This window comes from Emys orbicularis, chromosome 2 (assembly GCF_028017835.1).
Source record: "Emys orbicularis isolate rEmyOrb1 chromosome 2, rEmyOrb1.hap1, whole genome shotgun sequence".
Classification (NCBI taxonomy): domain Eukaryota; kingdom Metazoa; phylum Chordata; order Testudines; family Emydidae; genus Emys; species Emys orbicularis.
Window position 1 is genome coordinate 129,819,301 of NC_088684.1, and position 71,193 is coordinate 129,890,493.

The 71,193-nt window shown below is 49.5% G+C and overlaps 1 protein-coding gene across 1 annotated transcript; it reads left to right on the forward strand.

The window, feature by feature from the left end:
- The first annotated feature begins 1,929 nt into the window (after positions 1–1,929).
- On the forward strand, positions 1,930–53,082 carry SFRP1 (secreted frizzled related protein 1). The gene is made up of 3 exons (XM_065399380.1): positions 1,930–2,473; positions 19,851–19,928; positions 52,760–53,082. The coding sequence occupies exons 1-3, from the start codon at positions 1,930–1,932 to the stop codon at positions 53,080–53,082; spliced, it is 945 nt and encodes a 314-aa protein (XP_065255452.1).
- The last annotated feature ends 18,111 nt before the right edge of the window (positions 53,083–71,193 follow it).

Here is a 71,193-nt window from a genome sequence, read left to right on the forward strand (position 1 = left end):
AGGACAGCCCCTGAGGCTGCTGGGATGGGACCATTCATGACAGCAGAAGAGTTAAGCTGCTGGCTACCAACATTACTTTTCCCCACTGTGTCCCTTTTTGTGAGGAAAGGAAAGAGTGCTGCTGAGGTTCAGAGAAGCCACAAAGTCGCTGCTGTCACATAGCTGCCCCCACCAAGCCCCAGCTGAATTTCATTATGGGTAATACCTCTTTAAGAAACAACCTGGCTTTTTCTGCCAATACCATAGTTTTCCTTGGACTCCATCCATCAGGAAGTAAGGTTTGCAGAGTCCAGACCAGGTTTCCAGAAACATTTTGCAGCTTTGGAAATGCTGTTTGCAGAAAAGCTGGGATTTTCGGAGAGATCCTAGATTCCCTGATGGCAAAGGGCACAAGGCCTTTTACAGTTCAGGACAGATTTTTAAAGGTATTTAGGTGCCTAAAGATGCAGACTAGGCGCCTCTTGTGCATAGATGCCTAACTCCCATTGATTTAAAAAACCTGCCCCTCAGTGATTCTGTCTCACTGCAGCACAGCTTGGCAGAGTCAATAGAAAGAGTCATACAAATTAACACATCCGATTCTGACCCTGGATTTCTCTGGGGGTGGCTGGCAAATATAAAACTACTGCTGAATTAACCCCTCCTGCACAGAAACCAGGAGACAGCACATGCAGCCATTGTCGGGGGACAAAGGGAATCGCTGCAAAACAGACAACTGCTTGGAATTGTTTATTCTGCAAAGCCCAAGTCCGGGGGCATGTGAACCCAGCTGGACCGGGTATAGAGCCTCCCATGAAGGCATCTCCCCTTTCCCCTCCATGACTGAAGCCTTTTGGAACCTTCTAGGAAGCAGCTTCCTCAGAATGAGTTCTGTCCTGAGGGGAGAATTATCAGCCATCAGGAACGGGGGAATAAAGCTGCCCTGCGCCACAAGGTGTTGGACCATTTACCGATCCTGGCCGGGTGCTCTGGAGCTGAACAGCCCCAGAGAATTGCTGACAGGGCTATTCACTTAGGTAACAAATTGGACTCAAATGTGCGTTTGAGTGACGGACTTGTCAGATTGATACAAGCAGCTCTGATGAGCTAACGTGTGTTATTAATGTTTGCCTCTCTAACACCCCGCGTCCCATACAGTAGTAATTATTTGGGGGAAGACAGCAGGGAACTGAGTGCTGGTTTCAATCTGTGAGAACAAGTGGACTGTTCTCTGGGCCGCTGGACAATGCTAACTGCAGAACTGCCATATCTTCACCCTTTCAGAAAGCGCTGACAAGAGAACTCCTGCACTTGGCAGCACAGCAGACTCTGTAAGGAGCAAAAAGTTCCTGGGCTTGTGCTCTGAAGGTTTCACGGCACTCAGAAAGCCTCCCAGACATGTCGCTCGCCTGCCTGGAGCTGCAGGGAACTAAGACTTGGTTGATTTGTGAGTCAGCGTGTGCGACTGTGAAGGTAAAACATGAGCTCTCTCCATTAGCCGGCATCCGAGAAGTTTGCTGCTTCCTGCAGGGAAGATGCAGTTCACTCTGTTGTGCAGCTTTGGGTTTTGTTTTAAGGGGAGTTGACCTGTATCTAGCTTATACCCAAATGAGCCCGTGTTAGGGAGGTGATTGGCTAATTGAGTCTGTGACTGACACTCGTAAATGAGTGCACTAGGGGCAGCTCAGTGCTGATTGGCTGGTGTGTGAGGCTCAGAAACTCTCTCCAACAAGAGCTCTGGCCATTCTCAGTCCTGCTGCCTTCAGAGTAGGTGCTCCAGGCACAGCCACCAGGCGAGAGGCTGCTTCCTTCGCTCAGTCACTCAGAGGCAAGTGAAGGAGGGCAGACCTCTGCCTTGCACCGGGCGGGAGGATTTCCTTGCAGACCTCCAACCCAGGAGGGGAAAGGAAGCAGAAAGCTCCTGGAACTTGATTTCATTCAGCTTAAAGGATGGGCAGAGTCCAGAGTCCAGGAGGCCCCAGCTGGAGCGGAGCCGGGGCTCTGCTGGCCTTGGCGGCCGGACTCTTTGCTTGCAGTAATGCAAATGAATACGACTATGTGAGTTTCCAGTCCGACATAGGCTCTTACCAAAGTGGGCGATTTTACACCAAACCCCCGCAGTGTGTGGCCATCCCAGCGGACCTGCGCCTCTGCCACAGCGTGGGCTATGACAAGATGGTCCTGCCCAACCTGCTGGACCACGAGACCATGGCCGAGGTGAAGCAGCAGGCCAGCAGCTGGGTGCCCTTGCTCAACAAGAACTGCCACATTGGCACCCAGGTCTTCCTCTGCTCCCTGTTTGCCCCTGTGTGCCTGGACCGGCCCATCTATCCCTGCCGCTGGCTCTGCGAGGCCGTGCGTGACTCCTGTGAGCCCGTCATGCAGTTCTTTGGCTTCTACTGGCCAGAAATGCTCAAGTGCGACCAGTTCCCCCAGGACGACGTCTGCATTGCGATGACCACTCCCAATGCCACAGAGGCTTCCAAGCCCCAAGGTAAGTCTCACCGGTGCTGTCCCTGTCCCTACTAACCCCTGGTTTCCCCCCTTTCCTAGCAGAGCAGAGGCTGGCCTGAGAAAGATGCAGCTCCAGTCCAAAGAAGAACTCCCTCCAGAAGCGATAGCAAGAGTTACCTGAACTCTGCTCCGGGGTAGCAGCCCCTCCTCCTGCCACAGAGGGGGGATGTGAAGGGACATTCTCCCTTTAGAACTTGCCCCAGCTACCACTTTGTGAGCAACTCTTCTCTCTGAGTGTCCCCTCTCTGCAGCAAGCGTTCTGCCGAAGTTCAGTATCGTAGACACTAGCAGGATCAGCCTCTAAGCATGTAAACGTTCTCCTCTGGGCTGGGCTTCTTCCTGGTGGTTCTGATTCTCTTAGGCTGGAGCCTAGTATTGATATCTGGGACCCGTCTACCACTAGTGAAAGGGACGGCTGCTGCCTCTGTTCTAAGGGACCTTTCCTCGCATTCCTAAGTCTCGTGGAATCGTTTTATAGTAACAGACCAGGCCACACGTCTAAACCTGTGCTAACCTGGGGAAGCAGTGAAAATAAACCTGTCAGGAACACCTTGTTTTCCTAGCAGTGCTGAAGTTTGAGGCTGCATGGGCTTGCTTCAGTCATGCCACAAAGCAGCCTCAGTGCAGCAGGTTACACCTATTTTAGAAAAACAAATCCTGTTCATTTCAGGTAAGGGCTGTAAACCTGGACCTGGGGCTGGAGTTTTGTACAGGGCAACATTTCTGATCAAGAATTTTACTGTAAGTTAAACAGACTTCCAGGTGTTTGGACAAAGCAGAGGCAAACTGCTTGTTTGATTCTATTGGACAGTAGGTCTATTTGATATTACACGGGCTTGCGTGGATTGAGTTACACTAATCTTTGGTTTGTTGCTTAAAAGTTTTAAAACAAATACAGGACCTGGTGTTTAGCTCTCCAGTTCTGGATCCTAAAAATATTTCAGAGGTTGGCAGGAAAGAGAATATAAAAAAATGAAGACAATGTATTTAAAAAGGGGTTGCGGCTCTCTTCTTCTGGTGCCTCTAGCTTTACTTGGAAGGGACAGGCTTACTTGGTTTTCCCGAGCTGCTTTTGGAGGGAGTTCGCGGCAGCCAGGGGAATAATTCCAGTGATTTATTCCCTGTGTGTCCAGGGTTCATCTGAAGATAAATTTGCCATTCGTTATAGCTGCTCAAATGCAGTTACCTTTGGCAAACAAAGCACTTTATGTTCTGCTCAGTGCTGAGGGAGAGCCCTTGCCCAGCCAGCCTGGGTTTCTCCTCTCACTGCGGGTTATATAATATTATGCTACTTTCCACACCAGAAACTGTACTGCCCAGAATCCTCCAATTATCATTTAATTTCCACTCTCTAGGGCAGGAAATGAACGCAGTCTGGAATCAAGGAGTAACATCCTCAGAGTGTCTGTAAAAATTAGAGCACAGAGCACTTGCAGAGAGAGAGTCACAGCTCGGTTAACTCTTAGTGCTGAATAGAGTGGGGAGCAGGGGGGTGGAAGGTACTTTCTCCCTGTCCATTCACAGCTAGAATCCCAGTCCCTGCCAACATGGGGGTTGCTCAGTTTGGGCAGAGAGTAAGAGTTCTGGTGCTTTCGTTCAGCAGGGATGGGACTGACCCGTTTCTCCATCCTCGGCCCAGGGCAGCAGGGGCTTCCACAGCGTTTCCCATCTCCTGAACCTTCCTTGCCAGGAGGGAGGGTGGCTCCTTGGAGAACGGGGAGCTGGATTGCCCCTGCTGCTGTGAATTAGAGCATCTGAGCCCTCAGTTTAACACTAGGTGGAAAAGGGCAGAGTGACGCCGTGTTTGGGTTACTAACCTGACTGAGTGACAATGTGTGACAAGGAGTGTTGGGGGAGATGCCATCTCTCAGGGGTCCCCTGGTGCAGCGGGGCCAACACAATCTGTCTGGACAGCAGCATGTGGGGTATGATACGCATTGCAAGGTCCAGCCATGGCCAGTAAATGAGGGGGTGGGGGAGGAGAGAAGCTTAGTCTGCTATCACGTCCCCATAGGGAACCCACCATTCCACCCACAGTCGAGGCAAGTTGGGCAGCCCAAGTGAGTTCCCAGGTACACTGAGAGTCCCACCTGAGGGGTGAGTGCAAGGGGCAGGACATGGGGGAACAGCAGGGATTTGTGGAGCACAATCTCCAATTTTCAGGCTTTTGCTGGGTTTTGTCCCAACTTTATCTCTTGGAAAAGTGCTTTACTTTGAAGGAAGGCTGTGAAATCGCTGTCTTGAAAGGCTACAGCAACTCAGCAGAGCTGCGCTCTCGTCTTCTGAGAACGTAGGAGGGGACTTGTTCTGTGCCTCTTGGAATTCCCAGGGCAGTGCTGTCCCCATGTGCTTTCGCGGTAACACCCATCATTACAGATTCCCACCGCTCTGGGTCAGCCCAGACTCAGCACTTCCCGACTTCTTCTTTTAAAATCAGTGCTGTTTTCAAGGGCTCGGAAAGAAGAGCTTTCCGAACAAACCGATTCTGCTCAGCTTTCCCATATGGTTAGGCTCAGCTGTACTGCTGCAGCTGTGCCATTGTAAGGTCTCCTGTGTACCTGCTTTATGCTGGTGGAAGAGAGCTCTCCGGTCGGCATAATTAAACCATCCCAAACGAGCGGCGGTAGCTGTGTTGGCAGGAGAGCTTCTCTACGCTGCTGCTTCTGTCGGTGTAACTTATGTCAGTCGGGGGTGGTGGTGATTTTTTTTTCACCGACAAATGCTTTTCCGACAAAAGTGCTAGGTGTAGACATAGCTTTAGAAACGTCCAACTATAGTTTTAGATAAACACTGGATTTAAAACTCAGCGCCCTCCCCTGGGCAGTGCTGATGAGAACTGTCCCTCTCTAACCATTTCTAACATGCTCGCCAGCACAATATAAATATCATTATGCCATTCATGGTAGTCATTAAAGAGACTGTGTTACAATAAATGACATCAACTCCGGTTTCAAGCATTTTGTGAATCCTTTTCTGTGGGTTGCAGAAAGGACCTAGGTTTGGTCTGCACTTAAAAGTTACATCAACATAGCTACAGTGCTCAGGGGAGTGAAAAACATTCACACTCCTGAGTGCTCTGGTTAGGTCGACCTAGAAGCGGGTAGGTTGATGGAAGAATTCTTCTGTTGACCTAGCTACTGCCTCTTGAAGAGGTAGATTGCCTCCAGCGATGGAAAGACTCTTTCCATCAGTATAGGAACCCGTAGCACCATAGCAGTGTCTCTGTAGTGCCCATAGTGTAGACATGGCCCTGTTCTATCAGCACTTGAGAAACAAGCCCATCACAAAAGCTTCAGGATCCATTGACAGTTCACTTAAAAGCACAAATTAGTAACTAGGCTTGGGCAAGTTGTGGAAAGAAAGTACCGAAGTCCTCAGCTACACCCACCCCTCTGTTAAATGGCATTCACACTCTTGTTTGCTGTGAATGTTCACACAAGTGATTTTGTTTGTTTGCAAGAACATTCCCAGAAAGCAAGAGTCTTTGGACGCTCGTGCAAAAGTGTGTTCATGTGAAGGCACATGCTGGGAAAGTTCCTGCAGCCATCTTGAAATCCCTTTCACTTTTCTGGCTCCTGCTGGTAAGGTTTCAGTTGTCCATTTGGAGAAAAAACTACAATAGCTGACCAGTCACCCACCAGGGATAACAAATAGCGACTGCTGTGTGACCATCTGCAGGATATTTCTGCATCAGGCACATAGTTTCAAATAGAAAACATTTTGCAACAATCATAGGGCTTGATCCTCAGCTGGTATCACTTGATGTAGCTGCAGTGACGTCAGTGGAGAGATTTACAGCAGTGGAGGCTGGACCACAGTCTCTTTGTGGATAACTGACAGAGAAGAGGGCTCAGTTTCCCAGATGCATTATTTTCTAAGATTTGTTTGCCCCCTTCTATTAGAAACAAACAGCTAACAGGCAGAGTGAATTTGCATGTTAATCCCAACCACCTCCCTAATCTACAGCAACTCTGGGACCCCTTCCCAGCCAACGTCTCCTACCCAACCGCCTAGCAAAGAGTTGGACCTTGGACTGAAGATCAATACATGCAGGTGCTGAGCCTCTGCAGGTCCCAGCACCTCACACTCCTGCAAATAACCACTGCAGAGCGAGTTGCAGAGCTCCCTCCAAAAGCCCCCAGCCTCCCAGCTATGGGCTGATAACGGACCGCCGAGGTGAGTGAGTTGCAGTGTAGCAGTTCAGCCTGGGCTTTTCTGCTGCTAAACCGCTGGGGCTGTTGGGCTCCTCTGCTCCTGGGGGTAGTTTTGTTTGTTTGTTTGTTTCTTTAATAAAAAGAAAAATCCAAACTGAACTGGAGCCCCCTTACATTTCAGGTGCTGGGGCTTGTTTCCTGTTGACTTAAATAAGGTCAGAGCCCAGCACTGCTCCCCCCTCCCATATTAATAAAAACGAACGAACCCTTTCAGTATTTTCCTCCATTAACACCTTGGCACTGGAATTTGGTTCTGCCTCTCAAAGAGCTGACCTGCTGAATTCCTTTCTCCTTAAGTAGGAGGCGGTAAAGCCTGCAGGCCTACAGGATGCATCAGGGGAGTCACAGATTAATATTGCATTACACATTCCTCTTCCTGCCCCTGGAGTACGGCTGCTTGAAAGCTGAGTGGTAGGAAACGGGCAGCAGGGGAAAACCAGGCTGGGAACAGACGGAGGTTGTGTACAGAACTGCTGTCAAATGCAGAAAACAGCGTGTTGGCCCAGTCACAGCTCACACCAGCTAGAAGATGCTCAAGCAAGGCTTTGTCCAGGCCTCCGGTGGTCTGAGCTAACTGTGTAGCCTGGGAACCCAGGCCAGTATCAATTTCTTTGCAGCCCCAGAGCGTTATTTTAGGCCAGGTCTGGACTACAGGGTTAGGTCGACGTAAGTTGTCTTGCATCGACCTAGCTGTGGAAGTGTCTTCACTTAAATTTGGCTCCAGCCGATGTAAGTGCCTCTCTAGCCAATTTGGTAACCCCACCTCCCCGAGCGGCGGAGAGTCACGGTCGATGTAGTTAGGTCGACGCAGTGTCAGAGTAGACACTGTGTTGCTTACGGCGACTGTTACTGGCTTTCTGGGCCATCCCACAATGCCCCACGCTGACAGTACAATTGCTACATGGTGAGTACGTGCACTGCCGACACCAGGAGCAAGTGTGCACACCCCAGAGATTTAATAATTGCGGGAGCCGTATGCCGACGTAAGTGAGGCTGACGTAACTTGGGAGTGCAGACGGGGCCTCAGTGCTGCTGGGCGTTGGCCCACGTCAGAGCCGAGTGTTGTGTTGCTCCCCAGTTTGTTCTGGATCCCTCCTGGGCCCAGTGCAGGGGCAGTGGAGCTGGGCCATGGGTTGCAGGGAAAGACTCGGTCCGGTCACTAAACCTATTCTGAGCAGCCTGGGGGCTAGTGACTGTTCAAAGTCAGACAGCTCTCACAAGTGCCCAGCAAGGAGTCTCGGAGTCTGAAGAGTCCCCTTTGTCCTTGAGGGGCATGCTCCCTCCCCCAGGGCATCATGGGGCTAAGAGACACAACGCCTGGGAATCCTGCTGGGCCCAGATAACAAGTAACTTGTTTCACCCGAGTCCCACAGGCATTGTGGGGTTACCCTGCCCCCCAGGGTCCATACAAGCCATTCCTGGGAGCCAGCCAAGTGCCAGCTTCTGAATTTGTATTGCCAGTACACAGGACTTAATTTGTAATGAAAGAGGGGCGGGGGCTGAAGCAATTTTTTTACATTCATAACTTACGTGGCAAGCCCAGAGGTGCCGGGGCTCTGAACCGCCAGGCCCAGAGGTGCCGGGGCTCTGAAACGCCAAGCCCTTCCCTCCCCCTTCCAGCTGGAGATCTCCAAGTGCTGTGCAAACACTCGTATGTAAATCCTCACGCCATCCTTTCAGGCAGGTAAATGTTACTAACCCCCGGGGGGAGCTGGCGGCACAGGGCGGGACGGTGACCTAGCCAGGCTCATGCTCTTATATCTGTGATGAGGAGATGAGTACATAGCCAGCGTCCATGTGCCTTTCTCTGTGGGTTGCAATGGTAACCATAGGATAGCACATCCTGTGCCTTGGCCTGCACCTCACCAGGGGCCTGACATGCAGGCAGGGTGAACTCCAGCAGGGTGGCTGGAGACGGGATGTGACGGCCTTCTCCCCAGAACAGGGGCTGTACGTGCACACAGGGCCAGCTTTAGGAAGTGCGGGGCCCGATTCGAACAGTTTTGACGGGGCCCCGACAGGGATGACTAAAAAAAAAAAACACGTAAAAACAACACGTGGGGCTTGTACTCAGTGGGCCACGCTCCTAGTCTTTGGCGGTGGGTCCTTCACTCGCTCCGGGTCTTCGGTGGCACTGAAGGACCCGCCGCCAAAGTGCCGCCAAAGACCCGGAGCGAGTGAAGGACCCGCCGCCAAAGTGCCACCAAAGACACGGAACGCCGCCGGGTGAGTAAAAATTAAAAAGGCGCCTCTAGCCAAGGAAGGGATTCTCTGCCACTTGCCCCCCACTCTGGGTAGCCCTGCGACTGGGCGCGGGGCCCTCTTAGGCGTGGGGCCCGATTCGGGGGAATTGGTGGAATTGGCCTAAAGCCGGCCCTGCGTGCACAGCACAAGGAGACGTGGCCGTTAACAGTGGGTGAGAGAGAGGAGAAAGCGCAGCTATCATTAGGAAACACCACTGAGGCGCTTGGTCTTAGTGCTGGTGGAGGTGGGGCTGAGTGTACGTGTGTGTTTAAGCTTGGTTTGGCTGCTCTCCGTCACACCTTCCAGCTTGGGGATCGCGCAGTCCCTGCTCTGCGTCCTGCCAGGCAGGGAAGCTTATGCAGAGCTGCTAATTACTTCTCAGGTGGGATGTTGAAAGGAATGTGGTGGAAAGACTTTAACTTCCACGAGGCATGCTGGGTGCTGCTCTGTCTTTAGATGGCAGCCTTTTCCTAGGAAGAACCACATGGCTTGTGTGAAACTATGTGACAATCCCCGGGGGCAGATCTTATCAGCAATTAGCTCACAAGTAGGCTGGGCAGAATTCACTGTTTTTTATATAATATTGACAGATAACGTCAATGTTTATTTTTAAGGATTTGTTTTTTCAATTTTTATCATTTAAATGTTCACAGTTGTGCAAAATTATGGGTTTTAAGCATTTTTTTTTTCTGATTTGTTTCTATTTAAATTTTCACAGTTGTGGGAAATTATGGGGGGGTCAGACAATTATTTAATGACAGCAGATGTCGAGACTCATAAAGTTAAAGCTTTATAACCATTAAAACACAAGCTGTCAACATCACATGTAAATAGCCTTAAATCAAACGCTAACAAGTTCTCATGCAGCATTTTCATCACTGTGCCTAGCTGTGAATTTCTATTATTATTGATGGAAATGTTTGTGGTCAGTTTGTCTGTGTATGGTGAAATCAGTGTTTATTGACACTTACTGATAAAAATCTAATCCTTCTGAGCCTGATAGCTCCCCACAGCACCAGCCCTTCAAGCCACAGAGAGCAACAGCTGCTCTTTGGGCTTTCCCATGTTCAGCTTTGGTGTCATGGTCCTCAACAGTTCCCCTCTCTTGTGGGTATGCTGTGAAGTAACTCCGGGAGCTCCTGACCAAGTGGAAAGCACTCTGCATTTGCTCTTGAACCAGTAAGAAGTTTAGTAATGGTCTGAGGACACTGCTGCTATTGTTTATGCCTCACTCTTATCAGTAGGCTTCAAAGCACTTTACAAAGGAAGTCAGTATCATTAACCCCATTTTACAGATGGGGAAACTGAGGCACATAGATGGGAAATGACTTGCCCAGGTCACTGGCAGAGCTGGGAAGAGAACCCATGTCTCCTGAGGCCTAGGCTAGTGTTCAAGCCACTACTGCTTTCTTTGGGTAAAGTCAGACTAGAAACTGTTCTGCAGCTGCTGGAAGTGAGAGGGGGCTTGTACGTTCCACCCCACGGATTGCACCTCCCTCAAGGTACAAAGCAGAGTGCACCAGCTGGTGGGAGGCTGGTTCTGAACTCACCCTGCACCCCAAATACCAGCCTGCATGCATGTCCCAGGGGATGTGGGGGCTGGCCCAACAATGGATTAAAGTGCAGTGGGACCAGACCCAAGGAAAGCTGGTGGACAGCACAGGAGAGTAGAAGGTCCACTGGCAGCCCCAGTGTAGATGAAACCTCTGCTCACAGGTCAGTTATTCTGTGGGAACAGGGAAGGACTCTGCTGTCACTGCACCTGCCTGGAACCAGATTCCCTCTCAGCCAGCACTTTGCTGGCTGCAGTCTCCGTCTCGGTCTGATGCTGGCTGGGACTTTCCGTGAAGCCATCTGGAGATGTATTCTTATCTGCCAAGCTCATTCTCGATTGAAACAAGTAGAAATTGGCTTGATTCACCCCCACCCAACAACAGGTGTTGGCACCCTCCGGCTTCCAGGTGGGCTTCAGCAAGGGAGGGCAGCTTTAAAGTACAGTGAGCTGTCTTGGTAGAGGCTGCACAGGGGATGTGCTGAGTCAGGAGATTGGCCAAAGGGTCAGTTACTTTCAGGATTTTCTGCTGGCTCTGGGCCCTTGGTGTAGGGGCCACCTTGCTCTGCTGCCATGCACTGGGGCTCTGGGGTAATTCCTGCCACCAGGTAATTCTGCTGCCATAAACCCTGCAGCGAGTCTAGCCCTGCTGCAAACATCTTTTACAGCCAGCCTTTTGGTGTTGAGTCTGCTAACAGGAGGAACGCAGTGAAAAGTCACACTGAATGATCGAGTTACAGACACTGAGCGAGGGGATCGGGGAGTCCAGGGCGCAGGGCACTGGGCTGGGATTCAGGAGTCTGGGCTCTGTTCTCACATCTACCCTACCCTGCTCTTGACCGTGGTCGAGTCACTTCCCTGCTCTGCCTCCTTCCCTCCCTCTCTTACTGTGGGTCTGTGCAGCAGGGGCTCCAGTGACACGGGGGTTAACACGTGGTAAAATCCTGGTGTGGAGAAGGCAATTGTGGTTTTCACATGGGCTGACTGGCTTAACTCTTCAGCTCCCCCCAGTGTTTACCTCAGCCCGTTAACAGGTGTGCAAATGACAGACTGCCCCGGCCACATGGCTGTTTCCAGGTGTGAGCTAATACTTGGGGAAACCCCACCTTTTCTCCCTAGTGTGGTGCATGCAAATAGCTGTGTGACTAACCTCCCAGCTCTGTGCTGTTCTCGGGACATGCGGCTACAGCCTCCTGGCTCTCAGTCCAAGCACTTGGAGGAGAATGCCCTGGTGAGGCCCTGTGGCTTCCTCTGTCCATTTCATCCAGTTCATTAACGTTTGGAGGCTGGATGGACATCTTCCTTGACTGCTTATTGAAAAACAACATCCTGGGGGGTAAACTGAGGCCCTGGTTAAGCCCTGAGGGCTGGATCCTGCTCCTATCAAAGTGGTGATTGCATGTTATTGTTTCACAGGGGGCCTGTGCCATACATCCCTGCCCACTCCTCCTCCCACCCATGGTGGAGAAAGAGAGACAGAATCAATGGAAACCTGGATCATGAGATGAGCTCAATTCTAAGTGTTACATGAACACTGTGGTTAATTATTTGTTCCCCAGTAGCATTTACAAACTTGACTGAAATCAGGGCCCCATTGGGCAGGGACCTGCACATGCAAATAGTAACAGACAGTCCTTGACTCAAAGCATTTAGAACCTACATAGACAAGGGAAGGTTTATCACCCCCATTTAACAGAGGGGGACAGAATTACTATGTGACTTGGACGAGGCTATCCAGGGAGCCAGTGGCAGAGAACTGACCCTCTGCTTCCCTGAGTGGCAGGACAATGCCGTAAGCACAAGACTATCCTTCTCCTCTGAGTTTACACCTCACGTCATATGGGATCTGTTTCTTTGTCCAATAATCTTGAAGGTCGTTGAGGAGGGATGCCCATTCTTCTGCTCTCAAGAGCCTGGGGGAAATCCTCCTAGATTAACAGATTCAACATCCAGAAGGGACCATTGTGATCATCTCGTCTCACCTCCTGGGTAGCACAGGCCAGAGACCTGCCGCAAAATAACTCCTGCAGCAGATCTTTTAGAACAACAGCCAATCTTCATTTAAAAATTGTCAGTGAGGGAGAATCCACCCTGACCCTCGGTAAATGTTCTACTGGTTAATTACCCTCTCTGTACGTTGTATCAAGCAGAGGTGTATTCTTTTATTCTCTGAGAATCTCTCTCCTGTGAAAAAGGGCCCTCTAGTTTGCTGGAACAAGAACAGAAGCAGTGTCTCATTTTCAACAAATGTATCTTTCAGCAGCATAAATCTGTGCTGCTGGGTGGTCTCAGCCCGTCTGCCGAGAGCTGGGTGCAGGGACTTGGAAACAGGATGGTAGTTCAGTACCTGGCTTTGGGCACAATGTACTCGCTTCACAAGGCGAATCTTAGGAAAATGACCCAGGATGGCATATCCCATCCTCTCCTAAGGATCCCCTGCTGCAGTCCAATACTAAAGGTATGTCTACACTACGAAATTAGGTCGAATTTATAGAAGCCGGTTTTATAGATATCGGTTTTATACAGTCGATTGTGTGTGTCCCCACATAAAATGCTCTAAGTGCATGAAGTCGGCGGACCGCGTCCACAGTACCGAGGCTAGCGTCGACTTCCGGAGCGTTGCACTGTGGGTAGCTATCCCACAGTTCCCGCAGTCTCCGCCGCCCATTGGAATTCTGGGTTGAGATCCCAATGCCTGATGATGCAAAACAGTGTCGCGGGGGGTTCTGGGTACATGTCGTCAGGCCCCTCCCCTCCGTCAGAGCAACGGCAGACAATCGATTCGCGCCTTTTTACCTAGGTTACCATACCCATGGAGCCCGCTCAGCTCAGCTCAGCTCAGCTCACCGTCACCATATGTCATCTGGGTGCCGGCAGACGTGGTACTGCATTGCTACACAGCAGCAGCTAATTGCCTTTTGGCAGTAGATGGTGCAGTATGACTGGTAGCCGTCATCGGCTATCTGGGTGCTGGCAGACGTGGGGCTGCATTGCTACAGAGCAGCAGCCCCTTGCCTTTTGGCAGTGGATGGTGTATTACGACTGGTATCCGTCATCGTCGTATTCCTCAGTGAGTTCAATCAGAGGCACCTGGGCAGACATGTTTTGTCTCCTGGCCTATTGAACCGTCTTGACGATGATGGGTAGCAGTCGTAGTACATCATTTTCTGCCAAGCACCCAGAAGATGCCGATGGCTATCAGTCATGCTGCACCGTCTGCTGCCAGCTTAAGATGTAAAAAATAGATGGAGCAGATTTGTTCTGTATTCATTTGCTTTCCCCTCCCTCCGTGAAATCAACGGCCTGCTAAACCCAGGGTTTTGAGTTCAATCTTTGGGGGGGCCATTCTGTGTGACAGTTGTTTGTGTTTCTCCCTAATGCACAGCCACCTTTGTTGATTTTAATTCCTTGTACCTGTACGCCATGTCGTCAGTCGCCCCTCCCTCCCTCCGTCAGTTTCGTGCCTTTTTTCAGCCCAGACGCCATAGCACTGGGATCATGGAGCCCGCTCAGATCACCGCGGCAATTATGAGCACTATGAACACGACGGGCATTGTCCTGGAGTATATGCAGAGCCAGGACATGCCAAAGCAAAACCAGGACCAGCCGAGGAGGCGATTGCAGCGCGGCGACGAGAATGATGAGGAAATTGTCATGGACATAGACCTCTCACAAAGTACGGGCCCCAGCAATGTGCAAATCATGGTGTTACTGGGGCAGGTTCACGGCGTGGAACGCCGATTCTGGGCCCGGGAAACAAGCACAGACTGGTGGGACCGCATCGTGTTGCAGGTGTGGGACGATTCCCAGTGGCTGCGAAACTTTCGCATGCGTAAGGGCACTTTCATGGAACTTTGTGACTTGCTTTCCCCTGCCCTGAAGCGCCAGAATACCAGGATGAGAGCAGCCCTCACAGTTGAGAAGCGAGTGGCGATAGCCCTGTGGAAGCTTGCAATGCCAGACAGCTACCGGTCAGTCGGGAATCAATTTGGAGTGGGCAAATCTACTGTGAGGGCTGCTGTGATCCAAGTTGCCAGGGCAATCAAAGACCTGGTGATATCAAGGGTAGTGACTCTGGGAAACGTGCAGGTCATAGTGGATGGCTTTGCTGCAATGGGATTCCCAAACTGTGGTGGGGCGATAGACGGAACCCATATCCCTATCTTGGCACTGGAGCACCAAGCCACCGAGTACATAAACCGCAAGGCGTACTTTTCAATGCTGCTGCAATCCCTGGTGGATCACAAGGGACGTTTCACTAACATCAACGTGGGATGGCCAGGAAAGGTACATGATGCTCGCGTCTTCAGGCACTCTGGTCTGTTTCGAAAGCTGGAGGAAGGGACTTTCTTCCCGGACCAGAAAATAACCGTTGGGGATGTTGAAATGCCTATCGTTATCCTTGGGGACCCAGCCTACCCCTTAATGCCATGGCTCATGAAGCCGTACACAGGCAGCCTGGACAGTAGTCAGGACCTGTTCAACTATAGGCTGAGCAAGTGCCGAATGGTGGTGGAATGTGCATTTGGACATTTAAAAGCGCGCTGGCGCAGCTTACTGACTCAGATAGACCTCAGCGAAACCAATATCCCCATTGTTATTGCTGCTTGCTGTGCGCTCCACAATATCTGTGAGAGTAAGGGGGAGACATTTATGGCGGGGTGGGAGGTTGAGGCAAATCGCCTGGCCGCTGATTACGCGCAGCCAGACACCAGGGCGGTTAGAAGAGTACAGCAGGGCGCGGTGCGCATCAAAGAAGCTTTGAAAACCAGTTTTGTGACTGGCCAGGCTACAGTGTGAAACTTCTGTTTGTTTCTCCTTGATGAACCCTCCGCCCCCCACCCCACCTGGTTCACTCTACTTCCCTGTAAACCAACCACCCCATCCTCCCCTCCCCCCTTCGAGCACCGCTTGCAGAGGCAATAAAGTCATTGTTACTTCTCATTCATGCATTCTTTATTAATTCATCACACAACTAGGGGGATAATTGCCAAGGTAGCCCAGGATGGGTGGGGGAGGAGGGAAGGAAAAGGACACACTGCAGTTTAAAACTTTAAAACTTTAACACTTATTGAAGGCCAGCCTTCTGATGCTCGGGCAATCATCTGGGGTGGAGTGACTGGGTGGCCGGAGGCCCCCCCACCGTGTTCTTGGGCGTCTGGGTGAGGAGGCAATGGGACTTGGGGAGGAGGGCTGTTGGTTACACAGGGGCTGTAGCGGTGGTCTCTGCTCCTGCTGCCTTTCCTGCAGCTCAACCATACGCTGGAGCATATCAGTTTGATGCTCCAGCAGCCGGAGCATTGACTCTTGCCTTCTGTCTGCAAGCTGACGCCACCTATCATCTTCAGCCCGCCACTTGCTCTGTTCATCCCGCGATTCATCCCGCCACCTCTCCTCTCGTTCATATTGTGCTTTTTTGCACTCTGACATTGACTGCCTCCATGCATTCTGCTGTGCTCTTTCAGCGTGGGAGGACATCTGGAGCTCCGTGAACATATCATCCCGAGTCCGCCGTTTTCTCCTTCTAATCTTCGCTAGCCTCTGCGAAGGAGAAACATTTGCAGCTGGTGGAGGAGAAGGGAGAGGTGGTTAAAAAAGACACATTTTAGAGAACAATGGGTACACTCTTTCACGTTAAATTTTGCTGTTCACATTACACAGCACATGTGCTTTCGTTACAAGGTCGCATTTTTCCTCTTATATTGAGGGCCTGCCGGTTTGGTGTGAGAGATCACTCACGCAGTGCCAGGCAACAGAATTCGGCTTGCAGGCAGCCATGGTAAGCCACAGTCTTTTGGCTTTTTTAACCTTCATAACATGTGGGAATGGTTTCAAACAGCAGTGCCCTCATTTCCCATACCAAGGACCCATTGGGTTGGCCATTTAAAATGGGTTTGCAATGTAAAAGGAGGGGCTGGGGTTTCCGGGTTAACATGCAGCACAAACCCAACTACCCCCCCCCCACACACACCCAATTCTCTGGGATGTTCCCTTCACCCCTCCCCCCCACCGCGTGGCTAACAGCGGGGAACATTTCTGTTCAGCCGAGCAGGAACTTGCACCTCTGAATGTCCCCTTAATAAAATCACCCCATTTCAACCAGGTGACCGTGAATGATATCACTCTCCTGAGGATAACAAAGAGAGATAAGGAATGGATGTTGTCTGCATGCCAGCAAACACCGGGACCATACGCTGCCATGCTTTGTTATGCAGTGATTCCAGACTACGTGTTACTGGCCTGGCGTGGTAAAGTGTCCTACCATGGTGGACGGGATAAGGAAGCCCTCTCCAGAAACCTTTTGCAAAGGCTTTGGGAGTACATGAAGGAGAGCTTTCTGGAGATGTCCCTGGAAGATTTCCGCTCCATCCCCATACACGTTAACAGACTTTTCCAGTAGCTGTACTGGCCGCGATTGCCAGGGCAAATTAATCATTAATCATTAAACACGCTTGCTTTTAAACCATGTGTAATATTTACAAAGGTACACTCACCAGAGGTCCCTTGTGCGCCCTCAGGGTCTGGGAGCACGCCTTGGGTGAGTTCGGGGGTTACTGGTTCCAGGTCCAGGGTGATAAACATATCCTGGCTGTTGGGGAAACCGGTTTCTCCGCTTCCTTGCTGTGACCTATCTTCATTGTCTTCATCATCATCATCATCTTCTGCATACCCCGAACCCGCTTCCCTGTTGCGTGTTTCTCCATTGACGGAGTCAAAGCACACGGTTGGGGTAGTGGTGGCTGCACCCCCTAGAATGGCATGCAGCTCCGCGTAGAAGCGGCATGTTTGCGGCTCTGCCCCAGACCTTCCGTTTGCCTCTCTGGCTTTGTGGTAGGCTTGCCTTAGCTCCTTAATTTTCACGTGGCACTGCTGTGCGTCCCTGTTATGGCCTCTGTCCTTCATGGCCTTTGAGACTTTTTCTAATATTTTGCCATTTTGTTTATTGCTGCGGAGTTCAGCTAGCACTGATTCGTCTCCCCATATGGCGAGCAGATCCCGTACCTCCCGTTCTGTCCATGCTGGAGCTCTTTTGCGATCCTGGGAGTCCATCATGGTTACCTGTGCTGATGAGCTCTGCGTGGTCACCTGTGCTCTCCACGCTGGGCAAACAGGAAATGAAATTCAAAAGTTCGCGGGGCTTTTCCTGTCTACCTGGTCAGTGCATCTGAGTTGAGAGCGCTGTCCAGAGCGGTCACAATGAAGCACTGTGGGATAGCTCCCGGAGGCCAATAACGTCGAATTACGTCCACACTACCCCAAATCCGACCCGCAAAGGCCGATTTTAGCACTAATCCCCTCGTCGGAGGTGGAGTAAAGAAACCGGTTTAAGTCGAAAGAAAGGGCTTCGTCGTGTGAACGTGTCCAGGCTTAATTCGATTTAACGCTGCTAAAGTCGACCTAAACTCGTAGTGTAGACCAGGCCTAAGCTAGGGCTCAGAGCGAGGCATGTGGGTGGGAGGGGTGTAGCTGCCTTGCTGCCACCCAGGCTGGGCTTGTTCTGGGGATAACTCCAGCCTTTAGGGCTGTCAAACCTGCAGGCCCCCTCTGATGTATATTCCGCCTCTGCGGCTGCAGGAGTCCTTGCTGTAGCCACGCCCTGGTGAAAGAGGAGCCATCTCAGTCGGAGCCTCACCCCTTCTCGGCATTGTTAGTTCGGGATTTTACACGGCTGAGCCATGCTGCCCAGGATGTCACTTGTGGTGATGCCCTTTCCCCCCATTCATTGGAAGCTTTGGAGGCAGCATGGAGTGATGCTGCTTAGGATCGGGCCCCAGAACAGCTTCTCCCTGCCAGTTTGGCAGCTGCCTTCCCTGGCCGGCTCCCCACCTTGCCCAGCAGCTCAAAGCCAGGCCGCAGTTCTGTGCGTGTCTTTGTTGGGTGCACCGTATTGCTCTTAGGCCAGCCCTGGGGAGGGCATCAGTCAGTTGCCTTGTGCCCCTGCTGCGGCAGAGAAGCCCAAGTGCAGTCAGACCTTTAGGAGCAGGAGCGGAGACTAGTTTCTCAAGAGCAGAGCTGTGGGACTTGGGGGCGGGGAGGGGCAGAAAAGCACCATTGCAGCCCAGAGGGTGGTTTGTAACGAGGAGGGACGGTATGAGTGCGGTGCAAAAGGAGAAACGATGGGTCCCGTGCTTCCCTCCACTTCTCAAATAAACAAGCCCACCAGCACTTGGTGGGAATTCCTGACACATGCTCATTGGGGACTGTCCCTCGTGGGCCATCCCAGCAGGTGACATGGCGCTAAAACCTTCCTGAGCCACAGAGATATTGTGTGACACATAGACCCCACACACACACACTCGCTCTAGTGGTGAAGGGGTTTTGTTTGCTCAGGGAGGGAGGAGAGTGAGCTGAGTCTCCTCAAAGCCTGTGGAAAATAGCACCACTGCAATAAGACCAGTAACAGGTAAAAGCCTCATCTCAGTCGAATAATTCCCTCCTCTCCATCCTTCAAATCTAAACAAACCTCTGACTGGGTAACAAGCTTTGTACAAGTTTGGGTAACTCTTTAAGTCCCACATTGGGCCACCAAAAAGATGGTATTAATGTAGATGGAATAACTCAATACATTTCCGGTTCCATAGCTTCTGTTCTTACCAGGCAGGATTTCACCGGTCGGCCCTTTTGGTGTTATCACAAGAGTGGCAGTTCTGGCCCATTTGCTGAGCAGTGACTTGTGGCACAACTCCCGGCTGGCAGCCTTTAGCCTTCAGCGCCATTGTACGGGGAGCTGGGAACTGCAGAAGGAAGTTGGTGCAGAGAACTTCTGTCTGTAGGAGGCTGTGGCTGCGAGCTCTACTTCACCACAGAAAGTTCCTGGCCAGGGCTCTGGGAGCCTCTTTCAGCAGAGTTCCTTAGGCCTGGTCTAGACTAGAAAATTAGCTACGTCTTTCAGGGGTGTGAAAAATCCACACTCTGGGACAACATAGGTAAGCCGACCTAAGTCCCTGTGTAGCCAGCACTAGGGAGGAGCCAGAAGAATTCTTCTGAGATGGGAGAACCCCTCCCGTCAGCATAGGTAGTGTCTGCGCTGTAGTGTTTTAAATATAGACCAGCCCTCACTGAACGTTAACGCATTTCCCTTTATCTGCGCACCAAGCCAGGCTCCTCATCCATCTGAAAGCGGCTCCTTTAGGCCTTTCCATGGGCTTCAGGTGGCAAAATGTTTCCGAGGCCTCAGACCCTCCACAGGGCTGGGCCATTGGTCCAGCACATCATGGGACGCATAGCAAATGCCTTGTGGGAGGGTAGCCCTGGTGGGAACTGGTCTGAGAGCATAACCAGTTTGGCACCAAATCTCTCCAGTTTGAGTGTGCTCTGTACTGATCCCGTCTCTCCTCCCTGGCTAGGAACGGCTGTGTGTCCCCCCTGCGACAACGAGATGAAGTCAGATGCCATCATTGAACACCTGTGTGCCAGTGAATTCGGTAAGGAAACATTCCGGCCTCCTCTTCTCACTTTCCAGAGTTTCTAATGTACACGAGGGAGGAGAAACTCGATATCATGCAGAGCCCCCTCTCCTTGAGCTGCTCAGCTAGTTACTGGCAGTTTCCTGTCTTGGTTAGGAAGTGCCATGGTGCAGTAATTTCGGTGAAGGAGGAGCAGCTCCCTCCTAGCATGCTGGGAGCACTGCATGGCTGCTGCAGGGCCACCGTGCTTTGCCTTTTCTTTCTGGTGCTTGCATCAAAAACCAATGTGGATCCATCCCGCTGAGCCAGCAGGAGCCCAGCTGGAAGTTCCCCTGGGGCGGCCATGGCTGTTCGGCTGAGTCTGGTTATCAGACGGGAAGTGCACTGTTGGTGCTGGAGCTGCATGGAGCCGAGTCTGGGACTGCAACTCGCACCCAGGAGCAGGGCCTGACCCTGTACATGTCCTGCGCCCCATTGTCATCATCTACCCAGTGCCCAGGGCTACTGGCCTGGAGCAGCGGAACGGCACCCCCAGTTGGCAGTGGGGAGCGTGGCCACTCAAGTAGCAGAGCAGGGGGGGATTGGCCACTGGGGTGCCTCCCTGCCATGCCCAGGCAGCTGCTATGTCACCCCAGCCGGGGCTCCCCGAGGCACTTGGGTGGCAGGTTTCTCTCTAGTAAATGGACATGCCCCTAGATGTCACTGTTGTGCCGCGGGAGGCGGGGAGAGGGGAGTGGAGAGATCAGGAGGCTAACATAACGGGAAGGCAGGCAATGAGGGATAAAAAGCTCAGGTGCTTACAGCCCGGACGCAGCTGAGCCCTGGAGTTTGAGTGACTCAGACTTAGCCACGCAGGGAAGCTGGGGAGGTGGCGGCAGTGGGAAGTGGAAGGGGTGCATTCCCGATCGTGGATCCTGCCTTGCTTTGCTAACTTGGGCCCACGTGCAGCTGGGTTTGGGGGCTGGAATTGTGGAGGGGGAAACTCCCACACTCCTGTTCCAGTGGGGAGAGAGCTCGGTGTCCCCTGTGGTGCTTTGCCCTTCTCCACCCTACACAGCGGGCCCTGTGGTTAGTCATCCAAAACCAAGATGTTTATTTCTGCAGCGTCCTCCACCCCACGCAGTTACGTGCAGTCCCAGGGGCCTGCTCTTCGGGAGCAGAGGCAAGGACAGCGTGGGGTCTCGCGGTCTCTCTGACCAAGCTATTGTGATTTCCCAGGACTTGATAAGGTCTCTGACAGCCAGAAGCCACTTATTGTTCCCTGTCCCACTCTGCAAACCTCTGTCATCACCCACCTCACCCAGATTACGTCTCCCCTCCTCTCTCTGGAGCCAGGCCATTGCAGCTCTGGAGTTATACTCCTCCACACAGCAGCCTCCCCACTGCCCGTGGCTGAAGGCCCCACTCTTCGCCCATCTCTTTCTCTGGGGGCTCTCCCTGGGAGGCCGCCCATCCCTACTAGACCCTGCTTGGGGCAGTTCATGGTCTTGCCTTCAGCACGGGCGGGTCCCCTGTGCAGAAATGGGGCAGCCCCTCCTGAATACCGCCGCCTCACCCCGTTAACTCTGCACTGCAGGAGACATCACCTAGTGTCTGCAGGGGTGGAGGGGGTTTGGTGGTTGCTGTAAAGATTGTTAGGTGCTCCAGGGTTAACGTGGCTTCCTTAGCACATTTGTGTTTCGACAGCGTCTCTGGCTCTAAAGCCATCCGTGTGGGGACTTGTGTCCTGGCCAGTCAGCCTGTGGTCTGCCTTGGGGAAGGCTGCAGCCGAGCTGAGCTGGCTCTCTGCCTGGAGCGTAAGTAAGATTAGTAACTGCGAGTGACATCCCAGGAGCCTTGCACCTGCACCTCGGCTGGAGGAGAAGGGAAGAGCGTATTCCCCACGCAGAGAGATGCAGGCTCCCAGCTGGGCTGAGCTGCTCTGCAGAGAAGGGGCCCAGCGCCCACTCTCTGCTGGAGCTCTGGCACTGCTCACTGTTCAAGCAGGAGCATTTTTGACTCACGTGTGAAGGAAACTCCCTCCAGATGCCTCCCAGTCACCAGTGACTCTTGCAGAGTAAACTTCTAGCAGGTTTCCCTGGCCATGTCTGAGACAGGGGAGGAGTTTGCAGGAGTGGGGCCGTGCTGCTGCTCGGTGGGACCCGCTCCTGCTGTCTGGCCATTGCAGAGAGGAGGCCAGTGTGGTCCAGGCTGAAGTGGAGGGGACAGAGCCAGGCTGTCAGCAAAGTGGTTGGTTCAGGGACATGGTCTGTGCTGGGCTGCACCCCTGCTGGCCAGTCTAGAGCTTCAGGGGGATCAGGTGTGCCAGTCAGGTGGCCGATGAGTCCAGGGCTGGTTGAAGTGAATGCTCTGAGCTCCCTGGCTGACATGCTGCTGACACATTGTAGAGCCAGCCAGTGCCCTTAGTGACTCCATTTTCATGTAAAATGCAGCATTTTCCCTCCAAACCACCCTGGCTGCCGTCCTCTGCCATTTGCAGGAGCCATCCAGACTTCCGCCCCCTTGCCCCCTCCTCCCGCAGCCCCATGGGGCAGCCTGTGTGTTTACAATAGCTGCTCCATGACTCACGGAGCCCCCGTCTCTGCTCGGAGCCGGAGGTCAGGAAGGTTCAGCCAGTCAGTTATCTGATTGGCCAGCCATTCACCAGCGCCGGGGAGCAGGGGTGTCCAGGAACAATCCCGGCCAGCTCTATTGGAGCCAGTGCAGAGCAAAGGAACCACAGATCCTCCCAGGCCCCTGTCAATCAGCATTGCCCCGGCCTGAGAGAGAGATCTCCCTATGGCTCCATTCAGTGGGTCACTCTGCCTTTCTCCTCTGCTCCCTCAAATGAATAACACCCCAGGAGACACACACATGACCCCCTGCCCCACCCCGGGCACCTGGTGACCCAGAATGCTGGGTACTTTCAGCTATTGCTTTAAGGCATCGTCCAAAGGTCCTCGGGCAGGTGTCCCCACTGTGGAATGGGTGGGGTGTGTGTGTGAAGGTTTGGATTCAAATGTGGGTTTCTTGAATGTGGCTGTAGCTCCAGCTGGCTGAGCTGTGACGTTGACAGGGCTTCAGTGGCTTTCCTGGGTGAGTCTGTGTGATGCAAGAGGTCAGACTAGATGATCATATTGGTCCTTTCTCACCTTAGAGTCGGTGAAGAGTTGAGAGTCTATTGCTAGCTGGTCCCACAAGATGCAGCCTAAAGCCTACGAGGCAAGTGTGTGCCATATGGCTAGTGCAATGCAGGCAAGTGTGAGCAGGGTCAGGGGAACTACGTTGCCTTGTCCCATGACTCCGTGCATTGCCCAGCACATCTGCCCAGGGGCTCCCATGGGGAGTGGGGCTGCAGGATGACAGCATGTCTTAGAACTTCAGAGTCATCAAGATGCACCCAAAAGTTTGGATGCTTCTCTGAGCTCTTTTGGCCTGCCATACTGCTCTGCAGGACTTGCAAGGCTTCCTGGTGCTAGGATATCCAGGCAGAGAAAAATAGCTGAGAAAGGCTATGCCGGCCGCCCCCCCAGCTGCCTCCTGAAGGCTTGCGGTAGGCTTGGATTGGGGGGGCAGGGTGGGAGATGAAGAGGGAGGCCTGTCGTGAGTGGATGCTCGGGCGTGGCTGTGCAATGAATTCAGTTAACTCCATTATCTACTTCAAAGTGTCACATTCCAGCTTCGATTCCTGCTTTTGTGGACAAGGCACAAACTTGCAGCAATGAGCGAGTGAAAATCCCCAACGTTGGCCTGTTCTGCTGGCTTCCTTTTATCAACTTGGCGTTCGTCTGCCAAACCCATGTGCAACTTTTGCAGCTACGGAAAGCAAAAATAAGCCCTTATGGTGCTAGTGTTGAGCAATGAGGACAAGAATGCAGCGCTGGTGGCTTAGTATGTGAGGCAGACAATCAGAGCTAAATAGAACTTAATGAAAAATATTGTAAGGAAAAATATTAGTTTTTTTCAGATCAAACCAGCATTAACTGTTTTTTACATCCTTGCTGGTAAATGTAACTTTCCTGGAAGGTTCTTAAAGGCCTTTTGAACAAGGTGTGCATTCCTCAGGGATTAGCACTTGAACGTGCCTTGTGCCAAAGTGTGCTATGCAATCCCAAACCTGCTCAGCATGCAGGCCTCATTACCCTTTCTGCTGGCAATGAATGCTTGACTCTCCGCAGATTTGATTGGCCAAATGTCCCAAGTTCAAGGCAGATTTTTTTCCAACAAGGAAAAGACATAGACAGGAAAACCTATGTAATCGCTTCCCAGGAATGCATATGCTTCAGACTGGATCAAGTAACAGATGTGGAAGCCAAAGTGGAGTTCGAATTCAATATGGCAGCTAGCCTGCAAGTCTCCTGTCTTTAGAAATGCTTGTTCAGGTGAGAGAAAGCAGTCTGAGTTCTGCCCTGTTGCACGGGTCTCCTCTCAGTCTCCTGAATCATAGAATGTCAGGGTGGGAAGGGACCTCAGGAGGTATCTAGTCCAATCCACTGCTCAAAGCAGGGCCAGTCCCCAACTAAATCATCCCAGCCAGGGCTTTGTCTGACTTTCATGTGGAGACTATTGGTTACTGTAGAGAGAGATGAATAACGGGGGACATGGTTAAGGTATTCAAAATAAATAATGGGACAGAGAAGGCTGCTGGGGATCGTCTCATGTCCCAAAGCACCGGAACCAGGAAATGGAAAGGTGGCTAATTCCAAACTGATCAGAGGAAATATTTTTTCACACTCACAGTTATCTGGTGGAACTCACTGCCACAAGATATTATTGAGGCCAAGAGTTTAACAGCATTCAAAAAGGGATTTACATTCATACAGGTGAAACTAATATCTAGAGCTGTTGTAGTAAATATTGAACAAATTTTGGGAAGGGATACAAACTCTTCTGCTGTAGGGCAGGCACCATCCTCTAGCTATTGGGGGTTGGGAGGAAACTTCCTGCGGGCAGGTTAGCCCATCAGTCCCACACTGCAGGGTTCTTGCACCTTGCTTTGGAGCAGCTGGTACCAGCTACTGCCAGGGACAGGATACCAGGCTAGATGGGGCCCTGGTCTGATCTGGTCTGGAGATTTCTGTGTTCCTAGAAATCAGGCTACATGATCATTAGCAGCTGAACACCAGCGTCTATAATTTTATGTCATTCCTGTTTTCCATAAGATCATGTCTCTGCACTGGACTGTTGACTCCCTCTATCTTCTCCCACTGTTTAGCAATTCCCTTTTGGCCTCTCTAGCATTACATGGTGATAGAGCTTTCCCTGAGGTGTGTCACATCCTTCTCCCATCGTGTCTCGGATGGAGCTTCTCCTCATTGCTGGGCTTGATCTCAGACAGCAGCACTTGCTGCCTGCTGTCTGGTTTGCTCTGTCTATAAACAGAGGCTTTTCTTTGCTGTTAGACGTCTCCCTTGTCATATTTCCTACGCTGACCGTGCCCGCTCTTTGCATTGGACTTTGCAACTCTTCTGGAGTTTGCAGCTCAGCCGCTGAGGTGACTGCAGCAATTGGAGCCAGCACTACATTGCACATGCAGTCTTTGCTCTCGCTTAGTCTGTGTTTGGAAAGGGGGAGACTCCGCTTGTGAACAAAGCAAATGCCGTGATATTTTGTTAGACCTAGCTCTGGCTTTGCCAGGAGAGAGGAGGTGTCCATGCCTGCTGAGCCCCATGGGTAATGAGTCAGCAAAGAAACTTCCAAGCAACTGCTAATAACCCCAGAACGCCAACCCCGCACTTCATGGTTGAGTGCAGGAACAGCTACAAGCACTGCCTGAGCACCAGAGCTGGTGCACTTAAAGGGAAAGTGTAGCATCTACAAACCCACTTTGCTCAGAGCAAAAATAAATAAACCTGGAAGGAAGAGCTGTTCCCCGAAGTCGGGCTGGCAGACTCAGAACAATTGTCCCTGCAATGCACGTTACATCCACAGCAACTGGAATGTGAGGAATGAGCCATTATGGGCAAACACTGGGAAGGGAAATAAACATTTAACCACATGCTTGTCATCAGTGTCTTGTTCTGAATATTCTTCCCAAATGCTGGGACGGTTACACAACACACCAGGGTGGCCAAACCAGAAGTATTCAGGCCCTTAGTGGAGCAGCCCAGGACATTAACTAACCCATATGGCAGTTTGATTATTGAGAAACTCTGTTGCAACAGAGTCTATGGGGCGGAAATACTCCTTTGGAGACAGTTCCCTGGGCCAGGCTGCCCATGTAGCTACCTCCCCTCAGGTCTCATAGTGTTTGTGGGGAGATGAAGCAGTTGGGTTAAACTTAGAATAGGCTCTAGGACCCTGCGAGGTGGGAGGGTCCCAAAGCTCAGGCTGCAACCCGCAGTTAAACAGTCCTTTAGCCAGAGCCCCATGAGCCCGCCCAGCCGCAGGGGTCTAACCGCAGTGTAGACAGACCCTTAGATGCTGCCAGAGGGCTCATGCCCCAACCAGCAGCTCTCAGGAATATTCCTATTGGCTCTACTCAGATATTATTTTGGGGTATAAAGTATATAAATCACTTGGGAGTGGAGGGTGGGGGGAGTCCCCCTCAAATAATGTAGATCTAGAAACCTGGGGTTAGTGGTATGTGCCAGCACTGCTAAAATCTACCTAGAGTCCATTGGCAATGGCTGCATATGCACATCAATTGAAATATAATTCTAAAAATTCATATGATCAGAACCAGAGCTACAGCATCTTCAGATCACTGTAAGATCCTGAAGTTTTACTGTGATTTGACAGATCTTGAATTCCTGGTGTTCTCAGGGCCCCAGACCATTTGGAGTTCAATAACCAGATCTGTAAACCCACTGCTGTGTGTGTGGCTGCAGGATAATATAGACTCTGGGACTCATTTTATTTGGCCTGAACTTTTCATAGACTGGACTATTATGGAAATACATGTGCCATGTCTGGCCATTTAAAAAAAATAATGTTTTTTATTAATTTTTCAAGATGAATGCAAAATCAAACCAATGCAATGAGCTGAGATATTTAAATGAATAAAACAAACATCATGAGAACACCAAACATACTGCAGTATACTTTTATCTTCTTTGTTAGTCCCAGATACAGGAAAGAGCAATAGGGTTGGCGTGTACTGGTTGAAAGAAAGTTGTTTTAGCAATGACATCACACAGGAGCTCTGTTACATCATAACGACGTGAATGCATCCATCTGGCACTAGATACTAGTGTGTTTTCCCATGTTGTCATTGATGGATTTTTCTCTCCCAAACCTGGGTTGAACAGTTCTTTCAGCCATTCCAAATCACCTGGAAGTCAGTCTTTGTTTCCCAAACCAGCATGACTCTGAGGTGTATCTGTATTTTTTAAACAAGTGCTGAAGCTGTTGCGGATCTGAAGTTCAACCCACTCCTCTCTTTTCCCAATGCCTCTTTCCCCTGGTTGTCCCAGACTCCCAGAAACTGTTTCTGTTTGAAAACAAAATGCTCTCCCAAGTCTAGAAAAGTGTCCAATAAGCTGATCAGCACATGGCTGGTGTCTGTTGTGGATGAGTTTCCTGGTCCTGCCTGGCAGCTGGTGAATCTCAGTGACAATGGGAAGGTGGCCAGGTCTTTGATATCCCTTCGTGACCATATCCGTTTTCACTGCTGTTCTTTTGGGGACAGACTCACGGTTCATGCAGCTGTACTTAGCGTTCCAGCTCCTGCTGCTGTGTTTTCCTCTCTGTTAAGTGGAAGTCCTGAGGAGGGTTAATAATGCTGCTTCCAAATCTGCCCAGTTAGGAGGGTGGGAATAAGAGACACTATAGCCTGATGTATTAGCTACTTAGTTAATTCAGGGTGCCTGCAAATGTGCCGGTGGGCAGCGTGTTCCATTTATACCAGGGGGAGGGGGAGAAAAGGGGGCAGGATGGAATTCTGTGAACACCTGCCATGACTTCATGCCATAGTGGGAGGGGATGTGAACCTTTCGTGTCTTGCTCCCTTGTTCATGTGGCAGGGAGGTCTGGGCATCGGACCTCTGGCTCCACTCTGGCCACCCTTGCATGAAAGAGGGTCAGCAGCAGGTAAAGCTAATTGATCAGTCACCTTTATCCATCCTGCCATTCAATTCCACGGCTTGTCCTTGTTTTGACCAACTAATGTCTTTTGTCTATGTCATTTACTTGTAATGACAAGGGAGTTTGCAGTGGTGGGTCATGGGCTAGCAGACCACCCAGCCAGTCTTTGTGCAGAGACCTGGGTTACCGCTTTATACTTTGACAAAAGTCTTTTTGGTGTCACTAAAGACTTGCCAGGCAAGTGAAGGTGACACAGAGGCAGGATTCTGATTTGCACCGAGGCAATTGGCTTTAATACTTCCCATGGCGCCAGGAGATGTCCTAGCATCTTGCTGGTCCTGCTTTAGCTGCACAGTTTCAAACAGCACATGAGCTTGTTACCAGTTTCCCCTCCAGAGGATGAAGGCTAGAGGGAAAGTTGGGAACATTCAGAAGTGCCTTGAGCCCCAATCGCACCATCACATCTATCTGCAATGTCTTTCTCCATCTCTCCAGACCTTTCTTTTTAGCCCAACCGTAGGTAAGGCATCTGCTTAGCTGTTCAGAGAGGTCTCTCCCGTTCACCTACAAGAAAGACTTTGGACGACAAGTCATTTTTTCAGTGAATGGCTCTGATGTTCTTGATTCTCGCCCTCTCCATCCCTGGAACTGTGTAAGTTCATTTCCTCTCTCCCCACAGATGTTCCTGGTATTTAGCTAACACCTTCAGCTCCCTTGGCAAGCAGCACCATTTAGAAACAGTAAATCTTACCTGTGGCTTTAACAGAGAGGAAAGTGACAGGAGGAGTGTCAGCACATTTCAGATCCTGCCCTGGGCATCTGCTCCAACCTGTTAAGAGCAACTAATTAAGGATGCATTAGCTTTAGGAAAGTTCCTCAAAGGGCTCTGGATTGTGCTTGAGATCTTTGTTTAGTCTTTGAGGGATACTGTCACATGGGTGATTTATCAAGCAGAACTGTTTATCTGGCACTAAAATAAACTCTAAGATGTTCAGATTGAGATTTCTCGTGAATTTCCACCAAGGTAAACACTGGTAACTGGCAGGTTACAGATTCTCTGTCAAAGCCAGACACATACAATAAATGTTTAAACTAAAGCTTGCTATAAAGGGCAGCTGTCACTGGGTCCACCACACCTCTCTGCTCTCTACAGCCTTTTCCCATTCATTCTTGTAATCCTAGTTTACACTTCTAAAGCTTTGCCTGCATCCCAGTGGCAATTTACAGACTAGGCTTAAGCATTGTCTCACCCACTGCTGAAATGCAGTCATGTCTGGGGTGGGAGGCAGCAGCAGTTTAACAGCACACAGCAACACTATGCAGCTAATTAGGAAATGGAGTGAAGAATTCTGTATCCATTTGAAACCACAGGAGGAATGTTAGGGAGTCAGGACATTGGGGTTCACACGCTGAGACCTAGGAAAAGTGCTAGGGGGATCTTTTATGAGCACAAGTGGTGAGGAGCCAGTGTTGCATTTCATGCATTTCTCCAGCAGCCCCCTAGCACCAGCACTGACTCACAGGGAAGCAGCACTTCCTGTAGAGCCGATGGTTCCTTGGAGGCTTCTCCTCTGAGTTCTGGTGCAGACAGACCTTGCTACACTTCTGATGGGGTCACAGCCCCCTGCACTTTCCCGGGGGCTGCCCAGAGAGCTTTCTGGCACTTTGGGGTCTATATTCTCACAGCCTTGGGATCCCTGATGAACCCAATGAACTGAATAGCTTCACTGCAAAATGTGATTTTGTTCCTTGTTATGAATAGGAAGCATTTCCCTGTGTAACCAGATGGCTGATGGTGGGTGAGGTTTCCACATCAGCTGGGTGACGTGAAAGTGGTGCTAACACATTTCCAGCTATGATGGCAAACACTCTGCCAGAACAGCTCTCCCCTCCTCACCTTCTTATAATGGCGAAATAACTGGCAAAATACTTTACAGCTCTCCGAAGAGGAGAGTTGCGTCTAGGAGGCGAGCCTGGAAGGAGTTCTGAAAGATAGGGCCTGGCATGGTTCATAGGAGGGGGAAGATAAAGGAGAACATTTGCATAACTCAGCCTGTCTGTAACTTCTGGCTGCAAAGCCCAGCACCTGTTGGGAATCCCAAGGTCAAAGTTGAGGTTAGAGGAGCTGCTTTTCCTAACCCCCTTTCTCATGGGCCATCACCCTTCATAACATCAAAGCTGTTGGGAAGAGATGGGGCTTTGAATGATTCTTCCAGCCCTTATAATACATGTGAGACCTTGTTTCCTTAACACCTATGATTATTATTGTTATTCTTATGGTAGCATCTAAAGACCCATAGCAGGGATCAAGGCCCCATTGTGACAAACCTGGTACCAGTGAACTACTCAATGCCCTGCCCTGCCCCAGGCAGCTCACAATGTCTCTGTACAAGGATAACATCTCAGTTGTACAGCTGCACCCAGCTTTAACAAACACCTTCAAGGTTGAGATTGTTTAAAGTGGCCCATGGATCCGTGCCCCAGCACAGCCTTGCCTCAGCTGCAGGCACTGCACCTCGTCGGGTGCTTTCCCCCGGACCACCTGCTAAGGGCACATGGTCCTAACCGCAGCAATCGTGTTCAGGACAAAGGGGCGGCTGTAACCTCCACACGGTGGCAGTTCAGTGGGATGATGGGCATGGCACTGGGGTGTTCTGTCTTTGGGAACAGCTGGTAATGTTACAGTCTGTGCCTGCAAAGGAACGCCAGTTCTGGGAACAGATGTCATGTGAACGCTGATGTGTTACAGATACTTGTGGTTGGGATGGTGCTGTCCTCACTCTTCCATTGTGGGAAGGGGAGTGGGACCTTGTTATTGAGTGACACTTCTCTTCCGTCTCCGAAGGGGAGCAGAGCCGGAGAGCCAGGGACCAAGCTGAGGTCCACTCCAGAGCTGTCTGAGGGGAGTGAGGTTGGAAGAGGGGGAATAGTTCACTCCTAGCAGGGACTGGGTGAGTCTCTGATCCAGGCTGCTCTTCCATGACTCCTAGTCACTTCTGACAAGCTCCTGGGTCCCAGGCTGTAACAGACGCTTCTTTGGCCTGGTCTACACTACACCTTTAATTCGGATTTAGTGGCTTTAATTCGAATTAACTCTGGAACCGTCCACACAACGAAGCCATTTAATTCGAATTAAAGGGCCCTTTAATTCGATTTCTGTACTCCACCCCGACGAGCGGAGTAGCGCCAAAATCGAATTTGTCAATTCGAATTAGCGTTAGTGTGGCCGCAATTCGATGTTATTGGCCTCCAGGAGCTATCCCACAGTGCACCATTGTGACCGCTCTGGCCAGCAATCTGAACTCGCATGCACTGGCCAGGTGGACAGGAAAAGCCCCGGGAACATTTGAATTTCATTTCCTGTTTGCACAGCGTGGAGAGCACAGGTGACCACAGAGAGCTCATCAGCACAGGTAACCATGCAGGCTGATAATCGAAAAAGAGCACCAGCATGGACCGTACAGGAGGTACTGGATTTGATCTCTATATGGGGAGAGGATTCAGTGCTAGCTGAACTGCGTTCGAAAAGACGAAATGCCAAAACTTATGAAAAAATTTCCAAGGGCATGATGGAGAGAGGCCACAATAGGGACACAGATCAGTGCCGCGTGAAAGTCAAGGAGCTCAGACAAGCCTATCAAAAAGCAAAGGAGGCAAACGGTCGCTCCGGGTCAGAGCCGCGGACATGCCGCTTCTACGCTGAGCTAAATGCATTTCTAGGGGGGGCCGCCACCACTACCCCACCTCTGACTGTGGATTCCGAGCTGGGGATAATCTCATCAGGGACACCTGATGATTCCGCGGAAGGGGAAGAGGAGGAGGAGGAGGAGGACGAGCTGGCAGAGAGCACCCAGCTCTCCGTTCTCCCCAACAGCCAGGAACTGTTTCTCACCCTGACTGAAGTACCCTCCCAAGCCTCCCAAGCCAGCACCCAAGACCATGACCCCATGGAAGGGACCTCAGGTGAGTTTACCTTTTAAAATATAAAACATGGTTTAAAAGCAAGCATTTTTAATGATTAATTTGCCCTGAGCACTTGGGATGCATTCGCAGCCAGTACAGCTACTGGAAAAGTCTGTTAACATGTCTGGGGATGGAGCGGAAATCCTCCAGGGACATCTCCATGAAGCTCTCCTGGAGGTACTCCAAAAGCCTTGCCACAAGGTTTCTGGGCAGTGCAGCCTTATTCCGTCCTCCATGGTAGGACACTTGACCACGCCATGCTAGTAGCAAGTAATCTGGTATCATTGCCTGACAGAGCCTGGCAGCGTATGGTCCCGGTGTTTGCTGGCATTCAAGCAACATCCGTTCTTTATCTTGCTGTGTAATCCTCAGGAGAGTGATATCGCTTAGGGTAACCTGGTTGAAATAAGGGAATTTAATTAAGGGGACTGAGGTGGCCGTTCCTACTGGGCTGTTTGCCTGTGGCTGAAAAGAAATCCTTCCCTGCATTTAGCCAAGTGCAAGGGGGGGGGGGAGGATTGGCCCAGAGCTTTTCGCGTTTTGCTAGCAGGGATCTTCCCTGATACCAGCCAGGCGGTGGGGGGAGGGATAAAGCACTCATCCCAGAGAATTCATGGCGGGTGGGGGGGGGGGGTGTTAGTTTGGTTCCTGCAGGGATCTTCCCTGATACCAGCCACGCGGTGGGGGGAGGGATAAAGCACTCATCCCAGAGAATTCATGGCGGGTGGGGTGGTGGTGTTAGTTTGGTTCCTGCAGGGATCTTCCCTGATACCAGCCACGCGGTGGGGGGAGGGATAAAGCACTCATCCCAGAGAATTCATGGCGGGTGGGGGGGGGGTGTTAGTTTGGTTCCTGCAGGGATCTTCCCTGATACCAGCCACGCGGTGGGGGGAGGGATAAAGCACTCATCCCAGAGAATTCATGGCGGGTGGGGTGGTGGTGTTAGTTTGGTTCCTGCAGGGATCTTCCCTGATACCAGCCACGCGGTGGGGGGAGGGATAAAGCACTCATCCCAGAGAATTCATGGCGGGTGGGGGGGGGGTGTTAGTTTGGTTCCTGCAGGGATCTTCCCTGATACCAGCCACGCGGTGGGGGGAGGGATAAAGCACTCATCCCAGAGAATTGGATGGGGGGGGGGTGTTAACCTTCAGCAGCAGAAAACAAGCTAACAGGAAAACTGCAGCACAACGGGCTTTGCTTGGTATGTGGGAAAGCAGGGCGCAGAAGCCTAAAGACAGTGGCTTACCATGGCAGCATGCAAGGTGAATTCTGTTTCCCCGACCTGCGTCTGTGATCTCTAGCAGCAAAGCCACAGGCACTCAATATTAAGAGGCAAAATGCGACCTTGCACAGAAATCACATGTGCTATGTAATGTGAATAGTATACACCGTGAAAGAGTATAAGCATTGTTCTGAAAAATGTATCTTTTAAAAAAATTCTCTCCTTTTTTCACTCCCTCCAGCAGGTGCAAATGTTTCAAGCCTCCCTCCTCCTTCCCGAAGGCTATCCCAGATAAGGCGTCGTAAAAAAAAAACGAGAGAAGAGATGTTTTCCGAAATCATGCAATCCACCAGGAATGAAAGAGCTCATCTGAATGAGTGGAAGGAGACGGTTTGCAAGTATAGGAAAGAAGCCAGTGACCGTGAGGACAGGAGGGACCAACGTGAGGACATGAGGGACCAACGTGAGGACAGGAGGGACCAACGTGAGGAGAGGAGAGACGCTCGAGATGAGAGGTGGCGGCAGGAAGATCAGAGGAGTCGGGAAGCAACGCTGGGGCTGCTGCGTGAGCAAACAGACATGCTCCGGCGTCTGGTGGAGCTTCAGGAACGGCTGCTGGAGAACCGAGTGCCGCTACAGCCCCTGTATAACCCCCCTACCTCCTCACCATGTTCCATAGCCTCCACACCCAGACGTGTAAGAACACGGGGGGGGAGGCTCCATACACCCTCCCATTCCACCCCAGTGGACAGCCCAAGCAAAAGGCTGCCATTTTTTTAACCTTTTTTTACTGGGCTTTTCCTTCCCGCTGATCCTCCTCCCAAACCCCACTCAGGTTCTGTGCCGCTACAGCCCCTGTATAACCCCCCTACCTCCTCACCATTTTCCATAGCCTCCACACCCAGATGTGTAAGAACACGGGGGGGGGGAGGCTCCGTACACCCTCCCATTCCACCCCAGTGGACAGCCCAAGCAAAAGGCTGCCATTTTCTTAACCTTTTTTTACTGGGCTTTTCCTTCCCGCTGATCCTCCTCCCAAACCCCACTCAGGTTCTCTCCCTCTTTTTATAATCAATTCATAAAGAATAAATGATTTTTAAACAATGGTGACTTTATTTCCTTTGAAAGCAAGCTGGGGGAAGGGGGAGGGTGGGTTCCTTACAGAGAATGAGTCAATAAAGGGGGCGGGTTTTCAGGAAGGATAAACAAACATAAATTTCACACTGTAGCCTGGCCAGTCATGAAACTGGTTTTCAAAGCTTCCCTAATGCGCAGCGCTTCATCGTGTGCTCTTCTAATCGCCCTGGTGTCTGGCTGCGAGTAATCAGCAGCCAGGCGATTTGCCTCAGCCTCCCACCCTGCCATAAAGGTCTCCCCCTTGCTCTCACAGAGATTGTGAAGCACACAGCAAGCAGTAATAACAATGGGGATATTGGTTTGGCTGAGGTCTGAGCGAGTCAATAAGGATCGCCAGCGACCTTTTAAACGGCCAAATGCACATTCTACCACCATTCTGCACTTGCTCAGCCTGTAGTTGAACAACTCCTGACTCCTGTCCAGGCTGCCTGTGTATGGCTTCATGAGCCATGGCATTAAGGGGTAGGCTGGGTCCCCAAGAATAACAATTGGCATTTCAACATCCCCCACGGTTATTTTCTGGTCCGGAAAGTAAGTCCCTTGCTGCAGCCGTTTAAACAGATTGGTGTTCCTGAAGACGCGAGCGTCATGAACCCTTCCCGGCCAGCCCACATGGATGTTGGTGAAACGTCCCTTGTGATCCACAAGTGCTTGCAGCACCATTGAGAAGTACCCCTTGCGGTTTATGTACTGGGTACCCTGGTGCTCCGGTGCCAAGATAGGAATATGGGTTCCATCTATTGCCCCACCACAGTTAGGGAATCCCATTGCAGCAAAGCCATCCACTATGACCTGCACATTTCCCAGAGTCACTACCTTTCGTAGCAGCACCTCCGTGATTGCTTTGGCTACTTGCATCACAGCAGCCCCCACAGTAGATTTGCCCACTCCAAATTGATTCCCGACTGACCGGTAGCTGTCTGGCGTTGCAAGCTTCCACAGGGCTATCGCCACTCGCTTCTCAACTGTGAGGGCTGCTCTCATCTTGGTATTCTGGCGCTTCAGGGCAGGGGAAAGCAAGTCACAAAGTTCCATGAAAGTGCCCTTACGCATGCGAAAGTTTCTCAGCCACTGGGAATCGTCCCACACCTGCAACACTATGCGGTCCCACCAGTCTGTGCTTGTTTCCCGGGCCCAGAATCGGCGTTCAAAGCCTATAACCTGGCCCATTAACATCATAATCTCCAAAGCACCGGGGCCCGCGGTCTCAGAGAATTCTGTGTCCGTGTCCATGTCCTCATCACGCTGGTCGCTGCGCTGCAATCGCCGCCTCCTCCTCCTCCTCGCCTCTTGTTTCTGGTCCTGTGTAAGCATAAACTCCACGAGAAAGCGCGAGGTGTTTATAATGTTCAAGACTGCGTTCTGGAGCACAACGGGATCCATGCTTGATGCAGAATGGAGTCTGCAGAGTTCACTCAGGAAAAAAGGCGCGAAATGGTTGTCTGCCGTTGCTTTCAGGGAGGGAGGGGGAGGCTGTACCCAGAACTACCTGCGACAATGTTTTTTGCCCCATCATGCACTGGGGTCTCAACCCAGAATTCCAAGGGGGGTGGAGACTGCGGGAACTATGGGATAGCTATGTAAAAGCTACCCACAATGCAACGCTCTGGAAATCGATGCTACTATGGTAGCTTGGACGCAAACCACCGAATTAATGGTGCCTAGTGTGGCCGAATACATTCGAATTTACAAAATCGGTTTCCTAAATTCGAATTATATAAATTCGAATTAATCCTGTAGTGTAGACATACCCTTTGTCATTCATTCCCCTCTTCGGGAGCAGTGGGGGAGCAAGCCAGGCAGCCCAGGTGTAACTGGGATGACACTTCCACACACACAGACCTCACGTAGGTGCAGCTGCAGTTAGATGTTCATGGCTCGAGCGTTGCACTTGGTCCAAGGCCTGTGTTTTTGGAAGGCTGTTGGCAGAGCTGGGGCTGGCACTGCTGTATCTGCCGTGGGGTGAACCCTCTGTGTGGGATCTCTGAGGTCCATGTGTAACATCTAACGCAGGTTCACTCGCCCACGCGGGGGTGACGTTCGGAGGATTGCTTACTGGCTAGTAACAAGGCTGGAGAATGCACTTTCCAGTGTTAAAGCCGTTTCTTTGTGCAGCTTTAGAGAAAGCCTCACTCTGATACGGGCCTCTCAGACCCTCTGCTTTGGCTTTCACTGTGTGCCAGTAGCCAAGGGGCATTATGGCTCTATGTTTTTTAATCAGGTCTCAGAGACCTGCAGGGAGCAGAGGGGCCTGGAGGGGCTGGGGCAGTGAGCAGAGACCTTCATAGAAAGGGAGGTGGGAGTTTTAAAGCCAGAGCAGTAATTTTGCCCCTAGACTGTCGATTGGCAAAGCCAGGCAAGGCGCAGTTCCCATCAAAGCAGAGGCTTTCTGAGTCCCAAGGACACATGGTGCCTTCAGGTTGCCTCTGTGCCAAGCCCACTGACTTCCATGCAGCAGAGCAGCTTTTGAATCAATGGTGAGATGGTGACATGGAGCGTTTCCACACCCTTGGTGCTCTTTGCAATCATGCTCACAGCTCCATTCTGCAGAGGGGGAAACTGAGGCAGAGCAGGTCACCAGCAGAGCATCTGTGACACAGCTGGGACTGGAACCCAGCAGGAACTCTTGGTTCCTGTCCTGAGCACGCATCCCTCTCTGAAGCAGAGGAAATGCTGTAGTGCACACGGATGTTCTCCCTGGAGGAGACACAGCTCTGCAGGAGGGGGCAGAGCGTGTGTTGCAGTACCCTGAACTCCCAAGTACTTGGCACGGCATAGGTCAAGCCCTGATACTCTGCGAGCGCCTGGAAAATTCACTACGGGGCTGTTCAGAATCATAGAATATCAGGGTTGGAAGGGACCTCAGAAGGTCATCTAGTCCAACCCCCTGCTCAAAGCAGGACCAATCCCCAGACAGATTTTTACCCCAGTTCCCTAAATGGCCCCCTCAAGGATTGAACTCACAACCCTGGGTTTAGCAGGCCAATGCTCAAACCACTGAGCTATCCCTCCCCCCAATGTCGGAGGATCAGTGGGGAAATGTCTCCTGCCACGAGCCCAGGAGTAACATCAGTCCTGGTGTGTTGCAGAGGTTTGGGCTGCATGCAATAGTTCTAGAGCACCAGCGTTCCTTGAGGTACCGGCATGGCCTTGGCCATGGTTCGCCAGTGGATGGGCTGTGCAGACCTGTTCTCGCTGTGACCAGGACTGCCGCTGTCTGCCGCCACGGTCGGTGTCCCCCTCACACGCGGAAGGAGCGGGGCTCTGACCCTCAGTAATGGAGCGAAGTAATGAGACCTTGAGGTTTGCACTGCCACAGAGGCTATGAGGGATCATCCCTTCAAGGCAGCTGGATGCCTGGAGATTAGCAATGGCTTTTATTTGTGTTATATCAGTAACATCCAGAAACTGCCTTTCGTCTCCTTCACAAAGCCCTTCCTGGAGAGGGAATCTGCGGAGAGCCCCGAAATGTGCTTCTAGGGTGATCCTTCAGGGTTTTCGGAAGGAGACAAGATGGGAGCATTGGGATGCTTCTTCAACCAGTCTTGGTAATCAAAGGGTCTCCCTTAAAATCCATTCTCTCTCCCCTGTCACAACTGTCATTTCTCAGCTCCTTCCAACAGCTGGGACTTCTTTCCTGGAGCTCTAGGCTCTGATAGTTCTAAGCTCTGCTTTTATTAGGCTGTCAGCTCTCCAGGAGAGGGACTGTCTCTGTGTTTGCAGCGTGCTCAGCACAAAGTCAGCAGAGTGGGGCTGTTCCTGGACGGGGTGGGTAGGCAGCGGTGGGTTCTGAGGAGGGATGTGTGTGAGGAGGGGGACGTTGCGTGGCAGGCAGGATCTGAGAGCACTCTGGGTACAGGCAGTGGCAGCAGGGGAGTCAGAGACGGAGCACCAATTTGCACTGTACTGTGAGCTGAGTGGCTGTCCCAGCAGAATGGGTCCCAGGCTCAAAGCGGGGGAAAAGAAGGACTCATAAAATGAGATGTGTGTCTCCTGTCAACACCACTGACCAAACGGCGCACTCTGGTGCTGAAGGCACAAACCGAGAGCATCTCAGCACTTATTTCCACTGCCTGGCTAGGGTCTGGGCATCGTTACTCCTGCCCAGGCACCCAGCCATTCCTGCTCTTCCTACCCCTACCCCTGCAGCTCTCCTCATTCCGGGGGATGGTGAGACCAGCCAGGAGCTCAATCATTTTATGCACTGGGAATGTCAAAAACTCCTTAGAGCTACCAGTAGATGGAAATCTCCCTGGGGCCGGTCCCAGCCTGAAAGGGCTCAGCACCGCAGGTCATTGCCCCAGCTGGGAGATAAAATCTAACAATAAAGTCAACTTCCCCCTTCAGTGCTTCTCACCCCCAGTGGGTAAAACGCCTAGCTCTGGGCGTGAGAGCCCATCCAGGGCCCTTCACAGGAGCAGGTGTGTTAGCCTCTGGAGTCACAGCTACAGTTCCTGCATGCCAGCAACCTCCCTTCAGCGCCTGCTGTGGGTCCGAGAGAGAGGGCTCTTCCCTTCCCTTGCTAACCTCGTGGGTCGTGTAAGCCTGCTGCCATGTCCCACCCTGGGCCTGGCTGCCTGACAGTGGTGGGCCAAACGACTGCTGCGGGTTGGACCTGGTCAGCGCAGGGTTACCGTGCCTGTCATGTTTGTAAAGTGCTTGGGGATGCCGTGAGCTGGAAGGCAGCAGAGACTCGCATGAGATTATTTACTCTCTGCTTGTGCTACAGACCAGCTCCAGGAATGGTCGTGTCAGAGACGTTCGGGTTAGGTTTCAGCGTGCCTCTGCCATGCCGAGGGCACTGACAAATGGAGGCTGGAATGCAGGGATGCCCTCCTGGGCCTCCCACAACTCCTCCCAGGAATCTCGCTCCTCTGCATGTGACCAGACTTCGCTTCTCACTCCTCACTCGGGCCAGGCCGATCCTGGAGCCTCCTGGGATTCATTCCTGGATCTGTTTCTCTTGGTGATTTTATTTATTGTTCTTGCCCTTTCTCTGGGGTGGGAGGGGATCCTGCTGAACCCGCGGCTCTGATTGCAGTGGCGACTGGAGTAAAATCAATACACTCTATTTATTTTCCCCCTTGACTGACAGCTCCTTGCCTGCAGCCTTCTTCTCTTACAGTCCTAATGTGTCTCCTGGCAGGTTTCCTTGCTTTGAGTGGTTTTTAAAGGAAGGAGCAGTTAGGCTGAAGGAAAAGCCGAATTTTTCCGTTCTCTCTTTCCCCCACCCCCCAGTGGTGCTGGAGTGGGGCCCTGCCTGCACGTGCCGGAAAACTGCAACAGATGGAGGCGGGTTTTCCCCAGTGCCTGACTCCACATTCTGGACAATGGCAGGGACTGCAGATGCATGTAATGCCACAGGGCTAATAGTTTAGGTGCAAGGTCACAGTAAGCCATGGTACACTTGGCTCTTCTGTAGATTCGTGGCTTGTGGCTGGGAGTTGATGCTACGTCTTTTGTGACATAGCTAGTGTAGACTTGGCTTTAGCAGGACATACCGGTGGTTAGCAAATCTCTCTTTTCACCTGGGCACTTGCCATGCTGTCAGCATTAGACCAAGGGTAGTTACCTGCCTTCCCGAGCTGCTAAGCCCCGTGTTATCTAGGACCCAGAGCTTCCCAGGACTACAGTTCCTTTATACCCCAGTTACTTGTTATTACAGCAACCCAATGGCTTTCAGTCCAGTCCAAGTGTGGGGGTGCACAGGGTGCACAGTCCAGTCCAAGTGTGTGTTACTTTGTCTCTGAGTTTCCCTTCAGCCTTCTCTGTGTTATATTCAGAGGCATGTGTTGGGGAGGGATGGCAAGGTCACTCGCCTGTGCCCACGCTGCCGGTTTTGTCACAGGTCACATGAGTTAGCCTTGCTGGAGCTGACAAAGTTTGAATGTTCATAACCAACGCAGCCAGCCCGGGGATGGTAAGGGCCCTTTGTCACATTGCGGCAGCAGGCTCAGCCAGAGCATCCAGAGAATTAAAGCTGGGACCAAAAATAAAAAAGGAAAACGTGAGATTCTCCTGGTTTGGTTTTGTACTTGGAATTTTCATCAGCTCTAGAAGGGTGAAAAACTGGGAAAATGGCATCAATGATTTCCCAGTTTTTGTTTTAAAATTTTGAAATTTTCATTGAAAAATTTTGACCAGTTCCACCAAGAATTATTTGTGGAACCCAAGTGTCAGGGCCAGGACAGGTTCTGGAGTGTAAGAACTGTACAGGAGACCCTGGGAATGACAAGAATGTGGGGCTATTTCGCCAGACTTCAGTGAATAAGCAGGAGCAGCATAGCTAGTCACAGCAGCTGTAGGCTTTCTGTGCGGGAGGTTACTTTGCACAACCAGCATGTTCACATTGACTCCTACTTCTTGAACCACAGGGAGTTCAATTGGCTGTAGCTGCTCTGAGGTGAGTAAATAGAGTCAAGAATCTGATTATAACTGCAGATGGAAGAGCCAGTCACAGCTGAGCTCCCGTACTGCACAACACCTATCTCCGAGGGACCTTACTGAGATGTTTTAGGGATGGAGTGTTTTTTGTGCTAATCCTTACAAAGAAATTCTGCATGCATCCTGCAAAGGGGAGGGAAGGGATCTCTCTCTGCTTGTGTCCTGAGTAATATCTTGATGGAGGTTTGGGTCTTTTGCCATAGCAGGTTGCTCACTGCTCCTGTCTCTGTGTTGCCTGTCCCCCAGCCAAGAGGGAGTGAGATGGTGACTATTGATAGCCCAAGGGCGGCAGTATGGGGGCAGTCTTTGAGAGACTTCCCCCATCCCCCGCGAATCCTGTCATCTGTCCCACTTGGCCTTAATCCCCCAGTGATGGGAGGAGTGTCTGGGTGCAGAGAGGAATGCTGTGTATAACGGGAGATTTGCTACACACAGGGTATGTCTGTATTTGGGCGGGGTGGTGTGATTCCCAGCGTGTAGACTTACCCATGCTAGCTCTGTTCAGGCTAGCTCAGGAACAATAGCAGTGTCGCTGGGGCAGCACCAGCAGCAGCTGGGGCTATGGGCCCGGGGGTCCCCGCGGGACTGTCCTGAGGCTGCTAGCCCAAGCTGCCGCCCATGGTGCTCCAGCCACATTGCTGTTTCTTAGCACTAGCCCCAGCAGAGCTAGCGCAAGTACGTCTACATAAGCTGGGACTCACCCCTCCCAGCTCAGAGGTAGATGTCGCTGCCTCCCCTCTGATCCTGCCTTCGGAGCTGAGTCGGCCCAGGCCCCTCACTCCTGCTCCTGGCTTAGCGATTCTCTGTCCCATTTAGGAGGCAACACTAGGTGCACAGGCGAGCTCTACTGACCCCGTCAGACCAGGGTTAGCTTCCTCTGCAGGCAGGGGGCGTGGATTGGGCAGGGCAGACGGCCAGGACAGGTGTTCAGCGTTATGCCAGGAGCACTATAAAACCTGCTCCTTGCCAGTGGAATGGGGAGCGTGTCAAGAGCAAGGCTGTGGTTCCAAAGGTGCCTGGGTCTTGCACCAGGCCTGGTTCATCGCAGCTAAAGCCTGGGAGGTTGGGGGAGTCTTGTTTCACTGCTGTCTCCTGTGCTCTTGGAACAGGCTGCCCATTCTGGCAGTTCACCCGCACTGTCTGTGGTGATGGTCTGATGGAGGCACCTGGTTTGTGACCTTCCCTACCATGCCCAGCACGGAGCGTTTGCCTGGCTCCTCGCCAGCCCACCTCCTGACTCCAGAGAGGAGCACAGTTTAGTCTATAACCTATCATAGCTACTGTAGTGGATTGGCTTAGGGAGATGAATAGACTCCAGTGCTCTGACACTCCAGCCTCCTCCCGAGGGTAGAAGGAGCACGAGATTCATAGTGTCAGTGTTGGGGTGCAGCCTGGGTAGCCAGGTGGAGGAAGAGCTTTGAAAGGTGTCCCTTGGTAAGAGACAAGGCAGCTGGATCCTACTGAAGCTGCTGGTGCTGCACAGAACTGCAAACAGGGTAAGATCACCAGACTATCAGGGGTTTCTAGTGGGGCTTGGCCAGACCAGTTCCTTTGGCAAGAGGTAAAGAACTAGGGACAAAGCAGAAGACAAAGTGTAGTTCGGGGAGGAGAAAAATGTTCCTTAAATCCTGCCCTTCCAAGTCGACCTCACGTCCCCTCTGCCGTCAATGCTCATCCAGAGAAGGGAATGGAGCAGCAGAACCCAGAACCTTTTGCTCACAAATCACAGGCCTCTCTATCAAGGACTGGCAGCTCCTCTGAGCAGAAACTGTGCCTTCTGCGTCTGTCCTGTGGCACGCCGAGGGCACTGCTGAGTGCTGTGAAACAAAGAGCAAGCTAGATGATCCCAGCTGAAGGGGTGTCAGGGGCCAGACCCTGGGTACGGCACGGCCTTCCCTGCTCACAGGGGTGTGATGAGGTGCTCCAATCACATGGCCATGGGAGCCACATAAGTACCACCAACAGATAGCCAGAGGGGTGTGCCTGGGGATGGGTCATCAACCCGCCCGCCAGCACAGGCTGAGTCTGACGTAAGCAGACCAGACATCCCACCCCCTAGAGGACATCTGGGCACAGCCACACTTCTTAGAACATGGTGCTTGCAAGCATTGAAGAAGTCACTACAGCTTTCCAGAGAATTTCCCGGGGAAGGGAATTTGGCAGGTCTGGGGCTGTGGGAATGTGAGGCCAGGTTTATCTCGGCTCTCAGGAAGCACCAAGGCAAAGCATCTTGTTTGCTGGAGAGACTGAGTTTCCTCCTTCCCCATTTGGGAGATGGGGTTTGACAGCCTGAGCCTTGAAGACTATTGCAAAAGAATTGCAGGAACGATGAAAAACGTCTTGCACTCTCCCAGACTGGAGCCCTACCAACTTCTGAGGGCCTTTGCTCTTTCTGGAGCTGTCGCTGCCAAGACTAATTTCATTCTGAGTGAACAAACATTTTCATAGATCCTGTTTCATGTGAGCGGAAATCAGAAAGGACACTTTTATATCTGCAGTGCTTACTGCTCTATCTGCATTAGCGATAGCAGAACTATGCTACAATCTGATACAGGCCCTTTGTAGTCAAGGCCAAATTCCTGGCTTCAGTCTAACCGGGCTGCATGTTGTCTTAGCAGAGGAATACTGCTCCTGGAGACACAGATTCATGGTGGTGTCAGGGCTGAGCTCCTAGAGCCATTGGCTTGTCCCTCTCAAACTTGCTCTTTGTGCTCCAGGAAGTGAGACAAAAAACAAAAGGACAAAGTAGAAAGCAAAGCTGGATGCACAGCAGGGCGAGGGGCCCAGATGGGGATTCCAGGGCAGGGCGAGGAGCCCATGGTGGAAGCTGGAGCAGGACAAAGGACCCGCCTGGCTGGGAAATGTGGCCCAGTGAAAACCACTAATGTGGACATGCTGCACTGGGAAAAGCAGGGTCTGCACGGAGGCAGCTCAGTCCCCTAACAGTCTGGTGCCGGCCTGCTGCAGCCCATCTGCACAGGGGTTGTGCCAGCCTAACCAAGTGGAGGTAGTTGCTGGTGCGAACGTCCTTACTTCAGGGAGAAAATTGGACTGAACTTTGGTTTCACCCACCCATAGGGTGTTGGGGGGCTCCCGATTCCCAGCTGCCCTCTGGAAGGGAGGCTCTGAGCATTGTGACTGGAGCCATCTCAGATAGCAGCCCCCCGGGAGGGGTCTGTGGGACTCTGCTCTCCTGCCATGGTGCAGTGTCTTGAGGCAGGGATGCTGGGGGAGAATCAGCTCCATGCACACACTCGGGCTGTGAACCCACCCCACTCCCTCGGCTTCAGAGCCCGAGCTCCCGCCCGAGCCCTAACTTCAGAGCGCTGTCAAGGCATCTATTTTAGAGCGCTAGCGTGAGTCCTGCTAGCCTGAGTCTGTCAGCCAGGGAAGTGGCTTGCTCCCACTCACTCCAAAATGCAGGGTAGACATACCCTGTGCGGGGCTGGATGTCACATTGCCACCCCGGCTGGTTACGCTGTTGTGCTTGGTCTGTTAAGCGGCTGCTGCCCAGACCCTAAGTCTGGGGAAGGGCAGGTGAGGGTTGTATCGGCGTGAGCCCTGGTGCAGCCTGTGAGTTGATACCCTGGGTTAGAATTTGTTGTTGTAAAAACAATATGGTTGAAATATGTTGAGGTCTGAGATTAAAAATATTTCCTATAATCTGGCCTCGTTTCCCCCCCAGATGATTCTCAGCCTGAATAAAGCTTGAACTTTCAGGCATTCTGGGAAGAGGCTTTGAAGTGGGTGGTTGGAAACTTGTGCTCACAGTAGTAAACTTTCGTTACTCACCAGTAAGCGGCCTCAACTGCAGCGCTCACAGGAATGGCGTGTTTCATAACGGCATCTGGTATGAAATGAAATCCTAACCCAAACAGGACCACCACCACTCCTGTCCCCAATACTCCACTTCAGCACGGCACTGGGCAACAGGGCATAGATCACTCCATGATTGTCTGTCCTGTTCATTCCCTCTGGTGCACCTGGCGTGGGCCACTGTCAGCAAGCAGGATACTGGGCTAGAGGGACCATTGGTCTGGCCATGTATGGCCATTCTGATATCCCCAATTTTGCTGTGAGAGGAGTTCCAGGGCCTTCAGTGACACTACTCAGATGCTTAAAGTTAAGCACACACGTAAGTATCTTGCTGTGTTGTGGCCAAAGCATGGAGTAGGTTTTATCACTGGAATGCCGCACAGAGCAGGTGGCTTGTAGGAAATTACCCGGCAAACTAGAGAGGATGACTGGTCTTGGGGTCAGGGCTCTGGATTGGGCCTCCAGTGACCTGGCTTCAATTCTGGGCCTGCCACTGAGTTCCTGTGGGACGTCTCAGTGCCTCAGATCCTGGGAGAATGCTTACTAGCTGCTGCCTTGTTCACATAGTCTGTCAACTCTTTGGGGCAGTGACTGCTTCTTGCCTAGCACCGTGGGGTGCCAGCCTGGATTGGGGGCCACTCTAATATGAGCAATGAATAATAATAACGACATCCAGCTGGTCCCTGTGTGACTCTCACTGGCCCCATCAGGTCTTGCGTTACTATTCTGGGAAAGTGATTGCGGCTCTGGCATTCCAAACAGGACATGCTACAGGGGAGATTCCATTCTGGGACTGCATCTCATCGTCAAGCCCCACGCGCCTCTCCCTGGGGCAGTCGCACAGTTGATTGACAAGTCCTCTCAGCAGACACTACTTTTAAAAATTGTATTTGGATTTTCAGATCCACATAAGTAACATCTGGAAGCAATGACGCTCAGGGTGTGTGCGTTCTGCGAGAGAGGCTGAGGCGAGGAGCCGTGTGCTCACTAGTGCTGGTGCAGGGGGACACATGATCTCGACTGGACTGGTCATGGAAACCTAGAGCAGGCCTGGACCAGTTCAGTCATGAGAAAGCAGCGTCCATGCTTGGGAACGGTTGTGGTCAGGTCGAGGTTGAGTTTCTAGTGTAGACAAGCCTGGAGAGAAAGGAACACACTAAACTCCACTCTGTTCTTATATCGGACTCATCACCATAGTATCTGAGTGCATTCCAGTTGTTCATTAAGCAATGTGCCTAACATCTGTCACGTGTTTGTGTGCAGGGGAGCGTCTTGCTTTGGAATTTATTTTAGATAGATGATAGATAGATACACTCACACACACACATTTGTGTTGCTCTATGTTTCTGCTGGAGAAGACAGGTCAGAGAAATGCACCTTGCACTGGGATTGGAAGCTGGTGAGGTTTAGGATGGCCCTTAGTTACTGGGGCGTTCATTCCACAGTCTTGGGCCAGCCCCCAAGAAAGCTCAGTCTGTGTCTCCTAAACAGGACTGGGGATGCTGCACACACAGCAGTGACCCCCATGTCATATCACTGATTTGTCTATCTATGTGAGACAAGGTGGGTGACGTAATATATTTTATTGGACCGGCTTCTGTTGGTGGGAGAGACAAGCTTTCGAGCTTACACAGAGCTCTTCTTCAGGTCAGTGTAGGTGTATGGAAGCTCGAAAGCTTGTCTCTCAGAGGTTGGTCCAATAAAAGATATTACCTCACCCACCTTGTATCTCTAATATCCTGGGACCAACATGGCTACAACAACTCTGCAAACATCTCTATCTACGCGTCTCATCTGGCACTGGCCACTGTTGGCAGACAGGATTCCAGGCTAGATGGATCATTGGTCTGACCCAGTGTGGCTAGTCTTACGTTCTTATATTGCAGCTCACGTAGTGTCTCGGCAGCGGTGTGATGTCGCATACAAGAGCTGGCATAATGACCTGATCTTAAGTAGCCTTCACTAGCTTGTGTGTCGTCCTGAAGGTGGCTGGCTTCTACTGCTGCAGCAGCACAAGCAAAGGGCCTTTTCTTGTACCCATCTCTCCTGGGACACAGCAGAAGCTTTGCTGTGTTCTGGGCACTAATCCTGACGACTCCCTGTAGCTCTGAGTTTGTTGCTGGGGATGGTGGTGGATGTGGTTTGCTCAGCTGTCAGACAGTGCTGAAGGCTGGCTCCGTTCGGGGCAGCCAGTGGGGAGGGACTGGTAATTACTGCACGTTCTGTCACTACTGGAAGTTAACAGCTCCTCACTGACTAAATCTCAGCTGATGTGAGAGTTCATGTGTGGAACAGTGTGTGTGCGCGCGCGCTGCTTATCTGGTTTAAAAACCGGTTTCATGCTCAGCTGAAAAGGAAATGAAACATTGAACCGGAATTCCATTCGCTAACATCCTTTCCGCCTTTCTCGGCGAGAAGGGCTAATGGCCAGCCTCGGAGGCTGAGTCACGCATGTCTGGGGGCAAGTGAAGTGAGTGCAGCCGGCTGTATGGAGCAGTGCTTGGAAGATGATGGGGAGGGTCTGCAGAAACACCCTTTATGGTGACTTGCATTAATAATACTGGCGTGACCACTCCCACCCCTACCCCTCTTAGCCATAGTGCCATTGGGTAAGCGAGATTATCTGAACTGTACCAGACCTGCTGGTCTGCTATCATGTTGGTTTGGAGAGGGGTCTGGTCAGCTCTGGTGTGTCCGTCCCACCTCAAAGAGCCCCCATGTAGGAAGGGACTGCGAAATACAATCCTCCACCTCTTCCACTACAGGCACTGTAGAAATACCTTAGATAGGGGAGCCAGAAGACGCACTTCAGACTGACCATCAAAGACAACAAAATAGCAAAACCCTCCCTCAGTCTGTGAGCGGCCAGAGGAGTGAAAATTGCTGGAGTTGTAGATTTAAAAACCAGAAGGGACCATTCTGATCATCTAGTCTGGCCTTCTGCGTAACACAGACCAGAGAACTTCACCCAAACCTATAGCTTTGAGAGGAGCTGGGGCGTCTTTTTCAGAGAGACATTGGGTTAAAGACTTCAGAGGATTGGTAGTGAGGGATGAAGAATAATTCTCTCTGCCCAAGAGTTTATCGCTGCACCAGAGATTTTTCCTCTCCAGTTTCTGAGGCAGCTCTTGTGCAGTAACGATGCCCATCTGGCAGAATGCGGCACATGGGGCCTGTCATGTGTATTCCTGCACAGTGTGACATTATTTAACCAAAGTGTTTTGAGGCCATCACAGCCATGAATGGTCAAGTAAGTGAGGGGACATAATTGAGATTCAGGTAAGGGGGAGTGTGGAGTCGAAGAGCTTGGACTGGCTGTGTGTGTATATTGATACAATCATACAAGCAACAGCAGAAGGACAGTCTTGTGGTTACTGCACTGACTGGGCATCAGTGCCCATGGTTCAGGTCCCAGTTCTGCTATTGATTTGGGCATGTCATTTGGCCTCTCTGCGCCTCAGTTCCCCATCTGTAAAATGGGGATACTCCCTTTGTCTGGCTTGTCTAATGAGATGGGAGGGACAGTCTCTTAGCAAGGCTGTGTCCACACTGCCCCACAGGTCAGACTACATGGACGTGAATAGCAGAGAGCACCAAAGCGCTGCTCCGTAACTTCCCCATGGGGATGCTGCGGGCCTGAACTAACAGGTTCCTAGTTTGCACTAGTGCAGACTACACTAGGAGCCTTTTGGTTGGGCCCACAGTGTCCACACGGGGACCTTACAGCGCAGCATTTTGGTGCGCATGGCTGTTCAGGCCTCCACAGTCCGAGCTGCGGGGCGGTGTATACAAGCCCTGTGTGTCTGTGCAGCGCCCAGCACAGCGGAGCCCAGATCTTAGCTGGGGCTATCGGCACTCCTGCAATGCAAATAACACACGATAACAGAAACAATAAGACGTCCGTTCTGTAGTGCCGTGCCACTGTTAAAGTGCTTGCAGCTCCCACGAGTCTGCTGGATGTGGGGGTGCTCTGTGCACCTCTGGAAACCAGGCCCATCGTGACTGGCAAAGGGGGGTTCACAAATGTAGCTGTTAACGGGTCAGCGCTGGCCTGATCATGATGGGGTTCTGCTGTAGCAACTGGGGGGTTGTAACGTGCAGCGAGCCCTGCAGGGCCCTCTATACAGAGAGGGGCTTGTGCGCATTTCCATGTGAATTCAAGCCACTCTGCTGCATGGCACCGCCTGCCCATTTTGGGTTTGATTCCTAAATGAGAGCTGACACCAGGCTGCCCTGGAAATCCTCGGTGGGCAACCTGCCGCCTTCTCCCGGAGAAATGCTGGGCAGGGCCATTGTCCCTCACTGCAGAGAGCTGCCTCCATTTGGCTTGCTGTGATGTGGCAGAGAGATGAGAGCATTTCTCACTGGGTCTTGAGCTTTCTGCTGGTCTCTGCTCTCTTCCTGCCAAGTGACCTGCCATGACCCTGCCCTGGTAGCTCAGTGCCACTGCTGTTTTCTGTCCCACTGCACTAATACAGGTACACAGCCCTTCCCAGACCGGACTGGCAAAACTCAGGTACCTGTGCTGAGTCGCTGGTGGGAGGGGAGGGGAGCAGGAGCTCTCCCCAGACACTTCGCAAATGTAGATTGTGCTTGGTCAGTGGTGGGGCAGTATTGCCAACCCCAAATGTTCAAAAATCGTGAATCGGGCTCGCCAAAAATAATGAGGTTTTGTAAAAATAATAGATTTGGGGTTCTTTGTCGTTGCCTTCTGCTTTTAGAGCCTTTAGGGTGCACTGGGGACACAGTTTGAAGCTTTCTCCACAGCCATGAGGGCTAGAAACTAACTTTTTCTTTAAGAATGAAGGCTGAAATCGTTACAGATCCACTTGACTCCAGGAGCTGGGGCTTTAAGGAAAACAATAATTATCACGAGACTCATGACAAAATCATGAGAGTTGGCAGCACTGATGGGGTGTCTGCAAGTTAGTGCAATTTGCCCAGATGCAGAGCTCGGGCTGGAACAGCCCCCTCCAGCCAGTTCATTCATGCTCTCTTTGCAGGCGAGATGCAGGCAGCCCAGCTCCTGGGTTGGGAAGGGCTGCACATGCTGTAGTGCTATAAATAGCCCTTTGTGCTGAGCTCTCTCAGGGGTCCGTACCTGCCTGCATGAGATGGCTGAAAACCGAGGCAGTGTGAGCAAGAACTTCCTGGGGACTGGAGTCAATTTCAGCTCCTCCAGCCCCAATCTCCCTGACTCCATCTGGCATTAGGTTGTCAAGACCATCTCAAGCTGAGTTTGGTTTAATACTGGGGGAGCTGGAGGGCTGGGGCTCCGAGGGAAGGAAGCTGTTTGTGTTGGCAGCGCAGTTAGACCCTGGAGCCAAGATTCAATCAGTCCTGATGACTGACTTTATTTAAACCCTTCTCCTCCTCTTCTTGCCTGTTGCTGGGAGTGAAGGTGTTTATTGGGATGGGATCAGTGTGTGCCAGGACAGGGCTCCCCAATGACAATTCGCAAAATGGTCTCCACTGCCACAGCATTTCTTTTTAATAAAACCACAATACAAGTGGCCCTGCCTTAAATACCCAATGCTAACCCTGCAGCATCAGTCAGCAGCATCAGACAGCTTGGGATGAATCAAGCTATTAGGCTAAGGATTCCTAATTGCCTTCACAATGCTCATGCAAAAAGCAGTGGTGTTGGCCAGACCCCACTGTTTTCAGAACGTGTCCTTAGTGCCCAGGCAGCTGACAACCAGCAAATACATCCGACATTAAATGATCTACCCTGAGATGTCCCGGGAAATTGCGAGAATCCAGGTCACCAGCAGAGGGGAGAGAGGGAATGTTGCTTTTATGCCATTTTTTCCCACATATATCCATTGAGGCTATAACCTAGGAGCATCTGATTTGTTAGGCTGGATGGTATTTGAACGTGACAGTACTACAAGTTCTATGTGTTGCTATCAGAATAAATGACCAGAATGTCTTTGCTGTGAACAGCAGAGTCTGCTAAACTGAAATTCTTGTCCCGGGTCAGCCACCTTTTTGTTCCTCATATCTCCCTGTTTTCGGCTCCCAGTTCTGAACATTGGAGACATCGCTGTACACGGGTGAGGGATTTTACAGTGTCTTAGCCAAGCCCTGGATTTATGGTTTGTCTGAGCAGGTTACATGTCACCCCCAAGCATGGATCACTGTCCCATAAACATTAGTTACAATGAACAACGAAGAGGTCAGAGCTGTTGGGAACAGGACACTTCCCAGGCATGGGGGTTCCATTACACTGTGATGCCTGGAGCAGAACAAACCCCCACAAACTGATGGGCAGTGTTCTTTCCAAGGGCGTTAGCAACAAGGATGTCAACTACCAATGACATAACTAAGTCAGTTTGCAAACAGGACATTTCCAAAGAGTCCCTGAATATTCAGTATCTCTAGGATTATACAGGTTTCCTGGACCCTTCATCCTGCATAGACATCTGCAGTGCTTCGTATGGAGTTAAAATTCTGAACTGCTAAAGAAACTGGGATTCATAATGAAGGAGATCGCAGCCCAATTTGTGTCTCAGAGCGTAGAGTGGACTAAAAACTGTTACTGTATTTTCCAGACCCGTTGAAAATTGATCTGGGTCAATTTCTTTAGCTCCTTAAATATCCTGAATCCAGAAAACAAATGGAATGAAAATGTAACTGAGGTTTCCAGCTCCATTACTCTCATGTATGGTAATAGTATCACACAGCAGGGCCCTTGGCAAGTGGGCTGGATATTTCTGGCACACAAGTGGATAAATACCATTATTCCCGCTGCCAATGCAGTGGCTAGGAGCATGGGGGTAATAGACAGATTCCGCTGCCTTTTCAGTATTGTCATCACCATCTCCTTCCTCCCTTTGTGTCTGGAATGGTCCACAAAGCTGCTTTCCAGAACTCAACATGTACTGTGCAGTGGCAGGGGAGCTCCACAGAGCAGACTCCCATAGGGAGATGTCGGGGGGCGGGGGGGCTTCCTCCCTGCTAGAACCAAAGGCTGCCACCATGTCTGCTTCTGCAGATACATTTAAGATGCAAAAGGAAAGGGGCACAAGACAATTAACCAACTATTCAAGCCTGTTTCTCTGCAGCCCTAAAGTAAACTCCAAACGATGGAAGCATGTTAGTAATTTTTGGCCACATGTGCTTTCCCCCAAAAACAGAAGAGGCAGAGCCAAATGGCACTGAAGGGATACTTTAATGTACAACACATTTTCATCATTTTCTCCCATGTAAACTAAATTCCTCTGCATGGTCGCGGAGAAGGAACATTAATTTTTTATTCAGGTTGCCATTAGCTCAGGAAATTAGGGAGCCCAAAGAGGAAAATCTTTTCCATTTAAGTCATATTGGATGAGCTCTCCTCTTACAGGAAGGTGTGTGCACCTTCGTTAGAGCCATGTGGTTCGCCCTCCTACACCTCAGGTCCCCATTAGACAGACCTATTTCCAAGGAGGCTTCGTTGCTCAACTGCAGAAATTCACTGTGTTTGGAAACTTGTTTCATAGACACCCCAGGGCCAGGAGCAACTAAAAAAATGCATTTGAAAAGCTGAGTCGACCTTTTAATTGGCCCTTTCAGGAATTTCTCTTTGTGCTTGTACAGTAAGGAAATAGCTTTGTTTATTCAACTAACGTTTTGCCAGCAAACTGTATGCAGTGCCAACTAAACACATCTGTCTTTCAAATAAAAAGCATGCAGCATGGTTTTAAGAAATAGCCTGCTTTGCTCTTTGGATTGAAACAGGGACATGAAAATCCCAACTTCACTAGCTCCTCACCCAGACCTTCCCCTCTTGGTGGTTGGGTAGGATGCAAGAATAGCAGTGGCAGCTGATGGAAAAGACATGGGGTCTAAAGGAGCAGAATGGATATCTGCAGTGCCAGTTCATTTGGCTTTCTGGTGTCCATACATAGCTACTGACACAGCAGGGAGGTAACTGCTGCAGCATCTCTACAGGTACAGGTTAAGCAAGGGGCTAGTTGTTCTTTCCTATTTGTATTGCATGGCACCTAGGAGCTGCAGTCCATAACCTCCGTTCCTGCTCCTGAGAGGTTACAATCTAAGGAGAAGACAGGAGACAATAGGCAGATATGGACAGTCAGGTGGGGGAGCACAAGGAAACTGAGACTTTATTGCTCAGCAGCGCTCTCAGCACACCTGGCCCAGATGTGCAGTGTGCTGGCACTGTCTCAGTTCGCTTTGGAAGGCCCAGGAGCATTGCAGTGCTTCTGTTTCATGTATGCAAATGGTGCTCAGGAGTTGTTTTCTCTCTCTTGTTTTTCAGCTTTCAAGATGAAAATAAAGGAAGTGAAAAAGGAGAACGGGGACAAAAAGATTGTTCCAAAGAAGAAGAAGCCCCTGAAATTGGGAACAATCAAGAGAAAAGACCTCAAGAAGCTAGTACTGTATCTAAAGAATGGAGCAGACTGCCCTTGCCACCAGCTGGACAACCTCAGCAACCACTTCCTGATCATGGGCCGCAAAGTGAAGACCCAGTACCTGCTGATGGCCATTCACAAGTGGGATAAGAAAAACAAAGAGTTCAAAAAGTTCATGAAGAAAATGAAAACTCTGGAGTGTCCAACATTTCAGTCGCTCTTCAAATGATCAGGTGGCTAGAGGGACTCCTGCTGGCCCAGAACTTGCACAGCCCTAGGACTCGGGGTTCAAATGTTGCTCCTTCTGTAGTAGTGGATGTTGTACCTGAGTCAGTTTTGTTTCTTTGTATTTTTTTTTTGAGCTTCCTTTAAAGCTCCACCCCCAGTATCAGTATTTCCCTGTAAGCGAATGTTTGAAAGTGCAACACATTCATAAAGAACAGTCACTGAGGTCACAAACTATTTACACCTGCGATGTCGGAAGTAACCTGTTGCTGTAATGATATGCAAATCTATTTAAATAAGGAACTTCTCAGATAAAAAGAGCGAAGGCGGGGAGTGATACTAGATAATCCTATTGAATTGGTCTAAAGTGAAATAATTCTGGGTAAATTGATTTTTCTTTAGCTCAGGGGTGTTTATTCCCTACATGGGATGTTTTCCGCACTTCTTACTGCAGGCCAATTTCGTGAAGTACTATCTGTGGGGAAAGGCCTTTTAAAGCTAATGGGGTGGTGGAATTAGGACATGAATGCTGCAGAAAACCCCACCTTGTAATCTTAGACCAGTATTTGCAGTGTCATCTTTGATGCAAAACTAATTCTAGATGAAGAACTTTATCATTAGTTGCTTTTTAAATTCTGCAGACTTGAATACCATAGATTGGTGAGGACATGGGGGAAGCAGGTGACAAACCTGGAGCCATCAGGAGGTGGAACATTAAGGAAAACACAGGCTCAGTCGGGACTATAAGCCATAGAGTTTATAGCTGTAGAGGTTATTTTAAAACAACATACACTTAAGCTGTCTGCAAAGCACTGTGGGACATGGGGGAAAGCCTGCCAAGTCCACACAAGGATTATTTCCATTGGCAGAGCAGCAGGGACAGAAAAGAGATTAGTTTTGCATCAGAGAAGGGGAGATGCTAAAGGGTTTTAATGATATGGGAATTTTCATGCTGGTCCCTCTGGTTTTATTGGCCTTCTCTCATCACTGCCTCAGCCATAGGAATGTACCTTATGCCTCTTGATGAGCAAAAGCTGATTGTTTTAAACAAAATTCAGATATTTCAGCAGGAACCATCAGCTCAAATAGAAACTCAATTCATGTAGATTTGAACTCACACTTGCCCCCCCGGCACTTCTCAGAATTAGACTGATTTCTACAAAGTGGATCTTGAGCCAAAAAGTCCAAGTTCAGAGACAATTGGGGCCACAGAACTGAGCAGTACGTCGCTTTTTTCAGTGTTCTAGTATATTGCATGAAACAAAATATCTGATCTTTTAAAATTTTTAGCAGTGTCAATTAGTTTCCTACACAAATCCTGTAAGGAAGCCAGTTTAGAAGGATAATGCGTTCTTTGCATTTCTTTCTCCCTCTGTAACTATTATGTACAGGATGTTAATTACCTGGTAAAAGTCAGGTCAGTTATACAGTAAGGACCAGCTCTAGCAGACATTTGTGCCATTTTGCAGGACCAGGGCCTAAAGAAATATCTGATTCCAGAACATGGTTGGTTGGCACGAGATAGGGGTTCTGAAGTCAGTCAGACTGTATGTCCTGGTTACTGGGACGGTATTGCTCTGGGACAGGAGGACTGAGAAAAGCTATCAGCTATCAAAGTTACATTGTGGAAAAGCAATTTGTTACTGTAGTTACCTATTTAAAGCCTAGCATAACTGTATGCTTCTAGGTACTGAATCAGTTAGTTTACCAGCTCTTTGATCTTGTATTCTAGTCCTTTGAAAAGAGGATGAGCTAGATCCTTTTATCAGATTTGTGTGTAATATTTCAGTCAAGGTTTTTTGGACATTTTTATGTAGCTGAATAGTAATTTTACTTTCCCCTTTGCAACACTGCTTGGTGAACTGTCAGCGATTCTGAGACTGTATGGATCTAGCTTTTAGATTTGATTGGTCGTCAATCGGACTTTTTAGTTCTGTTTTATGCATGTGCAGCTTTTGATAAAATTAACAGCACCCAAAAAAATGAGTCCGATGTAACATCACGTTCTTTGTGAGCAGTTAAAGTATCTTTACATTTTGTCTTAATGTAACTGTTTAGAGCGTTAATTTAGGGAAGTGTGGCAGATTGGGGGGGGGCTTGTTTTTTGTTTGTAAATAGAGATTTTGAGAGAGGAAGTGAAATGTAAAAGGTTAGTAAGAATTGGAACCGAAAAGAGCTACCTTTTAAGGGCTGTAAAAATGAACGCAAGGCTTTCGTGTTGTTCCTGAAGGTGGCCTGATTTTTTCTGCTTCTACAAACGTTATTACACCTTTCAAAAAACAAAAAAAGATATTGCAGCCACTCGTGTGAAGGCTAACGCAGCTCCACATTCTGGAACAGAAAGTATTGTTGGAACAATAACAGGCTTTTATCTAGTCCTGTCAAACTAAGCCACAGATGGTGAGAGAGTTTTTGTGTGTTACAGGAATTTAGCTACAATCGTTGCTATAACGCCAGTTTGCTAGATAACATTATGGTGTTTTCGTGTAATCATAAAAATAAACCTGCCAGGGAAATCAAGGGTTCACTGAGAGACATGATCTGAAAATGTTAGAATTGGCACCAAAGGAAAATCCTCAGTAATGCATTGATGATTTCATGAGAAAATAGTGTGTGGTTTTTGTAATGTACTTCATTGCATAGTTCTAATAGGTACTTCTTGAATTCCTTCTCCGAGCAGCAGACATATGGTATGTCCTCGATTTTTAAATGATTCCTACACTGACGGGGCAAATGCATTTGAATTTTCAGATGAAGATGCCTTTCTAGAAAAGGTCCAGTAAGTTTCATGCTTTTGAAAGTCAGAACCCAGTTCTTGTCTCTTTTTCAGGAATCACCATCTAATAGCTGTTGATATATTTAGTTCCACATGCATTAACTGAATAGCTATTTTAGCTATATAAATTAAGCAATTGATGTATCCTAATGGACTGGCAGTACCTATCTTTCATGCAGTAAGGGTGAAGCAGCCCAGTGCAGGGAATCTGCACAAGGCGGTATGCACCACTTAAAACATCACGTTAGCCCACATCACAGATGCTCCAGGCCTGACTCAAAGTCCATTGAAGTCTCCCAGCGTCTCCTCCGATGTCACTGGGTTTTGGCTCAGGCCCTCTCTGAGAAGCTTGACTCTTCTCTAGAACTAGTATCGGCTTCTACTTTCTCCTGAGATGTGTATAAAAGCTTAGGATACTGTGAAAATGTTTGACATTCCTTTTTTTTTTTTTACTTCAGCGTTTTATTCATGTTACATTATTTTACCAGCTGTTTTGATGTTACGACTTATGTTTAATAGCAAGTCCAGTATCTGTTCTTTATTCTTGCATATGTTTTCCCTGTTTTTCCATCCATGTATCAATATTCACTTAACTAAAATTGCTGAATTAATCAATTACAATGTGATTTCCCCTCCTCCCCATTTTTTATAAAGAGATGTTGTTTTCTAACCTTAGTCTGGTGCCTTTCAAATGGTCGCTGTAGTAGGATGGATTACATCAGGCGCTTGGGAATAATCTGCAACAGAACCCATTGTGTATTTACACATTCTGCAAAACTTCCAGAAATGCTTAGAGTGTGTGTGTGTGTGTGTGTGTGTGTGTGTGTGTGTGTGTGTGTGTGAGAGAGAGAGAGAGAGAGAGAGAATGATATAGTTAGGTCCTGATACTGCATTCCTCACACACCCAAAACACCCACTGAAACTGCTATTTGGAACTCTTATGGTGCAAAAGTAATGTATGGTCAAGCCTAGGGGAAGATCCTTGTTAATTCCTGATGATTCCCTGTTCTGCTCATTCCCTCTGGGTCACCTGGCATTGGCCGCTGTCGGCAGATAGGCTACTGGGTTAGATGGACCTTTGGTCTGACCCAGTGTGGCCGTTCTTACATTCTTAAAGGAAACCTTCACACAGGCTTCTCCCATGTGCACACTTCTGGATGAGCTTCTTTCACATTTACTCCCCAGTTGGCGCCGCAGCATGCTGTGCTGCTGTATGCTTCCCAGTGCCGCCCAGCCTCCGGCTCCCTTCACCTTTCAGGTGCGTTTTCTCACCACAGGTAAACCCAGCCGCCATCACATGGTCAGCTGTGCCCTGGGCACTCACTGCTGAAAGATGAAGGAGCCAGAGTACCCTGGGGACACAGGGTGGGGAGAAATCAGGCTTGTCAAGGGAGTCCTGTGGGTCACTGATTGCTTAGCAGGTGCATCCAACACCAGCTGGTTAATAGGGCAACCTGTGAGGAGCATTCCAGCTAGTTGAATGGAATAACTGAGGCTGGGGTATCACATGGGAAACACCTCAAGAAGCTCTGTCCAGAATGGAGCTGGCCAAAACTTTGAGGATGAAAAGATATTTCACTGAAAAAATGGCCTTTCCTAATATGTGTGTTTGAGAGACAGAGAGAGAAATTATTGACATTGGCGACATTTTTCTTTTTTTTTGCCAAAAATTTCATGGCTTTTAAAAATAAAATCCCCTCCCCCCAACTTTTATCAAAAACACTATTATAATACTTCCATTTACCAAGAACCAGGGTTTGGGCAAAATCATTCAATCGATACAATTATGTTTTTGAAAAAGTTTTGAAAAAGAAAATGGAAAAAAACTCACAACAAACATAGCGACACTGAAAATGGGTATGTTTGAACCTTTCAACATGAAAACAGCTTTGCAATTTTGAAATTTTTTGCAAACATAGATTCCCTTTTTCCAACCATCTCTAGTCCAGACCGTAACCATCCCCTCTCTAAGCACCTGTGGATAGAGCACTGGACTGGGATTCCAGAGACCTGGGCTCTAGTCTCAGATTGGCCACTGGCCTGTGGGGTGAACTTCGGAACATCACTTCCCTTCTCTGTGCCTCAGTTTCTCCATATGTGACATGGGGATAATGATACTGTCCTCCTTTGGAAGCACGTTGAGATCTGATGAAATGCACTACGTAAGAGCTGGGTATTATTGCCATTAAAGCTCTGGCACATCAGACACATCACATATTTCCACTCACACCATGGCTGCACATCTATACTAAAGAGCAGAGTCAAACTGCCCCTCTACGTGGCAGGGGGTCTCAGAAGTGCCCAATAAAGCAGATTTTAAAGCCTATTAAACGTATGCCAGGAAGCAGATGTCCAAGCATGCAGCCCAGGAAGCAGAAGTTCTCTTACCCCTGCTTTGCTGCTGCTGATAGAGCCGGGGTCCCTGTTTCATGGGATCCAGTCAGAGTGGCACTGACAGCAACACAGCTCTGCAGCTATTCCCATGCTCACTCAGCCAATGCTCCCGGCTGCCCTAGCCAGGTGTGTAGACTGCTCAGTGGAATACATCTAGATGAATTGTCCCAGTCAATGAGCTGGATTGGAATACCACAGAGTAAAATATCCATTCCTAGGAGCTGCAGCGAGGTGCCCGGGAGCCCTTGCAGGTTTGCTCCTAACCAGGATTACATGGGACGGGATTTTCCTAGTTGTATTCCTTTTTTCTGGCTGCACTGTCTCCTTTTATGTTTAACAAGCTCTCTGTGAATATTCTGGAGGCATAGATTCTGCTGGTCTGCAAGAGCGATGTGCTCTGGCTCTGCCCCACAACGTGGCATCAGGCCTGAAAAGAACAGAGTGGCGGGAGTGCTAGAGTGTGCATCCCTCACTGCTGCGCCATTTGGCTACCCTCACTGAGTCCTGCCGGACCGTTTCTCCCTGTAGTCTCAGCGCTGTCCTTGCACTCACTTCACTTGTATGCTCAGTGCAATGGAATTTACTCCTGGGAACAGTGTTTTCCCCAGGAATTGAAATTAGGGGGGGTGTTCGAATTTATGGGGGGGGGGAGTCAGGGCTGATAAGGGGTGAGACCGTGAGGGTGAAGGGGGGCTGTATGGCACCATAGTAAAAATTGAAAAATGTTTCATGACCATTTTATTAGATTTAACTCATGTTTTAAAATCTTCACACAAATTAAAGTTGGCTACTCAAGCCTTCTATGAAGCATTACATCTACATTCTTCTTGGTTTCTTGTAATTTTGCACAACTCTGTTAATGAACTTCTTGAATGCAATGCGTTCATCTTTGGTGGCTTCTCGTGTGTCCGGTACTTCCATTCCTTCAGTTGATATGCTCATTAGTTCATTCACATGATCAGGCAGAAGGCGACTTCTTTCAGAACACAAAATTCTATTCAATGATGAAAAAGAATGCTCAGCTGTAGCTGTTATGACTGGGAGTAGCAAGAGATGAATTCCTACTTCTTTCATCCCAGGAAACATAGCATAAAGATCGGGTTGAGCCACTAGTGATGATAAAAAAGAAGTTGAAGTCAAATCTTCATTCAATCGTCGTATGATACTCCACTCTGTGTTCAAATTCTCTATTCTGTCCTGAACACACGGCAGCCCCATTGCTGGTAGTGCCGCACTCCACTCAACTGTTGGTGTTTTATAGAATAGGGATCTGTAAAAGCTACACAGAGGTTGAGTAGAATCTAGAAGTTGCTGTTGTAGATTTTTAAAAATCAAGTCTGTGTACTTTTTCAGTTGTCTTAACAAACACTTCTTGTCCTCTTCACTTAAGGATTCAATATAAATGCCTTCATTAGTCAACTTCTGGACTGAAGTCTTTGCTTCTTCCAGTACTTTTTCAATGGATAGCTCTCTGATTGATCCAAATGTAGCCTCTATTGGTGGACAAAGATCTACTACTGTTGTAGCAGATGCCTGGATGGCATTGTTTAATGACCCAAGTGGTTTCAACAGTAGACTTACAAGACAGAGAATGGCAGTAGTTTTCTCTGAAAGTAGTAGCAAAAGTAATCCACCAGCCTCACTACTTAGATCTATCCCATCTTGGTAAATACTTTCCAAAGCCAGTAATAACGGCTGGAGTAATTTTAAGACAACAGCCAAGGATTGCTCATGAGAAAGCCAGCGGGTTTTCCCAGGGTGGACTAATTTGAACTTCAGTCCCAGTGTATCTTCTATATTTTCCAAGATATTCAGTCTTTTTGGACTCTTGCTGAAAAAAGGATATAATGAAGACATTAAATTTATAGCTTTTTAAATGTCTTTTGAGAAGTCTGCATCACGTACTAGCGCTAGTTGGAGTAGATGGTCAGTGTGTATAGGAGAGACTAGGGTTACGCTTTTCTCTGAGCAAAGCTTGTACTCCACCATGTCTTCCAGAGAAGTTTGCAGCTCCATCAAATACACAAGCAGCCATCTGTTTGGGGTCCAATTGACAAGCTTTTAACTCTTCTAAGATGTAGGTTGTCACAGATGCAGCTGATGTGTCTTCTATAACTTGAACATCTAGAAATGAATCTACTGGCCTACCACTGACATCAAGATAACGTACACAATGACTTAATACTTGATGCCCATTTGCATCGGTGCATTCATCAGCCATGTATGCAAATTTTTTGAATGTGATGAGAGAGTTCTTCACTTTATCAACTGTTGAGTCTTTCACTGTTGCACCGCATGCTTCTAGCCAGTCAGTTGAGTTTCTTGCAGAAAGATAGTGAGCATTTGCAGGTCTTGTTCAGAACCAGTGTCCAACTTCAGGATGAATAAGTGACAATGCACTTAACATTGGCCTCCAGTTTGTAGGGTGTGGTATCTCTTGCTTAAATAGAAAGTATAATGCCACAGCCATGTTTGTTTGCATGAACTGTGTTGTGTCTCCAGCATTCTTAACAGCCCCATTAACACTCACCGGTATTGTCCTTGGTCAGTGGAGACTCAGAGTTCAGAGGTGCTTTCACGTGAGTTCACCTTCCAAGTGGGGGGCAAGAAGGCACCTTGCTCGTTCCTCCAGCTGCTCACTGTTCGCTCTGGCCACTGTTGTTCATTGTGCCACCGTTCACTCCATCGCCCTGTTGCCAATGGCCCTGCGCCATCACCTTCTGCTGCCACCTGCCGCTGTGATCTCTGCGAGTTGGTCTCTTGAGGTTCCACCCAGCTCTCAGTGATTTCAGCTGATCTCTCAGTGGGGGAATCTCGCTGCTAGATTGGGCCGTCTTTTCCACATCTGAAGAAGTGAGGTTTTTACCCACGAAAGCTTATGCCCAAATAAATCTGTTAGTCTTTAAGGTGCCACCAGACTCCTTGTTCTTCTTCCACAGAAACACTGTCCCACAGCAGGTCTAAGCACTTAGACCTGATCATCAGTGATTTCAGCTGTAGTGGTCACTTAACAAAACAAAAGACTATCTATGGAGCCTAATCAGCTCTGTCTTTAAACAGTGGAGACCATCAAGCAAAACACCTGTCCCACCCTCTCTCTTGATGACCTCAACAAGCACAGGCTAAGTACAGTTCTACTGCCCGTTACTCATACAATAAGAACAACAACATTTCATTACCCCAGCATTCAAGTGATTTGTAACCCAACCCCAGCCAAAATCTATCACTTGGGCAACACAGCTCTGTTTGCTGGATACCTAGGTAGATTAGATGTGAATGTAAATACAATCTGGTCCTGAAGCCTTTCCCCCCAGCCCCGAACTCATCACTAGCTGTCAGGGAAAGCTCATTTAGACTTTGCTTACAAATCATAATTTGAAATTATTAGGTTGGCCAACATCACCGAAATGAATGCACCGACATTGTCATAAAAACAACAGCTGTATAAGGAAGCTAGTCTATGTTCATACTTTTTTATTATACTTTTTCAGATACATGTATTTTATCATACACTATGTATGCTTTTAAAGTGTGTATTAATGTTTCAATTTCAATTCAAATTTCCAAACAATCACTAAACTGGCAACACTGCATGTAACTAGTTCACAAAACTGGGGGGTGTTGGGGAAATTCAGGGGAGGTGTAGGGAAATCCCTGCCTGGGAAGTTGTGGTCATTCAAACATTCCTGTTATGTGGTAGCCTCTCTCTGGGGCACCTCGCAGCGTGGGGACATCACTGACTCCTGAGGCTAAAATTATGGGTTGTGAGAGGGAAATCATCAAAACTTTTCAGCCACCAACCTGCTGAGGACAGAGTTCAGTGGCCCCCAACTAATGGGACAGGTTCCATCGGCACTGGATTTACAGGGCCTACAAAAATGCATTGGGCTCCCACAGCTAGTCCTACAGAAGCAGTTATGTGAAACAAAAAAGCCAAACGAGCAAACATCGCAGCCCAAATTGGGCCAGTGTAGGAAGTGACGTGGTTTAAAACAAAACAGCAAAGCATCCCTCCGCTTGAATGTCACCTCTGCATTCCACCCCCCAGAGATGCAATCAAAACAGTACTTATCCACATGGGAAAATGACAGAGCTGTGGAGAAACCTGCCCTCCCCTTCTCAGCTGCAGCGAATGGATCTCAACTACTGAGAGTAAGAGAAGAGTGATTGTGCCTGTCCTTTTCCACATTCCCACCCAAGCCAGCAGGGCTCACTGACTCACCTGGAGCAAAGAGGGGGGTTATGGGAAATTTCTGGCTTGCATTCTGTACCAAGGTAAGTTCCATGCTGACTGGCAGGCTGGCTGCATCAATTCTACCGAGAATATTCACACCCAGCTTGTCCAGTGGCGTGGCTCGGCTTGTGTGCTTGGAAGCTGGGCTGAGGGCTTGGAAGCTGGGCTGAACTGGGAAAGCTTGAGGTGGTTTTCTTCAGAGTTTCACCTGGAGCAGGAATGTGGACTAGGAAGCCTGGTGACAGGACTTTGCTTTCATGGTTCCTTTGCTAGCAGCTGGGTTGGTTCCCTGCAGAAGGAAAAGAATTAAGACAGAAAAATACTTCGATCCACTGACAGGAGAACAACTGGGGACAGGTGGCTGCTGGCCCTCTAGAGGAGTCTGTAATGATGAATTATGCCCAGTATGGACAGGCATGGGCTGCAGCGTGAAGGCCAAGGGGAGATGAGTGCCAGAGCCAGCTCCAGGATGAGTCCAAACCCTGCTCCCCTGTCACAGCTGTGCACTCACTCACATCAAGAGCTGTTTGCTTAAAAGGAAAGTAGGGAAATCCCCAGCAATTTCCAGCCTGCAGCCCCTGCACATCAGGTTGATGTGGTTCCCATTAGGGTGCCCTCCCTGCTGACAGACATGAGGCGGCCATTACTGCTGGGTTGCTGTGAGAAAGGTTCTCCCTTGCTGTCCGGGGCATGACATTACTTGTCACATCCGACAAGCTAAGCAGGGATGAGTCCGGGGGCGGGAGAGCTGCAGGGAGAACCAGGTTGCTTCAGGGGATGGTGTTGGTGGTGCTCCTCTCTGAGTTAATCAGGCTAGTGCAGTGCTCCAGCATGACAGCATGAGGGAGAGCAGCAGCGAACGTCCCTTGGCCCTTCTGAGCAGTGGCTGTTAACTCCTTTCCAAATCAGATAACTACCTCCAGCATTACACCCTAAAGCCACGGACAGTTGCAGCTGGCTCTGGGGTTCTGGTGGGCCCTTTGCTCTCAAGTGGTGGAGTGCTCTGTGAAACAGCTGCTGTCTTCCCTCTCAGAGTCACTTGTGCTTTAGCGGGTACAGAGTTGCTGCCTTTGTAAAATGCTTTGCGGTTCTTCGCTGTATCCTTTTAAGGTTATTTAGGCCCCGATCTTTGAAGGGATTTAGGCATCGCTGCAGTTAGCATTGCAATGCCTAACTGAGTTAGAAGCTGATTTAGGACAGTCAATGAGATTTTAGCTCCCAAGTGCCTAATTCTCCTTTGAAATTAAACCAGGTGTTGCAAAGCGGCCTGCAGCAGCACCTAAATACCTTTAAAAATCTGGGTCTCCTGGAAGATAAACAGTTGTTGACAGGACAAATTATTTTCTCACCTACATGTTAAAAGAGAGGGCGACAAGCACGAGTGGGAGGGAACACAGTCAGTACGGCACCATGCAAATGGCCACGTTTGCAAGCTTCCGTGGATCCTCTTTGCTTTAGCAACGAGAACAGCTGAGCGTGTGTCTAGCTAGTGTATAATGTTGGTTTGGAGGAAAAATAATGGACGCCAGCTCACAATCTCTGCTCCTTGCAAATGCACAGACAAAACTGAGGCAAACCCAGTGAGAACAGACCCAGCACTCCCCCAGCCCGAGTGACGAGTTACCACCTCACCCAGTTGCACTGTGGGTGATCCCCAGAGAAATGTAGTTTTCTGACTCTGTAATCTGACCCACTCTCACTTTCACCTGTATGAAGAATATAGTAGTATGTTATTCCCTGATAAACAGAAACTTCTATGCTTAAACTCTGTGCCGTTCACTTTATTTTAACATCATCTTAATAAATATTTTAATCAGCCAAGTATATTTGGAGTCTTTCCTCTGGGATAGGCCAGGCACAGCAAGGCGGCACTGGGTGTTGATCTGTGAGGAATAAAGGAAAGAATATTGACTGAAGTCCTTTATAATTTCCCCCTCCCCCGGGCCATTCCTCTCCCATCACCTGAATAAACTACCGACTTTGTTATGTTCTCCTGGGTGCTCCTGCCCGGGGGGGGGGGGGGGGGGGGAGTGAAGAATGCAGGTTCATTACCGGCTTGTTCGGCATGCACTACCTTGAACCCAAACTTGTCTGGATACCACAGAGCAGAATAATTTGTGGTGTGGCGGTGCCATTTGTAAACTTGGGCTAAATGTGAATCGCCATGGGTTAGAATGTCCAGAAGGATCTCAGGTTTTGTGCAATTGTTCTATGCCAGGGGCCCAGGCAATTCTGTACCGACACTGAGCTTAATACGGGTCCTAGAGGTACAGTGTCAGGGAGACAGAGAGAGAGATGCTCTTCTCAGCTAGACCCCTGGTAGCTGGCAGAGATTTCCTTTGGTTAAGGGCTGCCTGTCCCTCCATTGATCTCTGAGTTTTAAGATGAGTAAATCTTAGATTAGTGCAAACTACATGGAGTCCATTGTCTGAGCAATGCACCCCAAAGACATGCTTCATGGGAAAAAGCCACAAAAACATATAGGCCCTTGTTCTCCTTAGCACTACGGGCCTGTTCTGCCTGGCTGTGTAAACGGCCCTTATGTGGAAGTAAACCACCAGACCAGTGTCAAGGGTGTAAATAAGATATATAGATACAATGCCTGTGGCAGAACACTGCTCAGTTCTCTAATGGTACATTTTGATGAGACAATCTCGACCTATTTGTCTTTTGTTGTTGTTATTTTAAACTTTTATCCAGTATATAAACTTCTGAGCTTTGCTTTTCTCTCTTCTGCAATTGTACACAACACCCCCCATAAAACAAATGTAAAAGAAACCAAATCAATCTTTATTATAACTTTTTCCATGTAGACTGTATTTCCCATGCCTTCAGATGTCAGCTTCATGTGGAATAATCATATTGTCTGTTTTCTTTTGAGATGTAGCATATCTACCCTGCTGTCCAGTGATGGATGAAATGAAAGTTCAGAATATAGTTCAGATAAACATTTAGATCATAAAATCACAGACATTGGGGATGGAAAAGACTATTGAGAAGATTGATATTAAATAATTATTTATTCCCAGTGTCAGATGTGGGCATGCTGCCTTTATATGATCCATTTGTGTGGATGCTTATTTGAAACGTAGCTCACCTATCCAAATCTCAGTTTGCAAAATTAGTTGGGAGACTAGAGAACATGCTTCCATGGGACATTGCTGCTGCTTCTGCAAATAGCATGGAAACCACTTTCCGAGGGGTGGGATTTCAGAATTTCTGGTTCTACCCTCCTTCCAGAAAATAAATAAATATGGAGGAAAAAATCCCCAAACAAAACAAACTGTCCAATCAATTCGGAGCCTCAGACACAGGCAGAACTTTGGGCATTGTGTGTATGCCAGGGGATGGACTGCACTTGTTTTTTCCATGGTGTTTCACCCATTTGTGAATGGAGCAAGAAAGCTAAAGCCAATTAGCTGCCAGAGGCATCTCCTGGAGAGCTATTAATTGCAAACAGTGCCTGCGTAACCTCACCAAACTCCCAAGTGTTCCCCCGAGAAGCTGATAGATTTGGTGCTCGGGGTGTTTGTAATGTACATGCAGCGTGGATAACATGGGAGGAATCAGACTCATCCGAGAGCAAAGCCCCACATGTCCTGCTGCTGAGGCCAGACCCTGTTAGCTTTGAGCTCTGGTGGGGCAGATAAAACAGGACCCCCCACCACGGGAATCAAACCTCCCCCAGGTTTGGATTTGCAAAGCCCAGGCCTGTTGGCCTAGCTCCAATTCTGCACTACCCTCTTCATCTCATTCCCTGGTGGCCTGGGGCTGCCACCATCCTTTCTATAGGGTCGTGGGCCAAGGGCAGGCCAGAGAGCATGTTCTCAGGCACAGCCTGCCAGAGGGAGGGCCTCAGCACAGGGGACTCACATGGTTTGTGCAGACCCTAGTAAGGAGCCTGGTCCTATGAGGGAATGAGTCACCCTGGGAGCTGGATAGGGTGACCAGATGTCCCGATTTTATAGGGACAGTCCTGATTTTTGGGTCTTTTTCTTATCTAGGCTCCTATTCCCCCCCCCCCCCCCCGTCCCGATTTTTCACATTTGCTGTCTGGTCATCCTAGAGCTGAGGGTGTTCAGCATCCTACAGGACCGCATTGCTTTAATGTGTGGGGACTGCAGTAATACCAGAGCACCCACAACCGGGCGCGGCACCATGACCCAGTGGAGAGGGCACTAGCTGGAAGTCAGGAGATGTGGGTTCTCTTCCCAGTCCTGCTATTGGCCTCTCTGTGCATTACCCGCTCTGACAGTATACTCCACCCCTAAGCTTCAGCCCAGCATTTTCTCCCTTGGAGCCTGTTTTCTCCACCAGTCGGAAATGTGGCTGCCGTTAAGAAAAGGAGCCAGCCTGCATTTGTATTTTGTGATTTGCTTCATGGAAAGAAACGGCAAAATATGAATTAACACAAATTAAGTCAATATGTTTAATGGCCCCCAGGCACACAGTTGCTCGGTTGATCCAGATAAGGCCCAAACCGCATCAGTAGGCTGCACATTCTTTGCAAGAGGTAAAATGATCAATGTCTTAATTTGCTGCTATTGCTTCATAATCACTGATGTGTTCATATAATTATGACTCCCTTGTGGAACATTTGTCTCGGTGCAATTGCTTACAAACTTTTCCATATCAGTATCTCTTACTGTGCTGGTCCTTGTGCAATCCTTTCTGCTACACGGAGATTCCTGCACTTCCATCAGGAGATATTATTAGAAGATTATCTTTGGTGATATTTATGTGGGTAGTATTTGTTTTTCCATAGGAATTCAGCATTCAGTTTAGGAAATGTTATCTAGTAAATATAAGTATTAGAGTATCAGAAGCATCATCTAGGCTTGGCCAACAGCCACTAGCTAAACAAGAAGGCATTACACAACTACAGACAAGGTTGTGTGCGGCTAAGAGTACAGAACAGAACAATGAAGTGATGGTCTGCAGTAGCCTGCAATAAAGAAACTGTGCGCAATGCTACTGGATATCTTGTACCCTCTCACATTCTGGGGAGAAGTGCCCCCAAAATAGCAGTGGGTCATTGCTTCCAGAGCATGTTTAGTGTACAGGTGCCTGGCCCACATGGACAAGGTGGGTTAAACACATAATTTTATGCATACTGGAAACACAAAAGGTGCCTTTTATAGCTTCACTTTTTAAACATGAACAACGAAGGAAAAAAGGCATGTTCAGAGCAGTTGAATATGAATTTTTTTGTTCATACCATTAAACAGCTTGTATTTCTTGCTTTAAGAAGTTAAAACTTCTTTAATTATTTTTGACTGAAAAATACTGTGTGTGAGCATTGGGAGAGGATGTACAAACCCTGCAGTGGGTGAGCAGCTGGTGGCTCAGGGAGCCCTGCCCCGCCACACCTGCAAGGCATGACGATCTTGGAGGAGGACCCTTGAAAGGGAGAAGCCCAGTTCCGAAGGGCCCAGCCCTGGGAGGTGGACAAACCTCTTCCCACTAACTACTAGGTGGGAGACACAGTAAGAAGAGACTGGCTTGCTGACCCCTCTCAATCTGGGGCGCCCGGCCCGGTGAGTTATTTTGCCACAACTATGTTAAATCTCATTTGTGTTGCGGGTGCCAGGGGATTAACATGCTGTAAAGCTGGATACTTGGCGCTGTTAACATGAGCCACAAGATTCCTTTAAAAATTCCTTCATTTTTTTTTGCAGAGAGGACCCCTCTGTGGTTTTATTTAGAGTACCCTGAAATACATGCTCATTTCAGCATTGGTCACTCATGCCACCACAGTCTTCCTAGTCTCACTGAATTCTCTGGGTTTTTGAATATCTGATATGAAGGCCAGAAAGCAACTAGCCCTTTTGGTAGCAAACAGTGTCATTTGGAAAACTTCTATGCCAGTGAATTTTCTAGAGACAATGAGTATCCTTGTTTTGTTAGCAGTAATGAAAGCAGGCAACTTTCCAATAAAAATGCCCCCGTATCCTCCCTCCAGTCAATCTAGGCTTCTACTCTCAGGCCATTTTGATTAAACTAATTATTTTCCCATCACTAAAGAGAAACGGTCAATTGATCTGAACGTGCTGCAGATGGTGATGGCTCACAGGTGGCGCGCATCAGATGTACAATCCTTTTGATATCCCAGTGAAATCAGAGAGAGCTGCTTATAGAGTATTTCTGGCAAGAAAGACTGGAACTGACACTATATCAAAATTATGGCAAGTTAAAGCTAGGGGTCAGGATTCCTGGCCTATTGCTTCGAAGGGCTTTGAAGTTTTATCTTATCTCTGCTTATAGGACAATTAAGAATTGGCATCTGGGATTGCTTAAATTTGGGGATTTTAATAGTTTATCACATGCTCTGCAACTAAGTTTTTCAGGGTTAGATTTTCTTAAGCTGCTACTTAAAGAGGGAGTTACCAAATCAGGGGATGGCATGTCAGTGAACATCACAGGTATGTTTGCAGAGCTGTTTGAGACAAGGGAACGTTTTCTCAGATAATGTGCCCCTTTTTTACTGAAAGTTTTGAAACTCGGAATGTGTTGACCATCTGAGGGCATTGGTGGCATCTGGTCAGAAGTGTGGGGTACCAAATTAGAGTGCGCTTCCAGGTTATTGGATTAAAATAGCCAAACAGAGAGCCCATGCTGTGCCATATTGGTAGAGACTGGAGATATTTCCCTTAGATTCTCTTGAAAGAAAAAGTTACTGAAACATGAAACCTCCAATGAATGTAAACGATGGGGGAAATATGCTGTGAGAAAAAGTTGCATGGAGATATCAGGTCATGTAGGGAGTCAAACAAATAGACACGCTGACATTTGAAAGCATGAGAAACTGTTAAATCAGAAAATCTGTAGGGCTCTGCTAAACTGGAACCGGCTGGGAGCTGAAATGCCAGATCATATGCAACTGTCTTGCATATTTTTACATTTTAATTGTAATCTCAGATTTAAATCCTAATAGTTAAAGTAAAATAGATTTAAAAGGTTAAACTGAGCATATGTGCAGACAAATTAACGCCTTATTGTGCTGGGAGACAGCTTTCCTTTTATTGTTCACACGTGGACAATGGAGTAATTTGAGGGACAGGAATATGTTGGTTTTGTGATGTAGTCTCCTTGTTTTGCATCATTTATATACTCCGATGAGTCTTGAGAGCTCTGGTGTACAATCATCATGGAGATTTTTTTTGACCTTCTCTCAATTCAATCACATAGTGCAAATGAAAAGTGACCATGCTTGCTGCATTGGTACAATTTGCTTAGTCTGGGCAATCTCTGCCCATGTCCACGTTCCCAGGGAGTTCTGCCAATTGTCTTTAAGGTGCTGGTTCTCTGCAAAGCACTTAAGCACATGCTTGCATCCCACTGAGATCAATGAGACTCAAATACAGGCTGAACGTTAAGCATGCGCTTAAGTTCTTTGCTGAACAGGAGTCTAAATTAGTCCCTCCCCTGCTTAGCCGGCTACACGCACAGCAGGAGCCCCAAACAGTCCGTGTTAAGAAAGAAATTATATTAACTGGAAATGGATTGAACCTCCCGTGGGACTTTGTCTAGAAAACATTAACTGTGTGAAGGCTGAAAATAAGCCTCCAGTGGGACTAAAATGGTGTCTAGGCTCCTTGTGCCGGCCCCTCTGCGCTGGGGTGGATTGCACCCATCGTGAGCATAAACACATCTGGATCAGGAGCCGCTTGATACACTGCAGGTGATTTGGGTTCAAAACAAGTCATTTCTCTGGGCTGCACATCCCACTGTCCTGGACTCAGCCTCTCTGGGTGCAGCTTCTTGGCTGGCCATGTGGGTACGGCAGGATCTTCTAGCCACAAAGGGTTCAACACAGACTAGTACAGAAAGAGGGAAACTGGCTGACTTTCAGATGCTGCAGCAGGAGTTGGGAGCTGGTTTCTGGAGATCAGCTTGCCTGGTGGTGGTGCGAGTGTATCACTTCTTTGCAAAGCCTTGCTGTGGGGTGACTGACTGGTTAGCTGTAACACAAAGGGGTTGAGACTGGGCATTTTAAAGAGAAACCCCATCAAGTACTTAATTTCTCTTGAGCATGAAGCAATCAAGAGACTTGGTGGTGTGTAGCCAGGCAGGGCAAGCCAGGAGTTGTCATGCCTTCTGATGGTGCAATCTCAGGCACTGGGCAAGTCCCTGGGGCACTGTGAAAGTGACTTTATTTTGTCTTTCAGCCCTTGGCAAACCGAGTTCCCGCAGAATGCTGCAAGTGAGACCTGAAGGGAGAAGGACTGGTGGAGCAATAGATCCTGTGCCACACAGCACTCATCGCCACAGGCCAGAGTCTGTTCCCATTTTAAAGGTCAAGGGCACCACTTTTTTAATGGGAAACTCGGCTTCAGGCTTTATAGCCCCCTCACATTCCTCAGCAGCTGCACGGAGCTGGAGCAGAGACAGTTTGCACTGTCCCGACTGGGAAGCCAGTGTTGATTTATATGTGGGTCGTAGCAGCTAAACGATGGGAAGAGAGGCCTTTCAAGCTCGGGAGCTGCCCGCCATGTGGATCTTCTAGGTATGAATTATTGCACATAATAAAGAGCCATCACTTTGTGACTCAGTTGATCCTCCCCAATCATGTTTAATTTTGTGTTTCCTCCAGCATTCCTTCTGCTGCGTCTCATCTCTTAATTGAGTTTCTGGCCTTCAGTCTGTAGCGGAGTTATAAACAAACAACATTTCCTTTCACGCTAGACAAAAGTCCTCTTCCAGCCCGCAGT

Bases quoted from the DNA above. Each gene is read 5' to 3' on its own strand.
- SFRP1 (XM_065399380.1), top strand. From the start codon at position 1,930: ATGGGCAGAGTCCAGAGTCCAGGAGGCCCCAGCTGGAGCGGAGCCGGG. The intron at 2,474-19,850 runs GTAAGTCTCACC...CTCCCTGGCTAG, and splicing joins AGAGGCTTCCAAGCCCCAAG to GAACGGCTGTGTGTCCCCCC. The intron at 19,929-52,759 runs GTAAGGAAACAT...CTTGTTTTTCAG, and splicing joins CCTGTGTGCCAGTGAATTCG to CTTTCAAGATGAAAATAAAG.